Raw genomic sequence first — 72089 nt, 5'->3', positions numbered from 1 at the left:
TATTATTGAATTGTTACAAATAGATCTTTAAAGATTGAAAAGTGTCCATTTTGTCCAATTTGTGTAGGGTTTTGTTTGTTTGGAACAAAAACAAAATAAATCTCGAATAGAATAAGTGTAGCTAAATCAAACAACCTCAACACCGGATATAATAACATTTCTTTTTGATGAAAAATATAACATTTATAGTAATATTTTTGTATTGACCTCCCATATGGATAATAATGACTTATTGAACTTGAAGATGATGACATGTTTGGAGTAAATGAATAAAATTTTGGACACAAATAAATAAAATATATAATGACACAAAAAAAAAAAAACAAAAAAAAAGCATAAGTTATGGAGAAAGAGGGTGGTGGGGGTTATGCACATTCTGTTGGGGGCAAAATAGAAAAAAAATGGTAAAAAGTGGTCAGGGATTTATTTACACCTTTTTTTAAATTTTATAATTTAAAATACACATTTAAAAAAAAGAGATATGCATTTTACATGTAACTTATATTACAGGAGTTTTATGCAGTTAATCCAATTAATATACCATGAGATAATACACTGCACGAGTTGGAAAATTGGTCAACAATTACGTTATATATAGTCTTTTTTTAGGGTAGGGTTACACAATATGTAGTCGTTGTCTTATGAGTTGGACCAAGCCACCAACATAGTGTAAACTTTAAACCAAGTGGGTATCACTAGTCACTTTTTTCTTCCAAGTCATGGATAAGGAAATGATAAAGTAAACAAAGCTCATTTACTAATCCATCTATATATATTATATGTATGTATCTGTGTACGTGAAATTGTATATGAAACTCAAATGAAATGCAAATGCATTCTAAATGATCATAACATTTTATTTTAAATCTTTTCATTGATTGGCTGCACTTTCCTGCTTTGTCCACTCAAAGGATAAGAGTTGGGAAGGAATTTGGTAATTTAGGCTAATTGAAGACCTTTCAACATAAAGAAATTAGAGGGAGTTCAATATTTTAAGGTCCAATTTGGTTAGAGGGTATTGAAAGGAAAAGAAAAGAAAGGTAAAGGAGGAAAATCAACTATTGTGTTTGGTATGAATTTTTAAAAGAAAAGAAAGGGAACATAGGGATTCGAAAAGAAACAAATTATATAAGATGTGTTGGTTTTGTTAGTCTTACAAAAATGGAAAGAAATGCAAGGAAAGTACAAAAAATGCTAGTTTTTTTTTTTTTTTTTTTTTTTTTAAATAAAATTTTATTAATGCTAAATTTGTCCTTATTTTTATAAAAACTAAATCTATGAAAAATGATATGATTGTAAATTTATTATAATACTTTCATTTCATTTCTTTCTCCAAACATGATTACTAATATTTCATTTATTTTTCTTTATTGATCAAACAAACACAATAAGTGATTAATTATATACTTTCATTTTCTTTCTTTTCTTTTGCTCCTTTTTAGCCTAATGTATTATAATATGAAATCAACAAGACCATGTAACTTTATCTATTGGCTACAAATTTTAATTCCAAGACCATGATGGTGTAACGAATTAATATCATTACATCAATATGACCAAAATATAAGAAAGAAAGAGAGCAATAAAAAGAACATAGGGGTGGTCCAAAAAGTGCATACTTTTATGATTGTTCTAGATAAACCAGATTCATGCCCCCATTAAAACCCATACTTTAATAACAAACCGACCATGGCCCCTCCAAATTCATTACAAGGTCACAACTAGTCAACAATTTGAAATAGGGTGTCAAAATCATGGATATCAAAAGTCTGACCATGTACTGAGTAATTTCGGAGAGTTTAAAAGTTTCTACCATCAAACATCAAGTCAGTAAAGAGTAAATACTCAGGAAGAGGAAAGAGGATTCCCTCCTATTGTGAGAGGAGGGATTGTGCATCATCCAGTGTACAGAACATTTTTGGGGAGTTGATCTAGAGTCAAATGGCCAAATACCAAATGAAAGTAGATCGTTTTTTATTTATTTATTTTTTTATTTTTGAGAAAGTGCATATGTTCTTCCAAAATGGTACGGAAAATAGTAGATAGGCACACATGACACTTTATTCCGGCGCGAATTTCAATATGGCCCCATGTTTCATGCACTCAAATTAGACTCTGCAACTGACGTAGTGCACCCAAAAGACACCGTGCACGCGCACAGATCAGATCGAGGAGATCCAGATCCACAAGAGGGGATCCAGATCCATAAAGACGGACTGAACTTGAAAGAATTTGGAAAAGATATGCCATAATTTTCGTGCAACATCACTGATCCACACAGTTTGTAATCAAGAAGAGGAAACAATACTTTGGCAAATAGAGGCCAACAGTCCACCAGAATTCAAACATACCTATCCCAAGTTCCCAACATCAAAAAAGCAGCCAAACACCATGACAAAACATCAATTCCATCAATCTCAAACAAGGGTATCTTTAATCCCAAAAGCAGCAACCAAACATCATAAATTTTACATCAATCCCATGACCACCAAGTAAAAATGTAAACACACAACTGAACACAACTGAAATATATTGCTACTCTTATATTGACAAAAAGTACAAAATAGATATAACAAACTAAAATATCAAACACCCCCAAAAAAAACCAAACCAACTCCAATAACCCATAGCAGTCTCCTTTCTAAAAACTCCAGAAACAGCAGAGGAAGAGGTAAACAAGAAAACCCCATATCTAATACAAAATGAGACATCTAAGAAATAAACCCAATGGACTGAAACCCATAATTATTCTAAACCAAAATAGAAATACCAAACCGACAATAAAACAGAAAAACAACATAATTTCATAGCTTCTGATTTCAACAGACTGCCTTTTCCATCACTATCTACCTGAAAGGGCTTCAAGGGAGTGAAAGAAGCTGTTGAAAGAGCTTTTTCATCACTTAATGTTGATGATACTGATAAATTCATTATCTGATCTTCACTATGGGGCATCGGCATTCCCATCAGAGTTGTAGGAGCTTGGTGGTGGTGTCACCGAGGCCGAGCTGCCTACGCTGCCGCCACCGCTTTCACTCTTCGCCCCAGACTTGCCAGCGAATAATTCCCCTGCCACCGCTTTCACGGTCTCGACCAAGCTCTCTAAAATTTGAACTTTGATCTGACCCCTCTTTGGAGGTTGGCTAGACTTTTGTTTTCCGGAGGGATTGGAGGGAGAGGTTGACATCAAAGGCTGGGTGATGTATAGAATCAGAGAATTGAGGAAATTAGGATCGATGTCCGTAACAAGAAGAGAAAAATTTGTAGATGAATTCAAGGCAATATATAGAGAACAAGCAAGACTATTTTGCTGTAACAGAGAGAAGCAGATAAAAACAGAGAAAAAGCAGAGTATTCATATAGCTTTTGTATCTAAAAAACAAAAGGTATACCAAAGAAGCAGAGAACAAACACAGTATATGTATAGATTGTCTTTGTATATGACAAAAAGAAAGGGAAGATAAAGAAAACAAAAAAACAGATTTAGTCTCTTTCTATAACAAAAGAATAGAAAGAAACAGATCAAATTTCAAAATCACATAACAAGAGGAGGGGGAGGGGGAGGGGGAGGGGTAAGGGGAGAGGCAAGGCAAAGAGTTGGATGGAGGAGAAGTTACAAGTGCTAAGGAGGAAAGGGGATTGTTTAAATAGAAGAGGCCTGTTTGGGTGGCACCTTGATTTTTGACATTTGTGAGGTGTCTTGCAAATTGATCTCTTTAAAATCCTTATTTCTCATATACTTCAAGGGCTAATTTGGAATTTGGGCATTGTTGTGGAGGGTAGGAAAAAATGGGTTACTTTCTTTGCAAGTTCTCAGACTCATCGAGGCTTCATATATTTTCTCTTATTTTAAAAAAGAAATGAAAATTCTGATGCAAATATGCAAGGGCCAAGGTATCATATCTGTTCACAGTAGGGTTGCAGTCAAAGCTGTGACATGGTTATTGAACAAAAAGGGGCAGTGACCAACAAGTTCAGCCTCTTCTGCGGGAACTTCCCATCTCAAAGAAGTCAACTGGGGCCCATATTCTTATCCGTCCGGCCCCCCCCCCCCCCCAACCAACTTTTTTTCAATTAGAGTGATTGAAAGTACAAAGAATTTTTCCCTAATTGTAGAGAGAGAAACTTTACACATTTTTTTAACCCCTTGTCCCTCTCAATCCCTTCTATTTATAGACGGTTACAACCTCCACTGAGCTGGTCCTATCTTGTTCTCCTTTGGCTGGACTCGATTTCTTTCATTTTATCATGGGCTTCTGAAATGGCTTTATGGACCTGGGCCCATACGGCGCGAACTGGCTTCATCCTGTTCGTCCACATCGCACCCATCCTATGCAATGTGGATCACTCCAAACCCGGGTTGTTTTGGTATCCTCATCTGCCCCCAATAGTCTCTTTCCTCATTAATGAGGGTGAGATTATTGAAAGGACACGATCTTGGTCTGATGGCTTGGAGCAATAACTCGAGGAATCGAACGGTTGGCACAAGAACCCAGGTTTCGAGATCTGCAGCGCCACTTTTTGCCTTGACCTTTGGAGTTCCATGTCGCTTTTACTTCTTCTCTTTATAAATTCTGATCCTTCTCTCCTTCACCCTCTCTCTTACCTCTTGCTTCTACTCCCTGTTGCTTTCCTGCACATTCCGGCGATCCTTTTTAATTTCTCCGGCAAGTTCTTCCGGCAAGTCCTTCCTTTTCGATTTTTAGCTACTGTGCCGTTGCTGAGTTCATCACAAATTTTCAAGGTTAATTTCTTTTTTTAAAAAAAACCTCCCCTTAAAAGATGCCTTTACTGCCTAGAACTCTTTCCCTTTTTCATGGCTTCCCCTAACCTGGACGCCATTCGATCCAAGAATTGTATCCCTCGCGACGTTTCTCTCAGAGTCTACCCAACAAACTTAGATGAGAGATCTAGTGAGGGTCTTCTTCCTGGGGAAGTTTTATTCTCTGCCGTCCACTTGAACGTCATTAGGTTCCCCATACACCCATTCTTTTGTTATGCTGTTAACAAATTGGGGCTCTGCCCCCTGCAAGTTAACCCAAACTTTCTTAGGGTAATTTCAGTCCTCCTGCTCTTGAATCATGACAGGAATCTCAATCTTGACATTATTGACCTTCTCCTCTGCTATCGGATTAACAAGATTTCACAAAACGACTTGTACTATCACTTCTTTCCTATTGACAAACGATCAATCTGCACTGATAAAAGCTCATTTGAAAAGGGTTGGAGGCGGAATTTAATTGTGGTTGGTGGGAATTGGCGGACTCCGCTCGGCCATTCCTTCCATATCCCTTCTTCTTTTGGAGCTTGTTCTGTCTCTGGCTACAAAAAGCTGAAAACACATCCTTCTGAATGCCACTGTGAAAGTTGTCTTCCCCATTTTTGCACTTTTCTTTGTAGATGCCTTCAAATTCCCCATGATGAACTAGTTTATAGCGTCTGCAAGGCTAGGCTAGATACCTTGCAAGAAAACGTGCTGAACGATATCCCTTCAGCTACTGATTTGCTTACATTTGATAATCTTTCTGACATCTCTCTTTTAGGGTCTACAATGGAGAACATTCAGATCCCATCGTTCAGCAGGAGGAGGCGTCTTGCTCCCACCCCTTCTAACGCTCCTGCCGTTATTCCATCACCTACACCTGCTTCCACATCATCTCTTCCTGCTGTCTCTGCCCCAGAGCAAGTTGTGGTTGCCCCAGCTGCGACTCAAGTCTCAACCCGTTCTGCTGATGTGCCCTTAGATCTCACCCATGCTGAGAACCCTGTTGTGGGCCATACTGCTGAAGTCCGTCCTGCTGTCCCCGTCATTATGCCATCAAACATTTCGTCCGACACTTCTTCAGAAAGCACTCAGGATGCTGGAAATTCTGAGGACAATGAGGGGCCAGCTAATGCTGCTCTGTTGGAAAAGAGTTTAGGAAAAAGGCCAATGCCTGAGGGAGGTCATGATCAGAGTGATATCCCACCGACCCGAAGGATAAGGATGGCTTCCTTCAAGGTTACTGAACCATCGCCCCCTGCCCGGTTCTTCATTCCCGAAGGCGAGTCGGCCAGAACCTCTGGTCCAATTCCATCCGTTCTTCCATGGCGACCTTTGCTCAGCCGTGAAGATGGATCAACCATTGGCCCTACTGACTCAATATATAAAGACCCCCTCACCTCGGTTGCTTTCTATAAGGGCTTCTGGACCCCCAAAGACCTTGAAATCCAGAACAAACTGTCCTTTGGTGAGATGTTCCAACGGTTCCCGACCGCTGCTATGGAGGTGACCCTTCTTCCACTGAACTGTGTTCCTTTTCAGTTATGATTCCTTTGTACTTAGTCTGACCTGAATTTCTTTTTCTTCATGCAGACTCTGTTCGGGATGTTCACCTTTCAGAAAATAATTGAAACTCTGAATAAAAAACTTAAGTCTCTCTCTGTGGGCCTTAAAAGGTCTGTTGAAGTAGAGACTCTTCTTGAGGCCAGAGTTGCTGAGCTGGAGTCAAAGCTTAGGGACTCAGAGAAGGAAGTTGCTGACGTAAAGGCAGAGAAAGACGGTCTGGCAAACGAGAGGGATTCCCTCAGAGCTGAACGGGATTCCCTGAAGACCGAAAGGGATTCTCTTCATGATGAGGTTGACGTCTTAAAAACTGAGAAGAGTGTAGCTCTGACAGAAAGGGACTCTCTCAAAGCCGAAAAGGGAGACCTTCAGCGCTCATTCATTGCTGAACGGTTATTGTATGCGAATTCCCAAGAAAAACTTCTGAATGAACGGTCTTCCCTGATGAACATGATCAGCAGAGTCGAAGGGGGGATGAGGGCTCTCCTTGCTCGCTTTACCAGGACCAGTGCCATCCGGTATGCTGAAGGGTACAGAGACGGTTTTGTTGACCGTTCTCCCCTTGAAGGTGAATCAAGCTCTTGTGCTGGTCCTGATGAACTAGACGCTTCTCTGGACATCCACCCCCCAAACAACTATCAAAATCCACCATGCGACCCAGCCGAGAACATTTTTATTGAATGCATAGAGGTCACATCTTCAGGAATTGTCCCACCCTTTCATCATCTGAACATTCTTCTCATTTCTACCATCGTGCCCTCTTCCTCTGTCGCTGCCGAAAGACCTATGCCTGCTGAGGGGGTGATTCATCTCGACTCCCCTTCCAAGGATGATAGGGCAGATGGAGATCTCGATGGTCCAGAGGAAGATGGTGGCGAGAACGACAAGCTACAGTCTGGAGAAGATCAGAATTGAGACCCAATAGCAGTTTTTATTTTTTTTTTATTTTTTATTTATTTATTTTTTTATTTTTAAATCTGCATGTATGGTACTATGTACCTTGGGGCCTTTTTGGCTATAAATGATAATGTTTTTGCTCAGCATCACTTTCCTCCATTGAGTTTTCTATTTTCAGCTTTGCAGTGTTTTTTTTTTTTTTAAGTGTTTAACGTTCGGCCATGTCACCATTCTGTCCTTTTCTTACTCATTTCTGAGCAAGTGTTTGGCGTTCGGCTTTAAGTGCTAGCTGCCACTAACTTGCTGAATGCCTGGCACTCGGCCTGAACGCCTCTTGCCACTTGGCTTTTTCATTTTTCGAGCAAGCGTTTGGCGTTCGGCTTTAAGTGCCAGCTGCCACTAACCTGCTGAATGCCTGGTGCTCGGCCTGAACGCCTCTTGCCACTTGGCTTTTTTCATTTTTCGAGCAAGTGTTTGACGTTCGGCTTTAAGTGCTAGCTGCCACTAACTTGCTGAATGCCTGGCGCTCGGCCTGAACGCCTCTTGCCACTTGGCTTTTTCATGTTTCCAGCAAGTGTTTGGCGTTCGGCTTTAAGTGCCAGCTGCCACTAACTTGCTGAATGCCTGGCGCTCGGCCTGAACGCCTCTTGCCACTTGGCTTTTTTATTTTTTAGCAAGTGTTTGACGTTCGGTTTGAAGTGCAGCTGCCACTAATTTGCTGAATGGGAAGAGTGTAGATTTTTAACAAAGAAGAGGCTTTTTATAAAGCATGGAAATTTCGTATACTTGCAAGCATGCAATTTAGAACGTACAATATGCTTGAAATTAAACTCTACTTTTACTGGTAGTACCTTTTCAGAGACATAGCATTCCATGGCTTATTGATTACCCTTCCTGTCATAGTTTCTAGGACGTATGCCCCCTTCCCTATGACTTCTGCTATTCTGTACGGACCTTCCCATGGGGAGAACATTTTTTTGACTATTCCCACCTTCCTTTTCAGAACCAGATCGCCAGGAGCGAAACCCCTGTGCCTCACCTTCTTGTTATGGCTATTCACGAGCGTCTGTTGATAAGAGGCGAGCCTCACTGCAGCCGCATCCCTTTTTTCTTCCAACAAATCCAGATTGAACCTCAGCATTCTATCATTCTGCTCTTGATCCCACGCCAAGCTCCTTACAATTGGAACCAAATGCTCGACTGGTATCACCGCCTCGGTGCCATAGGCCATAGCGAATGGGCTCTCTCCAGTTGGCCGTCTTGGGGTTATTCTGTAAGCCCACAAGACGTTCGGTAGCTCATCCAACCATTTGCCTTTTTCATCCTCCAGCTTTTTCTTGATACAAGCAAATATTATCCTGTTTGTGATTTCGGCTTGACCATTAGCCTGAGAATGACTGACTACTGCTAACTTCTGATTGATTCCATATTCCTCCAGCAGCTCTCTCACTTGTTTGCTATCGAGGTTGGTTCCATTGTCTATCACGATTGACCTTGATATGCCAAAACGACAGATAATATTATTCCAGATGAAGCGTCTTACTTGAGTTTGGGTGACACTAGGGTACAGCTCTGATTCTACCCATTTGGTGAAGTAATCAGTAGCTAGCAGAACGTACTTATTCTACGATCTTGCAGTCGGCAAAGAGCCAACCACGTCCATCCCCCACTGCGCGAAAGGCCATGGGGTGGCCATTACGTGCAGGTCTTCAGGTGGTTGATGTATTAATGACCCGAAGCTCTGGCATTTATTGCATCTTCTAGAGAATTCTTCTGCATCTCGTGCCATGTTTGGCCAGAAGTATCCATGTGTCATTGCTTTGTGTGCTAAAGATCTTCCTCTGGAGTGATTTCCGCATACTCCCTCATGAATGGTTCGCATAATCTGTCTAGCTTCTGTAGGGGTAGCACACTTCAAATATGGACCCGAGAAGGAGCGTCTATATAACTTATCGTGCACAATGGCATACTTTGCTGCGCTGGACCTAATTCTTCTTGCCTCGTCGTTACGCTCGGGGAGTGTACCACTACGTATGTAAGCCATGATTGGATCAATCCAGCTCGGCTCATATGGTATAACATTAACATGTTGAGTGCTCGGATCAGGCAGTTCTTCAAAAATGGAAGGTTGGATCAGTATGTCGACCAGGATGACCCTAGCTAAAGTATCTCCAGAACTGGATGCACTACAAGCCAAGCGATCGGCATCTTCGTTATACTCTCTCGGCAATTGGATAAACCTGATCTGATCAAAGGCTTTCGCCTCACGCAGAACCGCAGTTCGGTATGCTTCCATAGTCTCATCCTTGGCCCCATAGTCCCCATTGACTTGTCGAATGACTAGTTGTGAATCACTATAAGCCATCAGATTTTTGATCTTCAATTCCTTAGCCAACTTCAGCCCAGCTATCAACGCCTCGTATTCTGCCTCATTGTTGGTCGCGCTGAACTCTAGTCTTATCGCTTGGCTCAGCGTAGTTCCTTCTGGTGTTTGCAATTGAATTCCAATCCCGGCCCCCATTTGATTCGAGGAGCCGTCCACGAAAAGCTTCCACCAAGAACAATCACAATCCTCCACCGTATCTTCAGTATCACAGTCAAGTAGGAAATCCGCCACCGCTTGACCTTTGATTGCCGTCCTGGGCTCGTACGCGATATCAAATGAACTCAATTCAATGGCCCACTTGGTCATTCTCCCCGACAGGTCCGGTTTGTGCAAGATCATTCTCAAAGGGAAAGTTGTTAAAACGACGATTGGATGAGATTCAAAATAGTGTCTAAGCTTCTTTTTTGCATTGACCAGCGATAAGATCATTCGTTCGGCCCTAGAGTACCTTCTCTCCGGTTCAGACATCGTCCTGCTAACATAAAACACCGGGAACTGCTTGCCCTCTTTACAACGGATCAGAACGGCACTGGTTGCTATACTGGACACCCCGAGATATAGAAAAAGTTTCTCATTTGGTTCTGGAGCAGACAGAACTGGACGATTACGCATGTACTCCTTCCGGCTGGTTAGTGCCTGCCGTTGCTCATCCCCCCAGGTTTTTCTTCCATGCCCTCGTATTGTATCAAAGAAAGGTTTACAGCTGTCCGAAAGCTTGGAAATAAATTGGCTCAGTGCGGCTATCCTGCCTGTGAGTGCCTGTACCTCTTTAATTGTCTTTGGCTCTGCATTCCTGATCAAGGCTTCTGCCTGTGCTGGGCTGACCTCAATTCCTCTGTGATTGACCACATGTCCCAGGAATTGTCCGAAGCTTACACCGAATGAGCATTTGGCCGGATTAAGCTTCATCCCATACTGGCGCAACACATCAAACACATCTTGTAGGTGCGCTAAATGATCGCTCTTCTTCTTACTCTTGACCACCATATCATCAATGTAAGCCTCGACAGTGCTGCCCATCTGGCCCTTAAAAATCTTGCTGATCAGCCTCTGATAAGTAGCTCCAGCGTTTTTTAATCCGATTGGCATGACTTTATAGCAATAAGTCCCTCGTTTAGTAACAAATGAAGTTTTCTCTTCATCAACTGGGTCCATAGGAATTTGGTTATAACCGGAATAAGCATTCAGGAAAGTTAACCGCTCATATCCTGTGGTGGCATCTACCATTTGATCAATCCTGGGCAATGGGAAACTATCCTTTGGGCAAGCTTTGTTTAGGTTGGTGAAGTCGATGCACACTCTCCATTTCCCATTCTTCTTCTGCATTACAACAACGTTAGAGAGCCAGGCCGGGTACTGAACTTCTCTAATGAATCCGGCTTCAAGCAGCCGATCAACCTCCTCAGCTATAATCTGGTTTCGTTCTGGAGCAAATCTTCTCTGCTTCTGCTTCACTGGCTTTACATTTGGATCCACATTGAGGGAATGGCAGGATACATCGGGATTTATCCCTGGCATATCTGAATGGCTCCATGCGAATACATCCGCATTCTGAATTAGGAAATTAGTCAACTCTAGTCTCTCTTCTTCAGTGAGTTTGGTGCCCACCCTTGTTGTTCGGTCTGGTTTCTCATGATCAATCTTTGCTTCATGAAGGGGTTCTGTGGTCAGAACTGGTGGCTCTTCCCCCCCATCCTTGCTGGGAGAAGGGTTCTGTAATTGCTATTTTGGAATGGCGGAACGGATGGGATTTTTCCCTTTTCCAGCAGATTTCAAAGTTACTGAATAACATTCTTTAGCCGCAACCTGGTCCCCGTATATATCTATCACCTTGGTCCCATTCGGACCCAAACATCGCATCACTTGATGTAAGGTTGACGGAACACCCTGAATTCTGTGAATCTATCCTCTGCCCATTAAGAGGTTGTATGATGGATAAATTTCCACTACCACGAAACTTTCAGTCAAAACCCGCTCAGCGGCTTGTACTGTCAATTCCACTATTCCAATGGGTTCCACTCGCTTCCCATCAAATCCGAGCAACGGATTCCCTGTGGGTTTGAGTTTTTCGGGTTCGATCTCCAGTCGGTCGAACGTCACCCTGGGCGTGACATTCGCACTACTTCCTGGATCAATCAGGACTCTCCGAACCAGGCATTCTGCAATCGTCAGACTGACGACTAGTGGATCTTCATGAGGAATCTGAACGCGTAGCAGGTCCGTTTTATCAAACTTTATCGATGTGGACGCGTTCTGCTGGTGCAAAGCATGCACACTGCCAATTCTTCTTTTCAGCTGGGCCTGGCGTAACCTCGTCCTGAGCAACTCCTCTGACTCCGTCGTTTGTTCAGGCCGGCCACGAATTGCATTTATAATCCGGACGGGTTGGGAGTTGTGTTGGTTCGGCCTCTGGTTCCGCTTAATTTGTTCAGTCGGGCGGTTATGCTCTTGCGCCGACCCTGAACATAGCTTGCAGACTCCCCCTTTGCGATCAGCATCTCTACCTGCCTCATTGGGTTCCTGCATTCGTTAGTCTGATGCCCAAAATCACTATGGAAAGCACAATGTTTAGTCTGATCCCTCTGTTCAAGAGGTTGCCTGATTGGCAGAGGAGGATGAAACTTATCTTTGTTCTCCTGGTATAGCCTTGCTAAAGTGACTCTGAGTGGAGTGACTGATTCCTCCTCCCTGGGCCTCTTCTCCGCCTTCCATGAGGGGTGACGTTGCGGTTGAGCTTGTTTTTGCCGGATCTTGGCTTTAGACTTCTCATCTATCGAAATAATTGACGTCTTCCTTGAATTAGCTGCTTCTTCCTCCTCGAGCCGAACAAAACCGTCAGCTCTCTCGTTCAGCTCGTCCATTGTCTTTGGCGTATTAACCACCAAGCTGGTGTGGAACGGCGTCCCCCGGTTCATTGCGAGTTTAAATTGTTGGACTGCTGTTGACGGGTGACACTCCATTACCATGCTTTTAACGAGGTTGAACTGGGTGAGAAAAGCTTGGAGCCGCTCATCCTCATGCTGCTTCATTGTAAAAAGGCTCGATACATCCTTAGCCGGACGCTTATTCCCGTAATACTGGCTTATGAACTTATCGCATAAGTCCTGGAAACTGGCGATTGAGCCTTGAGCCAGATTCTTGAACCAATTGAGAGCTGGTCCAGCCAAGCTCGTAGGGAAACACTTGCACATCAAAGGATCATTATTAGTATTCAAAGCCATTTTCAACTGAATATGGTATATGTGATCGACCGGATCGGTTGTTCCGTCAAACAGAATGAAGGTCGGCATGGAAAACTTCTTCGGATTCGGCGCGTTCAGAATTTCATCAGTGAACGGCGATGCGACCGTCCTTGCTGAGGAACGCAATGCTTCGTTTTCTCTTAAAAACCGTGACGAAAATCCTCGATCGGCAGATCTCCTTTCTGAGCTATTGTAATCAACTGTCGCTAATGAAGGTCGGTATGGCGGATCGAATGACCTATCCTCCGCAAATTCACTCCGCCATGGTGACGCAATCCGATGTTCATACGCCGGTGCTTCCTCCCTCATAATCCGTTTGTGATGCGGTTCCAGACGAACAGATCCTTCCCGATCCTCTACTCGGCCGACATTCGGAGGCGGATTACCGATTATATCTTCATCACAACGTAGACCACCACCATTGACATCTTCTAGATCACTTTGACGATCAGCTTCGGATGGTAAAGCTCCCTCTCCTTCAGGAGGTGGCCTCGGAATTGCAAGAGCCTCACGATGCTCCATTCCAGCTCGTAGCTCTGCATTTTATTTCCTCAAAGCATCGATCATGTTTATCAGCTCATCGAGCTTTGTCTGCTGGCCGTTCTCCAAAGGATTCGAGTTCGCCTCTCCGATCATCATTCCAGATCGGAGCAAAGTCATCAACTGCAGACTTCTTGACCAAATCGGAGCTCCGCTAACGCGCGCACACCAGATCTGAACTTACATTTGCTGAATTCAGTCCGCTACTGGCCGGATTCAGTAATCACAACAGATCGCAATTGCGCAGTTCGCCGGATCAAGCACGGATCTGATCTGCTTGGATCGGACGCCAATTTTCTGAAATTAACCGGAGCCTAGACTCGTCAAGACAGATCGTATTATCACCAATATTGATTCAGCTTTCGCAGATTAATCGTCTTCCTCGCAGAATGCGTTGAATCGATCCGATCTGAAATGACATCAATCAATCCGTTCTGTTCTTCCCACAGACGGCGCCAATTGAAAGTACAAAGAATTTTTCCCTAATTGTAGAGAGAGAAACTTTACACTCTCAATGATTTTTTTAACCCCTTTTCCCTCTCAATCCCTTCTATTTATAGACGGTTACAACCTCCACTGAGCTGGTCCTATCTTGTTCTCTTTTGGCTGGACTTGATTTCTTTCATTTTATCATGGGCTTCTGGAATGGCTTTATGGACCTGGGCCCATACGGCGCGAACTGGCTTCATCCTGTTCGTCCACACCCGACCCATCCTATGCAATGTGGATCACTCCAAACCCGGGTCGTTTTGGTATCCTCAGTGGTATTGGTCCTTGCACTCCTAAACACTATCGAGTTTGATTAAACTTGAAAAATAGGTCAATTCGATCTTCAAATGAAAAAAGGGACTCTGCCATTGCATCCGGAATGATGATTCAGTTCAATCAACACTAACATTCAAGTATTTTATTATAATCACAAAGTCTTGATTGGACCGAATGATTCAGAACCATTTAATAATTTCTCATAGTGGTATCCTATCCTTCGAAACAAGCAATTCACTTTAGATATACAGCGAATTCTAATACCGCAACCAATATCGTCTCCACAGATAACTGATTTTTACTAGTACATTAAGTGAATAACAGTAAATCTTTACTTTTTTATTTTAAACCTAGAACAATACTATTCACACTAAAATCAGTAATCAATGGGAAGGATCCTAGTCCCAATGTCACTGGTAGCTCTTTACAAGTGTTTTAGTCATCAGAATCAGTGAACATGCCCTGTTGAATAGGAAAGAAATCAAAGTCTCATCTCACTTTCAGCTTCATAAAAACAAAGGGCAATTTTCATTTGGTGATTCAGTGTGTCCCCATGGGGGTCCTTTATAGGTGTTTAAGTCATGAGAACTGGTGACCACACAATATTTAAATCTAAAATGAATTCATTTCAAAGAAACAAAAGAAAAAAAGCCAGCTCATCTCAACTTCATGAAACAAAAAGTCCATTTTTCTTGGTGCATTCAATGCATTCTCACTTATTACACTACAAATTGAATTCATTACGGATTTATCAAAATACTATTTCACTTCTGTTCACCATAATAGAAACACAAATTCCTGCTGAACAACCTTAGCTTTAATTATTCAATTAAAAATCTCTATCGTCATTCAACCTAAGTTTTAATTTTTAGTTTGTTGTTCATCCTCACCTAAATTCGTTCTAAGCCTTATTTTTTCCTAGTTCTAAGACTTATTTAGTATACCCAAACTTGGTAGATTTCGATAATCGGCAAATAACTACATCTTAATGTACCTTTCACGTCGTGAGGGAGGTAGAAGAGATACTATAGGATTACAACCTTCGTAACTTGGGTATGGACATATATATATATATATATATATATATATATATATGTTATCGCACATACGTACGGACTGCATAAAGTATATTATGAAATAAGTCATTTATGGAACTCAAAATGGTGGATAGCTGTCATGGACCTACTAGTTTAAGATAACATGAGATGAAAATAGAAAAATGAAGCAAAAATATTCTGCATGACAAATAAATTGAGTATTAGGTGGGCTGAATCTAATAATTGGAGTTCAAGTAAACAGTTTCCATGAAATTACCCGATAAAGTACACTAGCAGCTTCCATGACCATGATGTCTGAACCTGGAATCTTTTATATAATGGGATACCAAACAAATAAACTGATCTATATAAAAAAAAAATTATATATGAGTCATAATGAGTGTATAAGAGGTTTACATAATCAGAGTCCTTAAGTGATTTATTATTATTATTATTATTAAAAAGCCTTAAAAGACAACTAGCCATCATAAAATATGTTAAAGAGGAGCACATCACTAATTCTTTAAATAATGAAATTATAACCTGATCAAAGTGAAGTCCAAATCTTAAAAATCTCAATATTCAAGATAGATTGTATCTGATGCCAAATCCATACGGACCATAATAAATTCTTCTAATACATATATACATATTATAACCAACCTGATTCAAGAAACTGATGTATCAATGTGACACCACTTCCTCAAGAGAAGACCAATTCTTGTCCCAACTAATCTCATCATCTTACTACCTCATATAGTCATGTATACAGATTAAAATATCTATACTTGTCATTATTTAGCATACTAGTATCATATTATACATTCCTTCATTTTTTTTTTCTTAGGATTTCAGACCATCCAATAATTCAAATTTCCAATCCTCGTCTAAGTATTTTAGAAACTCATTATAGAAAATTGTGAATGAATCAAAATTCTAATTGTCCACTCTAATTCTGTACACGTAATTGGACAATAAATCACAATTCTCTTGCCAGTACCTGCCAATGTTGTCATTGTATCACTTGGACATGGCTGTGTGAAGTGTGTTTTGCACCACAAGGAGTCCCTGTAAACCTAAACGCGTGGGGACCATGATGTGATAGGATTTTTGATCTTATCAGAAGTAACTGGCCATGGATTAGCCGAACATTCTAAAATTAACTTTTCTCTCTCTCTCTCTCTCTCTAGTGAGATAGAGAGAGAGAGAGGGAGGGAGGGAGAGAGAGAGAGACTGCAACTGCAACTCATATAGTATAAAGTAATAATGACATTTCATGTACTGGCGTATAATTTTCAAAGAGAAGTAGCCAATCTTGCATCTTTTCAAATCCTTTTCATTATTTCAAAAGAACTAACAATTAATAATTACAAATGGAAAGCTAAAAAGAGCCATCATTTTTGGAATAAGGTTTGTGGAGGTGTGGAGTGGGAAATGTTAGCCATTACCGAAAATATATTTGTAATGGCATTATTTATGTATGCTACACGAGTGTTCACGATTTTCAAAACGCGTTTACATATGAAGGAGAAATCACCTTACAGATGATGTAGGACGTTACAACAAATGTGACACAATTATAGAATGACATGTAATGTATATGCATTTCATAGAAAGAAAGGTAAGACGAGTTGGAACAATTTATTTGACCTGAAATCCTTTTTGACTCATTTAATAAACCCTTTCAATCTTCTCAATAAAACTTTTAGCTTTTAAATGTAGGTATTTTCTAAAAAAAATATTGAACCTTGCAAGCCTCTATTCTAATTTTATCAAGGGATTTTGTCTAATATATACTTTTGTCTGATGGAGTCATTTCAAAATAAGGCTAGTAATAAAAGCCTTAATATACTCACCATAAACAAACAAACTATTGTAGTTAAGAACAGGAAGATTTTGAGATTATTATCGCTTTCAGATTTTCCACTAGCAGAGATTTGTAATTCAGTGGCCTACTGGATCATTGAGCTATTTCATATCTTACATAATATCAATGCAAAGGGAGTGACGAAAAAAGAAAAATGTGCAACTAACAGCCAGAATTGGCTAAAGCATGTGACCCACATCTATAGCTTATTGGAGATTATTCTCATTGAGGATAAGACACTACGTAGTATATATTAGTATTTAAATTAATATATTAGTATCGATAACAGTGATGACAAAGAGTCAAAGACGATGACAACCAAAAGCAACAAATAATAAATGTAATCACGCGCTTTCTCCGTACTCTTGATGTGAAAACCTAGAAGTGATCTGCAACTCACTTTGCCACCAAATGTTGATGGATGGAGCTAGGGCTGCAAATGAACCGAACAGTTCATGAACAGCTCGGATTCGGTTCGGACTCGTTCATTAAATAAACGAGTCGAGCTCGAGTCTAATTTTTAGGCTTGTTTAGTAAACGAACCGAGCCCAAACAACATTAGGCTCAGCTTGTATGGGCTCGTGAACAAGGCTCGTATAAGGTTCGTTTAAGTTCGTGAACAAGGCTCGTATAAGGCTCGTTTATGAGCCATTTATAAATTCTTGATCCAGCCCATATGTGTGAGTCTATTACAATTATATATGATAAGCCCATTTGAAAACCAACTACAATCTAAATAACAAAGCCCAAAAAATAATGACCCATATTCATTTTAAAGACCCAACCCATTTAAGTTTACAAACAAACCCTATTCTACTTTCATTCTCTACCACAATTCACAAATGAAGCAGCGGCAGCCCTTTCATCTTTCCTATTCTCTTCTTTCCTTCTCTGCAACGATTCTGAATGTATGCATGTGCATATATATATATATATATATATATGATATATTTGTGTTATATATATACACTAACCTGCTTTGTATTATATATACTTGTATATGTGTGTGCTGTGTATATATAGGTGTTGTGTTCTGTGTGCGCTATATACGTGTGTGTGTGTGTGTGTGTGTGTGTGTGTGTTGTGTATCTAATTAAAGAAGCAAGTAGCAAACCAGTTAGCTATTCTAAAGGTTGATTTCACTTTCAAGGGCTACTTTGATGACTTCCATCTATCTACACGAATCTGTGTTGCTCTTTTTACCTTCCAAAAAAAAACTGCTCTTTTTGAGTGGTTTTTCATTTATTATGATATTTTTGTTCGGCTATTTGGGCAAGCTTGAGAGCTGAGAGCCTCCCCAATATGTGCGCAGACGAGCCCGAACCGAGCCGAGTCAGAGCTCGTCGATTTTCTGACGAGTCAAGCTCGAGCTTGGCTATTCTAGGCTCGCCCGAGCCCGAGCACCTCCTTGATTGTGGCGAGCCGAGCCCGAACATGCCAAAGCTCGGCTCGGCTCGGCTCATTTGCAGTCCTAGATGGAGCTTACGTTTTAGTGTCATGTGATCACTCTACAAATAATACAAAATAATGGTTACCCACAGTATCCTGTTCTCGTTGTGAATTTAAGAATTTTCTTATTTTTTAGTGATTTTAATCAAAAAGGGTAATAGAGTGTTTTAGTTACATTTTAAATAGGATGAGTGGGATGATAACAGTATAGGTAAATTTATTTTCTAAGTTCTTTTACTCTTTTAGCAGAGTTTGATGTTATTAATTTAAAATAGAGAAATGAAACATGTGAATGTGCAAGACCAAGGAACAAAAGTGGATTAGCAGATGGGCTCAACTACTTTGTGTTATTGTCCTATCTCTGAGAAGTTCATTCGAATTTGTGTACGATAAGTTATGACAACAAGAAGTGACCATCACATGTTTGTAGCATTGACTTAACTTGGTAGCACTTGAAAAGTGGCTCGCTGCCAATTTAATGGACGTAAAAGAGTCTTTACTTTGACACATAAAAAAGTCCACAGGGAGTCATTGGCAATGCGATATCCACGCAACACGTGTAATACATTTACATAGACGATACAATATTGATGCAACATACTATGTCGAAATACAATATTATAACGTAGTTAAATTGAAAATGCAACACATTTATATCGTTGTTTCATTCTTGTTTAATGGTGTTATATTCCCGGTTTAAAGCAGAAAATGAGATATTTATCCTTTGGAATCACGCTGTTCCACAATTGTCTAGAAAAACTATTACACTCTATAATTAAGGGGGCAATTGTGTCATTTCATTTATAAAAAAAGGTCAAATTGATTGCAAACGTACAAAGTAGAATGCGTATCAGCTTACGTTAGTGACCAAATGGTAATGCAATGGCTTTTTTAAGTCATTGGTTTTATGTTTGTTTACATGCAATTACCATATATAGTCATTCATTGTTACTCCCAATTTTGGTTACTAAATTGTAATTTTCTTTTAATCTTTTATTGTTTTTGAATATCTAACGTAACATGTATTAAAATCCTAAGCATGTCGTTTTCATTACAGTTTAAAATCTAAACTCATTATTCAAATCCAATATTTATCCCTATACTAATACAAATTAGCCATTTTTCACTCATACGAGTTGTTTGAAGTACCAGATGATGGCGGCGGACATGCATTTAATTCCTTCCTCAACTACTACATCTTTTTCAAAACAAAAATAATAAATTAAGACTCTAGCTTAATGTGAGTTATGCATACAAGGACACATCATCCAAATCCTTATTCCGAGACCTTGTTTCTTCATGTGTAATGTGAATTAGGTATGTAAGTATGAACGCAGGCAACCATACATGCATATCCATGTACTGCATAATTGTCAGCTGGTGGACTTGGCATCCCACAAATTCGGACATAGAATAAAGCAGCCATTATGATTTATGAGACAATTTTGGCAAATTTTATCAATAGATTGCTCATCACTTTGGGCACAATGGGTTAGAACTTACCTTGTGAGAGGAAGATGCATTTGACTACTGAAGACACCACAACATTGCTTTTGGAACTGATCTCATTTGGTTTTCCCACACCATCCCCGAACACAACTTCATAGTCTCGTTTGCAATTCACCATAAACTTCCCACTTATGATCGCAAGCCAGTTGCTTGTTGGCACACCCCCAATTTATGTTGTCTTCGTTTTACGTATCCAGATTCACAATAATCATATATTTTTTTCCAATGCCGTTTTGTTTCCCCCATTTGGAACTTTATACAAACACGTTGTGCATTTTACACTCGTCCATCTTCTTGGGGCGGATTCGTAGATTGGGCTTGTCAATTATGGAAGGAGAAATAAACTCTGGCTTAGAGCACTGGTTTACAGTATTTGAATGGAGCGAAAAAGAAGATACTTCAAAGGTTCTTTGCTCTCTTCAAATGTTGTGCTCAATCCAACTCTTGCCTCTGTTCCAGAGAAATTGATGTGCTTCTCTGTCAAAGATTCAAGTTATGCTAGATGTATAGCAGTGGAATGGGATCTTCCAGGTCCAGTTATCCGGCCACCGCCAACGCCGCCCGACTGATCTCGCCGGCGATCTTAACTGACCAATGCCACCTCCTACACCACCGGATTTGAATACCTACTGCCACAACGGTTGTCTTTTAAGAGATGTGGTTAGCTTAGGCTTACTTGTAATGGGCTTTTGCCATTTTTTGTGTCTCATGGCCCAAATTGGGTCTATACATTCTCCAATTTTGGGACCAATCTTAAAATATATAAATTTTGGGCTAAGTTTAGGCTTCCTTGTAAAGGGCTTTTGCCATTTTTTGTATCTCATGGCCCAAAATTGGGTCTATACACTCTCCAATTTATTATTATTATTATTTTTTTGTATCTCCTGGCCCCACATTCTAGGACCAATCTTAAAATATACAGTATATTTATGATCACAGGACATCAATTTTTAAGAAACAAAATTCAAGCTCTGTGGTTTTACAACACAAAAGTCAATGCAGAGCCTACGCATAGATACAACATTTTCTTATTGGGCTGGACCGCTCGCGGAAAGGTTGGTTCAAATTTAATAGAAGGTGGTACATCCTGGTGTTATTGGGCTGATTAAAACTTAGTGAAGCCCACTGTATCTCTGAGTTTTGCAAACCAGTGTTCCCACAAGACCTATACTAGTATTTATGAAATTTGGGGTCTACAAGATGGACAGACAATTTAGGCCTAAAATCACTAATGTGGATGCATGTTTCTTGTCATTTTAGACTCATAACACAAATATCATGGCAAACTCTAGAATAGTTTGCTCTGTAGCGTATTCCTAGAGGTTGAGAGTTTGAATTCTCTCAGGACAACAATTAAGAAATTTTCCCCATGCATATGGGACTGTGTTAGGAGGAGGGGGTTATACATGTGCCTAGTGATGGATTATGAAGTTTCTCATGTTCTCTCTATCCAACTCAAGAAAATTAAGTATTTGCAATATGATGATATCTTGGACCCTTTTATTCATGGTCAGATAAACTAATTTCGTTGTAGGAACGGAGCCATATTGGGGCCCCCACGCGGCGCGGGGGGGGGGGGGGGGGGGGGAAGGCCATTCTGATTCTTATTCTCTTCAAAAATTCATTGATTTGCTTCAGTTTGTATACTAGAGACGGAGCCATATTGGGGCCCCCACGCGGCCCGGGGGGGGGGGGGGGGAAGGCCATTCTGATTCTTATTCTCTTCAAAAAGTCATTGATTTGCTTCAGTTTGTATACTAGAGAACTAAGAAACAGATTTTTTGATTTCTATAGTTTTAGCTCATGTCAAACTTGAATTTATGCTGTTGTTTGGATTAGAGGTTGAACACATATTGAAGTATTGTCCCAAAAAAAAAAAAAAAAAAGTTATGTAAATCAGATGGACATGCTAGATCACATTATGCATATCAGAAAAACTAGTTGATTATTAAAGGTGTAAAAATATACATATAATAATAAATAAATAATAATAAAAAAATGTGTTAAAAGTCATCACCACGTAATGTGTGAGAAACACATTAAACAAGGAGGTGGGGCAACTCAAAATTTGGGCTCATCAATTAAGGGACCTGTAAGCTCTCTAGAAAGGAAAATCAGAATTGGGGCTCACCAACTAAGGATCTATGATGGGGAGATTATTATATGGTCTCGGGATCATTAGTTTCAGACTAATCATTATTTGACACTCAAATAAAAGTAGATTAAAAAGATATAAGTTTTATTTAAATTTTTTGTTTCGTATCAAATGGTAATTGGTCTCGACTAATCACCAGTTGACATGCAAGAAAATAAATAAATATATAAAGTTGTTACAAACTTGCAAAGTTAAGGCATTTACTTGCGTATTAGTCATATATTGACTTAGCGAGACCATTTAAAATCTTCTGATGGAGATTATTACATGGTCTCAGAACTATTAGTTTCAGACTAATCATCATTTGACACCGAGGTAAAAATATATTAATTAAAAATATGTAAACTTTATTCAATTTTTTATTTTGTAGCAAATGATGATTGGTCACAACTATTAGTCCCGATGAGTCACTAGTTAACGCGCAAGCAAAAAAAAAAGCTAAAAAAGATTGTTACAAACTTACAAAGCTAAGGCATTAGCTTGCGTATCATAGAGTCATCCGGAGATTCATGCCAATTTGACCACTATTAATAAATAAGCCACTTACTTTTTAAGTTGTTGGGTAGTGCTACATACCAACCTATTTATACCTAATTATTTTTTCATTCGGATCCGGTATGGGACAAATAAATCTTGTTACATTCTCCCCCATCCAAACTAGTAACGCTCTCGTTGCGACTCGAGCCACCTGCTTATCAGAGCTATCTAACTCACTCGGACACCTTTCAGGCCTAACGCTTGGTGTGACACTGCTGATATCAAGTGCAATGGGTGATACTTGCTCATTTACCAAAAAAACTCAAACTGTTGGGTAATATGACATATTCACCCATTTATATCCAATCACTTTTTTATCCGAATTCAATACGGGACAAATGACCCTTGTTACTGCATCTATCATATAGAAGTACTCAAATTGAATGAATGATCGATTTTCAAGTTATTCAAATTAATTAATCAATTTGATTTTTTCGGATACAAAGCCAGGGGAAAATTGGTAGAGATATAAATGCACCAAAAAGTTTCCTTAATTGGAGTAGAGGTTCCAAAGATTGGAAAGTCGTGACAAAAGGAGGTTTCAGTCGAAAATTTACATGCTCAAGCAAGGTACATAATAATTATTCGTGGTACACCGGCACTATTCAAGTAATTAAGAAGTTACTATTTTAAGTGACTCAAGTGCAATTATATAAGCCTTGATCAAATTATAGTGACTTAAAAATCTACGTCAAACAATTCTTTTTAATTGGTATTGCTCTCACGATTCGAGTGTGCTTTTCTTCTTACATTCCACATGCATTTTTGCTTCCATTCTCACTATTTGTGAGCTCATTTTGTCACTTTTGCACTACCACTCTCGAATTCGTTCTTGTTTTTGCTCACTCTTTATGTAACTTAGGTTAAAACAAAACTAATTCAATTTACAATTTTAACTTAGATACGCTTCCTCCTATAATTGTATTGTTTGAGCAAAATGAGATAGGAAAGAAAGAAAAATAGAGAAGCCTTTATGTAAGTCCTGTATGTTGGGATTTTCACCGACATTTTACAAAATGCATAATTAAATGTATTATTAGATATCTATACATATATGTTATATATGTGTGTGGGTGTGAAAAGAAGAAAATAATGGTGTAAGAAACGAGTGTCGGCAAGTAAAGTCGAAATAGAAAAAGAGAAATGAGTGTATAAATGGATGCTATAGCAAAAGTCAAAAATGGAGGCTGTGCATGTCGGTTGAAGGTGTATATATAAACGAGTACCAGAGGAGAAGGGAAAGAAAATAGAATGCGTGCCACCAAGTGGCCGTGTGCAAAGGCACCAAGATGAGAGTTGAGAGGTGCATGTGGTCTTATAAAGAGTTATAGGTGTGCGAGGGTCTTGGATCCCTTTTATATGGTGGTGGTGGTGGTGGTGGTGGTAGAGTGGGTACAACATTAGAGTAAGGGAGCACACATTGGAGAACCAGTTAACCAGTGCTTCAATTATGGTTTCTCAATTATTCGATTCCGGTTCTAAATTTGAGGAATCATTGAATTTCGATTCAGTTTTGGCTTCTGATCCTTTAGAACGGAATCGAACCGATTCTATTATATATATATATATATATAGATTACATAGTCTGTAACCACGTCTTAGACTCTTACTTACTCTTAGACTTTAATCTCTAGTCTCTTAATTTTACCGCATAACTAATACTGTTTTAGTCTTGCATACTGTTTAGTTTCAATTACTAGCTTTTTTTAAGGCGTATTATATATATATATATATATATTTTAAGAGTAAATTATACTGACCTTTCGTAAATAGAGCGTTTAGTTTTTATTATTTTAATCTCCTCTAAAAGTGTTAAATGTCTATCATACCCTCATCTAATTTAATAAAAAAATTAGAAACAGTATTATAATTTAATAGAGTGTTTGGACTTTATTACCCTTTTTTCCCTTCTTGTAAACACTATATTTTCCTATCTTTCTTTGTGTTTTTTTGGTGAAAAAAATCTAATCATGTCAATATATAAAGTTATTAATGTCTTTTAACACAAGGAAAGAGAAACTTAGTCATTTTTTGAATTTTCATTAATGTCCACACGTTATAAGTTTCAAAGGAAATTAAAGTAATTAAGGCCAAACGATTTACTTGTGTATAAATTGCCCTAATATCAAGGGAGGTCGGTGTAATTTACCATTATATACAAACTATTAAATTTGTGATTAGTAATTTGACAATTTTTTTTTTTTTTTTTTCATAATATATAAACATATATATTTAAAAAGTGAAAAAAATAAGAGAGTAAAGAATCATAGTTCGGAACCAGCTCTGTTCAGTTCATTGCACCAACGCCGGTCTTGATTCTGGTTTCAATTTCTAAGGAACTGTTGAGAACGATTCGGTTCTAAATTAGCTTAGAACCGAACCGTATGCATCTCTACCTTGGAGCAGGAGTGTTGGATACATAGTCCAGTGTTGAGTCTCTACTATGCAGTTTCTCATGAGGGAGTGATATCTATCATTTTAATATTTCTCTCAACAAATAGAGTAAAATTTATTTTTTTGGTGAACACAAATCAAATTAGACCGAACCATGTGTTTGCTTGTTTTTTTTATTTGTGTTGTTATTTGTTGTTGGATCTCCATGTTCGTTTGTTATTACTTTCACTGTGCTGAATAATGGGTGTTTTTACCCAACCCTACAAGGTAAGGTAAAAAAAAGCACACAATTAAAGGCTAAAGAAATCAACTGACTAATCATATAGATAGTTATAATTTTTGACTGATTTGTTTCACTCTGGTTGTGTTTGGTTAATGGGGTGTGGTCCCCTAACCACTAATGGGGAGTCCTGGCCCTTGTACAGATTCGATCTTGTGCTATACACCTGCCTTATCTTCTATCACCCAACATTGCATGACTTTCGAAAGTGAGACTTCAAAATGGTACTTTGTTCATGACATGTAGATAAGTGAATTAGTTCTTTCTTTGCTAATTTATCGTTCATCATCAACTCACATCCTCGTCTATTGATTGAGACTAGTTTATATTATGGATGGTTTGATTAGTGGACCAGTTGTATGCAAAATATTTATTAAATATATATATATATGCATAGTATTTCGTTTTGAAAAAGTAAAAGAGATACATGGCATATGGTATATCTATCACCACAACTACTTAAATATGAAACTCATAAATAGGAAACTCAAATGAAATGCATTCTAAATTATCGGAGTTCTCCTTTACTTTTTGTCATTAATTAGCCAGCACCTTTTGTCCTGCTGATCCCACTCATAGGATAAGGATTGGGTAGAAATTTGGTTACTTGGGGGGTAAGCGAAGGCCTTTCAACATAATGAAATGAAAGTTAGTTTAATATTTTAATGTATTATATAATATGAAATCAACAAGATCATGTAACTCTATCTATGCCTACTTCACAGGAAGGTAAAATTTTAATCCCAAGAATATGGTGTAACTAATTGATATTGATTACATCAAATATGGGTAAAAAAAAAAAAAAACAAAGGGGCACTTACTAAACGGACAAAATGATCAATCGTTTCAAATATGGCACCCTTGTTCAAAAAGAGTTTTACTCGTCAAAGAAGTTCTAAATCAACCAGGTCCCTCCAAAATCATTACAAAGTCACACAACGAGTCAGCAATTTGAAATAGGTTTTACCATAAATGTAGCAGAGTAGTTTAGGAAATTTTAGGACATGTTTAATTTGTATTTTTAATAATAATTTTCAAATTTTATAAAATTAAAAATAAAAAATTCTGCTCAATTTAATTATAAAAAAATCTATTTTCAAAAAATTGAGTTTTATTATTCTCTAAAAAGTTATTTTCAGACTTACAAATCAATAAACCTTAAAATTTCTTAATTTACTCGGTACATCATCATCAGTAAATACTAAAAAAGAGAAGACGATCTCTTCCCTGTGCGGAGGGAATCTTTGCACCATTGTACGCCCAAATAGGGTTGTGACTCCGGGGGCACACGGGACCGCCCCGCACAGATAGCCTCCCCCACAAGAGGAGGGATCCGAATTAGGACATGCCTATCCCAAGTTCCCAACTTAAAAAAAAAAAACAAGCCAAACATCATGATCTAACATCAATTCCACCAATCTATAACACATATATCTTAGTCCCGAAAGCAACCAAACATCATAAATTTTCCATCACCACCAAACAAAAAAAGTAAAGACTCCGAATACAATCCATCGCTACTATGAAATTGACAGAAAATACACATAGTAGGGAGAAGAAACTAAAGATCAAACGCCCAAAAAAAACAAACCACCTCCTTTAACCCATATACTCTCCTTTATATCTCCGGAAACAGCACAGCAAGAGGTATGTCCATAAGACTAAAAAGTAACAACTTGGAAGCCAAATTAAAACAAGAAAACACCATAACCTAACACACTATGAGACACAGAGCTCTGATCTGAACCTAAAATGATAGAATTCCATAGCTTCTAATTCCAACAATATCTACCTGAAAAGGCTTCAAGGGAGTGAAGTGATCGTCTCTCTACGGGCTTGCTGGTGGTGTCACAGAGGCCGGGCTAACCCCACTGCAGCTGCCGCCATCGCCATCGGCGCCGCCGCCGCCGCCGCCGCTTTCAATCCTCATCCCAGACTTCCCACTGCATACTTCCACTGCTTTTGAGGCCACAGAGACCACTGTCTCGACGAAGCCATAAAGAATTTTAGTTTTGATCTGTCCAGTCCTCCTCGGAGGAAGGCTTGAGTTTTGTTTTCTCGAGGGAGAGGACGAGGAAGAGGTTGACATCAATGGGTTGGTGATGTATATAGAAACAGAGAATTAATTAATGAAATTAGAATTGATGTCTCTAACAAGAAGAGAAACGAAAACAGAGGAATTCAAGGGCAAGAAATTGAGAAGAAGAAGACTATTTGACTGTAACAGAAAGATGTACATATAGAAACAGAGAAAAAGGTATAGAAAAGAATTGATGTCTCTAACAAGGAGAAAAAGGTATAGAAAAGAAGCAGAGGATTTAGTGTGTTTTTTATATAACAAAAAGAAAAGAAAGAAACATATCAAAAAAATTCATAATCACTTGAGAAGAGTGGGACGGAGGAGTACGTGCCAAGGGTTGGTATATAAAGGAGGGAAGAATGGGACAGAGGAGGAAGTTAAGTGCCAAGGGTGACAGTTTAGTTAAAAGTGGATTAAGTTAACTTCACTTGAATTCAAAAGATGTTGACACGTGTTTGTATCGTAGGGCTTTAAAGCTTTAACGCGGTTTTAATTATAGGCCAATACACACCAACTCGCCCGGTTTTCAAAGATGCCATTGTACTTTACTTTTATAATACGCGCGCGCACACACACACACGAGTGGTCGTTACTAGCAAATCTAAACTTTCATTCACCATAATAGAAACACAAATTCCTGCTGAAGAACATAAGTTTTAATTTTCTTTTAGCTGTTTATCATTATTTAAATTCTTAGTTCAAGGCTTCTTTATAAAATATGTTATGAAATAACATTCAATGTAGAACCCAAAATGGTGGATAGTTGTCACTAGATTGAATATTAGGTGGACATTAAGGCTATGTTTGGTAAAGTGGGAAATAAAAGAAATGATAATATTAGTTCTGAGGGAAGGGAAGAGTAATTTTAACCTTCTATTGTGTTTGGTTGATTAATGAAGGAAAAGAAAAGAAAGGATAATAATCATGTTTGAAAAAATAAAGGAAATGAAATTATTTTAATAAATTTACTATTATACCCTTTTATCTTTTAAAAGATAAATTTATAAAGGGTTTAATTTAGTTAGACTCCCCGTGGTTTGTCCAATCTTCAAGGAAACCCCTCCAAATTTGCAAAAATTCAGTTAGACCCCTTACTTTTTCTGACACACATCAGTCTTCCTCCTCGGTCAACGGTCAAAGCTGGTCACAGACACTTTTTGCGAATATCAACAAAAAAAATTAAATTTTAATGCCCAAATTGCCCCTCAACAGTTATGTTTGGTTACATACTATCTATCTAACCAAACACTCCCCTCAAAACTCTCTTTATCTGCAAACCCATTTCTCTCTCTAAACTCTCTCTCGGACCCTCGCCTCTCTCCGGGCAGCTCTCTCCAAAGCCAAGTCGCAATTGATTCACGACTCCAATCACCACAGCCCAAGGCAAGTTCTTCTCCCCTCAAGGATTTTGATCGGCAGCGGATCGAAGACGTCGTCGGTGAAGAATACAAGCAACAGATCGGCGGATTGGAGTCACGAATTTTTTAATTAACCATTTCTGATAATTAAAAATATAGTGTTTGGGGTTAATTACCATTCGAAGTATAAGTGATTGGCCCGGACCAATGGTCCCAACACTTCCTAATATTTACCATATATATAGTGTTTGTTCGATATGAAAAAGAAATAAAACACACAAATGCTTTATCTATGTGAGGTTCTGGATAAAGCTCATCATCATCTGTATAATCAATGTTTGGATCAACACCTCCAGTAGCAAATCGTCATTCGCCGTTTTCAGTTACTCGATAGTTGGACACTGCATTGCCCCTTTAATGTTGAACTCAGAGCCAATGCAATCTGCCATAAAACAATATAAATTAAACAAAAGATTTGTCCAAACATTAGTTAACTATATGGTACAAAATAAAATAATTTCGTATTCATTAATAAAAAATCACATTAATATGTCTCTGAATGAAAGAATTAGTGATATGTTTTTTGATCAGAGGATGTCAATAGTAACTAAAAAAATAATGAATGGTATGAATATTAAATAGAAGTTAGTGAATAAAACCGAAAAAGATAATGTCAGAAATGGTTAATTAAAAAAGCTCGGTTTTGTTTATGATCACAGAGCAGTCAAATTAAGGTTGGGTTTTTGAAAATTTAGGGTTTTATGGAGAATTGGGGATGAAGAGAGGCAAGTTAGACGTGTTCGTGTCACTAAGTCGGCAGGGATCAATTCAAATTTTGATCAGTGTAGGGTTTTTGTATATAATCATCGTCAGCATGGAAGAACCCTTCATTTTCAGACCTGGGCTCGGCACAGTGGCTCAAGAGAGCTCAAATGTGTTCTTCAATGATGGATTGTCTCGATCATTACAACTTAACAGCGAAGATGAACCGCACCGGTGACGCAAGGATACGGTTGTGATGGAGGTGCTCGTCGACGACGAGCTTTCCGACGAGCCAAACCCAGTTTTTTCAACAAGTATCAGTTTTTTCTGTTAGTTCGTAACAGAAAGAAGTACATAAAAAAACTGAGAAAAGGCAGAGTATGTAGTATATAGTGTTTGTATGTAAGAAAGAAGAAAAAGGTATACAAAGGAAGCAGAGGATTTAGTGTTTTTATATAGCAAAAAGAAAAGAAAGAAACAGATCAAAAAAATTCATAGTCACTTGAGAAAAGAAAGAGAAGGGCATGAGTAAGGAGGGACGAGCCACAGGAGGTTTATATAGTGTTAAATTTGGTTTTTTCACAAATTCAACCTCCTAACTGATGGCATGCCAGATAAGCATTACGAAAGTTCCTGGATAGTATCGTGCTAGATACAACAAAAAAACACTCCGCAAAACCACACACAAAAGCACAGTTTATTTCGACGTATAATATATATTTTTAAAAATATTATTTATAATGAATATATATATATATATATATATATATATATATATATATAGAGAGAGAGAGAGAGAATATAAGAGAAAACTGTAAAAGATGAAAGAGAGAGATTGCCTTTTATTTCTTCACTTCACAATTGTATACATATGGTAACAATTTATAGCATTCAAAAGTGCGGACACCAAACAACTTCTTCAACAAGCTGCAAAATGTGTTTATTACAAGTGGACCCCACCCAACATTCATATAACTAACACTTTCTTTTGGGATCCACTGCACTACACTAAGAATTTGCCTCGTTAAAACCTCGCTAAGGAAAATTCAGTGGGACAAAACCCTAGTGAAAGAAAAAGAGTACAGTATTCCTATGTATCTGAAAATGGTATTGCATAGATGAAAACTACCTCATTAAAAACTTCCCAGGAAAATTCAATAGGACAAAACCTAGAGGAAGAAAAAAGAGTACAGTATGCCAATATCTTTTCAATCAATTGCTCCCCCTCATTGTTGCATTAGTTCAACCATGAAGATCCTTTAGTTGATACGTTCCAATGTTGTGCACCAGCTTCTTAAATGTTGCAGTTGGAAACGTTTTAGTAAATAGATCTGCTAGATTTTTACATGAACGTGTTTTCTGAATATCAATATCACCCTTTTTTCTGGAGTTCATGTGCATAAAAGAATTTTGGTGAGATGTGTTTGGTCCTGTCACTTTTAATATACCATTCTTTCATCTGTGCAATGCATGCCACATTATCTTCATATAATACTGTTGGGCTATCTTTTATTGATGAAAGATCACATATTGTTTGAATATGCTGGATCATTGACATCAACCAAAAACATTCTTCGCTAGCCTCATGAATTACAAGTATCTCAGAATGATTTGAAGAAATTGCAATCATTATCTGTTTCATAGATCGCCATGATGTAGCAGTACTGCCACAGATAAACACGTATCCTGTTTATGAATAAGTTTTATGTGGGTCAGAGAGATAACCAGCATCTGCATATCCAATAAATTGAGAATTTGATGCTTTTGAATAAAACATCCCATATCAGTTGTGCCACGAAGATATCGTAATATGTGTTTGATTCCATTCTAATGTCTGCGGGTTGGTGCAAAACTGTACCTTACTAATAAATTGACTGAAAAAATTATGTCAGGTCTTGTGCAATTTGCAAGATACAAAAGCGCATCGATCGCACTAAGATAGCGCACTTCAGGACCAAGAAGTTTTTCATCATCCTCTCGAGGACGAAAATGATCTTTCTTGATATCAAGTGATCGGACAACTATTGGAGAGCTCAATGGATAGGCTTTATCCATATGAAAACGTTTCAGAATGTATTTTGTATATGTTGATTGATGGATGAGAATACCGCTTGAAAAATGTTCAACCTACAGCCCAAGGCAGAATTTTGTCTTTCCGAGATCTTTCATTTCAAATTCTTTCTTTAAATAAGTGGCCGTCTTTTTGATCTCGTCCAATGTTACCACAATATTTAGATCATTAACATATACTGTAACAATAACAAAACCAGATTCTGATTTGTTAATAAAAATGCATGGACAAATATGATTATTCACATACCCTTCCTTGAGTAAGTAATCGCTAAGGCGATTGTACTACATTCGTCCAGATTGTTTCAATCCATATAAGGATCGTTGTAATTTTATCGAGTACATATTACGTAATTTTGTTTCAGGCATTTTAAATCCTTCTAGGATTTTCATATAAATATCACTATCTAGTGATTTATATAAATATACTGTAACCACGTCTATTAGATGCATAAACAATTTTTCTGTGACTGCCAAATGTATTATGAATCTAAATGTGGGTGCATCTATCACAGGGGAGTATGTTTCCTCATAATCAATACTAGGTCTCTGTGAGAAACCTTGAGCTACCAGTCGGGTTTTGTATTTCACGATTTCATTTTTCTCATTACGCTTTCGTACAAACACCCATTTGTACCCAACAAGATTAACACCCTCAGGTGTCTGGACTACTGGTCCAAATACTTCACGTTTAGCTAATGAATTTAGTTATGCTTGTATTACTTCTTTCCATTTTGGCTAATCATTTCTTCGTCGACATTTTTCAACGCTTTGAGGTTCCAGATCCTCATTATCAATATCAAGAGAAACGACATATGAGAATATGTTGTCGACAACAATTTCATTTTTGTTCCATCTCATTTCATAATTTAGTGAGATCTCATCATTTTCAGGTACATGTGCCTTATCAAGGGCATGTGCCTCATCAAGGGCTAAATCATCATCTGTTGCCTTTGCTTCATCAATATTTATTATTTCATCATTTTTAGGTACCTGAGATTCATCAAGAGCCTTTGCCTTATCAAAGACTAATATCTTATATTGATCAATAATATCTGTTGCTCCTTTTGTGACCTCTTCAGGAGTGCCAACTTTTCTTTGTGATTTCCTTTTTTGAGAAACAATATCTTTTGCATTGACTAATCTACCACGTTTCAGGCGTGCTTTAGATGCATTTACTGCATTACTAACAGAAGGTCCCGTAGGGATAGAAATTCGTGCTCGACCATTTGCAGGTAATTAATTTGCAATATTTTGCAAGTGAATGATCCTCTGAACTTCTCTTCACATTGATTTATGCGAGGATCAAAATGAGACAATTCCAGGTCATTCCAAGTAATATCACGGCACTGCTGTGCCTTTTCTCCCTCTAATGGTGGGAAAATAGTCTCATCAAAATGACAATCAGCAAATCGTGCTTTAAAGACATCACCTGTCAGGGGTTCAAGATATCTAATAATAGATGGAGAATCAAAACCAACATAAATTCCAAATCTACGTTGATGACCCATTTTAGTGCGTTGGGATGGTGCAATTGGAACGTATACGGCACAACCAAAAACTCGTATGTGAAAAATATTTGGTTGTTGACCAAAAATAAGTTGTAATGGTGAGTACTTATGACAAGCAGTTGGTCGTATACGAACTAAAAATGCAACATGTAATATGGCATAATCTTAGGCAGAAACAGGTAATTTTGTTTGCATAAGCTAATGATGATCAACTAACTGAAGTCTTTTAATAAAAAATTCGGCCATACCATTTTGAGTATGAGTGTACACAACAGGGTGTTCAACATCAATTCCAGCTGACATGCAATAATCATCAAAAGCTTAGGAAGAAAATTCAGCGGCATTATCAAAACGGATTGTCTTAATTGGGTAATCAGGAAAGTGTGCCCATAATTTGATGATTTGAGCAAGAAGTCTAGCAAATGCAACATTTTGAGTAGAAAGCAAACAAACATGTGACCATCGTGTTGAGGTATCAATTAAAACCATAAAATAGCAAAATGGTCCATAGGGTGGATGAATTGGCCCGCCTATATCCCCGTGAATTCGTTGTAAAAATAGGGGAGATTCAACAATGACTTTTGAAAGGAATGGTCTGATAATCAACTTACCTTGTGAGTAGGCGGTGCATAGATGATTATTTGGTAAGATGATTTTTTGATCCTTTAGTGGTTGTCTATGTGAATTTTCAATAATTCGACGCATCATTGTATTCCCCGGGTGACCAAGTCAATCATGCCAAAGCATGAAAAGTTTGGGTCACAAGATTTTTTATGTATCACAGCATTTGACTTAATTGTCCTAATGGTTGTATAGTATAACCCAGAAGAGAAAATAAGGAGTTTTTTTTAATATCTGCTTCTTGCATGAGGTAATGGAAGTATTGTAGAGATATTCCACATTTCTTTCATTTGCGGTCTCAATATGATACCCATTACTACGTAAGTCTTTAAAACTCGACAGATTTCTCAGAGATCTTATAGAATATAAGGCATCATTGATTTGTAATCTTGTTCCATGTGGTAAAATGATGCTGGCTCGTTCGGAGCCTTCAATCAAGTCGGTGGGACCTGATATTGTACTGACATTAGAGTCTGTCAGAGTTAGGTAAGAAAAATATTTTTGATCTCGAAAGATTGTGTGTGTCGTTCCACTATCTGTAAGACATATATCTTCTCTATTTATTTTGGAACTAGTCAGATCTATTCTTATTCATGCAAATTTCTTTATCAGAAAAGAAACATTTATAACAAAAGAAACTTTAATACAAACGAAAAAATAAAAACTTTAATACAAGGAAAATAAAAACATAGTAGACATAACATGAAAATAAAATAGGATTAATTAGTGTGGACATTTCCATTACCAATCAGAACGTCAATCTTTCCATCACGGTTCTCAAAAAAATCTGATACATCCAGATTTATAATATCAACTGGCTCATCATAATCAATGAAATTCACCTAATATTCATATATCTAAAATTATTTTTTATATATATAAAATATTTTTTTATTTTTACTTTGTCGATATTTGGTAAAGGTTTACGTTAAGGTTGAAATCGAATCCATCGGGTAAGATATGTAAAATAATTTGTCAAAAATTGATAAATAAGTTATTTTTGTTAAATTTTAATTTTTTTTTATTCGTAAATATTTTACAACAACTAAATACCAAAAAAAATAAAAAAAATATTTTTAAAAAAATACAAATAAATAGAGCCAAAATCAAAGATGCCATGTTACTTTCCTACTACTGTACTACACACACACACATACGCGCGGTCATTATTAGCAAATCGTAATTGGGTTCGTCTAGCTCAACTGTGTGCGCGTGTGTCACACAATAGTAGTACAGTCTGCGTCTTGTGACAATCTCAAGTGTTTTAGTCATGAGACCACACACTGTTTAAATATAAATTACATTAATTTGAAAGAAAAAAAAAATTGAATGAAATAGTATATATTAAGAACCCAAAATGGTCTATATATAACATTCAACGTAGAACCCAAAATGGTGGATAGCTGTCATCGACCTAGCCACTTCAATTAAGATCATTTTGGGTTCTACATTATAGGTGTTTTAGTCATGAGACCACACACTGTTTAAATATAAATTACATTAATTTGAAAGAAAAAAAAAATTGAATGAAATAGTATATATTTAGAACCCAAAACTGTTGCGTGTGACGACTAGATTGAGTGTTACGTGGACACTAAAACCGACAGCTTCCAAGAAATTACCAAATTGACCATGATGTGATGTCTCACTCTCCAAACCATTAGCTTTTTTTTTTTTTTTTACGCAAATCCAAACCATGAGCTTCCATAGCCCATGAATTGAATGAACCTCAAAGTCAGAACATGAAAACTCTTGTACGATGGGACACCACCATAGCCCATGAATTGAATGAACCTCAAAGTCAGAACATGAAAACTCTTGTACGATGGGACACCACCAAAGCCCATGAATTGAATGAACCTCAAAGTCAGAACATGAAAACTCTTGTACGATGGGACACCACCAGACAAATCAACTGATGTCCATAATTAAAAACATGAGAGTATGACAGACTTGCATAAAAAAATAAAAAAAAAGTTCAAAACACAATTAACCATTATAAAAGAGAAGACCATTATCTATGATTTAGAGCACTAATTTTTTAACTAATGAAATTGTAACCTAATCTAAGAGAAGACCATATTTTAAAAACCCCAACATTCAAAATAGATTGTATCTGATGCCAAATCCATACTAAAATCTTCTAATACATGTCGTAACAAATCTGATCCACGAAACTGAAATATCAATATGACATCTATTCCTCAAGAGATGACCACTTCTTGTTCCAACTAATCTCATCTTGCTGCCTCATATAATTATGTATCCAGAATAAAATATCTATACTTTTCATTGATTAGCATATTGGTATCATAAGTATTTTTTTCATATTTTTTCCTTATGCTGCGTTTGTTACCATGGAATGAAATGGAACGGTATTTTTAATTATTTTTTTATTTAATATAAAATTAAAAGTAAGAATAATTATTTCTTTGAAATGAAAATATATCCCACAACTAAATTTATAAAATAATCATTCTATTCCCAAGTAATTACTTTTTAAGAAGTCACTTCCCAAAAAAATCCTCATGTTTCAATGTCAAAAATTACCACCACCACTTTCACCACCGGCACTACTTTTTGGCACTGCCTTCCACCGCCACTACTTCCACCTTGTCGTCACCACCACCGCCACCTCCACTTCCTTCTGCCACTTCAACACCATCATTTCCACTGCCACCATCATCGTTATCGCCACCACTGTTGCTATATGCCACCTGCACTGCTGTTGCTGTCACCAGCACCACCTCCAGGCCTTGCCCTGACGGTCACCTAGGTTCTCCAATTTTAAAGGGTCTCAAATTTGTGAACATGGGACAAATAATAATAATAATAATAATAATAATAATAAAAGGATGTAGGCCAATTTGGAATGGTTTCAAATTTGAAAATTTGCTTAGCACCTCTCAAAATTTTGAAAATCGTTAGGCCAGCCCAGACCACCACCTATACTACTGTCGCCTTTTATCATCACCTACACTACTCACCTTTCCACCACCAATGTCGTCGCCTACCCCATTGTAACATTCCACCTCCACCACCGTCGCCTCCATCCACCACCGCCTCTAATTCTTTTTAAAAAATTATAAAAGAATATTATTTTGTTAATTTAATTCATTTGTCACAAAGGAGTATTTTTAAAATCTTAATTTAAAATTCATTTTCATTATAACTTTTAAATTGATTTAACTAAATATTAAAATGGTTATTATTATTTCTTTTCTTTTTTTCTTAGTTGGGACACACGGCCTCCACTGAGGTTCGAACCCCTGACCTCTTTTTGAAAGTAAGAGTCTTGTACCGCTATGCCACAGACCTATTAGTGATTATTATTATTTCATTATCCAAGTATATTACTTCTCAATTTTCTATAATGAGTTTCTAACATATCAATTTTCTATAATGAGTTTCTAACATGTTATCCAAGTATGTTAGAAACTCATTATAGAAAATTGAGAACTAATTGTTTTGCCAATGAAAGAGCTTAATTATTTACAAAATGGAGCAACCAGTGAAAGAAAAGAAAACTTTGCAATTAATTTGCTGTTAAGAAGATAATTAATTAGTCAATATGATTCTATGAACATCATGTGAAAAGGAATCCTGTAAACCTTTTGAAATTAACTTTTTAGAGAGAGAGAGAGAGGGGGGCAGTACAGCTGCAACTCATTCATAAACTAGTAATGATATTCCAGTGGAGTATAATATTGAAAGACAACCAATCAATCTTTGCATACTTTTCAAATCATTTCCATAACATTTTTAATTATATAAACAAGGTTATGAAACGTAAAATAGAAAAGAATTCCATTAATTTCAAAATGGCCATTTTTTTTGGGGATAAGATATGTGGGGTGGGAGATGTGGGAAGATAAGAGTAAATGTATAAATTAACCACAACAGGAAGAATGTTAGCCGTCACTTACTGTGGTCAATTGACCTAAATTATTAATTTGTAATTCAACAATGCTTGCTTCTACATAGACAGAAGGGGCACTTCCTCCACATACTTGACGTGACACGTACATGGTCTATTTGACCCAAATTAATACTTTTTGACTTGTGTAATTTAAACACTTTCAATCTTCTCACTTCAATTTTCTTTTTTGGGTAAGTTTCTCACTTTAACTTTTACATTTGAAACGTGTGTATTTTCTCATACCTTATGTTCCTAATAAAGGTTCGGCTGGGACCCAAGCATACCTTATGCCTAACTCCGCTTTTACTGTTTAGGGTATGACTTTAGGATAACGCACTACGAGGACAAATCAAATCTTTCTTGGTTTAATTGATTCTAAATTCTTCATCTGCATTACTGAGTAACGCTCTATATCCAATGTCTTGAAAGACCTGACCAAGAAAGCATCTTTGGGCATAGAATTGCACTCCTGTTGCAGAATAGGCACTGGGTAATACAGATTTATTCGAACTGTGTGCATAACACAGATATTAACGCATGTATAATATGTACAGTTCAAATAAATCTGATCCACGATACGCTGAGCGCATGCATTCAATACTTCTTCCTCTTTTGACATGGTTGTAGAACAAAAGTGAGAATAGCAGATGGGCTTACCTACTTTGTGACACTGTCCCATCTTTAAGCAGTTCATTCGTTTGTATACCTTAAGTTAATGCAAATGGCCATCACGTGTTTGTAGACATTATTGACTTTATCTGGTAGCACTGGAAATTTAATGGAAGTTAAAGAGTGCTTACTTCCACACTGAAAAATCTTTACGGAATCATTGACAACGCAATATCCATTTAATACATTTACTTAGATGAGATCGAAATGCAATACTCTAACATCATTAAATTCAAAATGTAATGCATTTATATAGTTGTTTCATAATCAAATTCAAAATTGAAAAGAAATAATAAAAGAGTTATTTAAGACCGTAAGATGACTGTGGTTGGTGTTAGGTATGCTAAATATGACGGTCAAAATTTCGGTCCTGCAATGAAATCTCTCAGATAATGCAGAAGCTGACAAAACTAACCTTTGTCCAGTATTGGTTAAAAAGTATTTTCTTTGTTCTATATTAGTTGTTTGTTTCAAAAACTTTGACTCATTATTACCTTTAATTTTTGAGTCATTTTAGGTTATTTTTAGTCATATTCTTTTTATATACTTATATATTACCTCTATTTTAATTTTTTTTTTTCTTATTTAGTACTCACACATACATACCTTCACTGAAACTCGAACTCCTGACATCCCTTTGAGAAGTAATGGCCTGGTACCGTTAAAACACTGGCCCATTAGTACCTATATTCCATATTAGATGTTTACTTCTATAACTTAACTCACAAAAATTGTGATTCAAAATTTTTTAAAGTGGACAATTAATATAAGACGGATATAATAGTATTAACATAGAATTAAGCAATCAAATATTTTATTATAAAGTTTGAAAGATTGGAATGCAATCAAACCATTATAAATATGATTACTAGAGATCACTAATAAAATTCAAAGGTGACACTGAATAGAGAAGAGAACAAAGTTCAACGGTGTTCTTACAAGCCCTATATAGTTTTACAACACAAAACTCAATGTCAAGCCCGCACAGGTACAACATTTCCTTATTGGGCTAGATCTCTCCCAGAAAGGTTGCTTCAAATATTAAATTTAGCGCTAGTGGGCTGACTAAAAGTCACTCAAACCAATGTCTCTGAGTTTTACAAGCAACCTCTTTTTTCTTTTTTTTTTTATTTTTATTTTTTGTTAATTATTTTTAAAAGACGCACTCACACACCAATTATATATATACTGACTTGAACCATCAACCGTCTATTTTGGAAAGCGATGAAGTATTGACAGAGAGGGTGTAACTTAAATATATAAATTATTTAACACGCCCCCTCGCATGTAATTTCTTTTGGTTCAACACGTATTTTTAAAATTTTTTAATTAGATATATTTTCCAATAAATTAAGACTACTGCATCTTTTTCAAAACAACACTAATAAAAGATGCACGAGTATATTTTCCAATAAATTAAGACTCTAGCTTAATGTGAGTTATGCATACAAGGACACATCATCCAAATCCTTATTTCAAGACCTTGTTTCTTCATGTGTAATGTGAATTAGGTATGTAAGTATGAACGCAGGCAACCATAAATGCATATCCATGTACTGCATAATTGTCAGCTGGTGGACTTGGCATCCCACAAATTCGGACATAGAATAAAGCAGCCATTATGATTTATGAGACAATTTTGGCAAATTTTATCAATAGATTGCTCATCACTTTGGGCACAATGGGTTAGAACTTACCTTGTCAGTGGAAGATGCATTTGTCTACTGAAGACACCACAACATTGCATTTGGAACTGATCTCATTTGGTTTTCCCACACCATCCCCGAACACAACTTCATAGTCTCGGTTGCAATTCACCATAAACTTCCCACTTATGATCGCAAGCCAGTTGCTTATTGGCACACCCCCAATTTTTGTTGTCTTCGTTTTACGTATCCAGATTCACAATAATCATATATTTTTTTCCAATGCCGTTTTGTTTCCCCCATTTGGAACTTTATACAAACACGTTGTGCATTTTACACTCGTCCATCTTCTTGGGCCGAATACGTAGATTGGGCTTGTCAATTATAGAAGGAGAAGGAAACTATGGCTTGAAGCACTGGTTTGCAGTACTTGGATGGAGCGAAACCGAAGATACTTCAAAGGTTCTTTGCTCCCTTCAAATGTTGTGCTCAATCCAACTCTTGCCTCTGTTCCAGAGAAATTGATGTGCTTCTCTGTCCAAGATTCAAGTTATGCTAGACGTATAGCAGTGGAATGGGATCTTCCAGGTCCATTTATCCGGCCATCGCCAACGCCACCCTACTGATCTCGCCGGCGATCTTAACTCACCAATGCCACCTCCTACACCACCGGATTTGAATACTAACTGCCACAACGGTTGTCTTTTAAGAGATGGGGTAAGCTTAGGCTTTTGCCATTTTTTGTATCTAATGGCCCAAAATTGGGTCTATACATTCTCCAATTTTGGGACCAATCTTAAAATCTATAAAATTTGGGCTAAGTTTAGGCTTCCTTGTAACAGGCTTTTGCCATTTTTTTTTCGGTATCTCATGGCCCAAAATTGGGTTTATACACTCTCCAAATTTTTTTTTTTTTTTTTTTTTTGGTATCTCATGGCCCCACATTCGAGGACCAATCTTAAAATATACGGTATATCTATGATCACAGGACATCACTTTTTAAGAAACAATCTGTGGTTTTACAACAACACAAAAGTGAATGCAAAGCCTACGCATAGATACAACATTTTCTTATTGGGCTGGACCGCTCGCAGAAAGGTTGGTTCAAATTCAATAGAAGGTGGTACATCCTGGTGCTATTGGGCTGATTAAAACTTAGTAAAGCCCACTGTATGTAGAGTTTTACAAACCAGTGTTCCCACAAGACCTATACTAGTATCTATGAAATTTGGGGTCTACAAGATGGACAGACAATTTAGGCCTAAAATCACTAATGTGGATGCATGTTTCTTGTCATTTTAGACTCATAACACAAATATCATGGCAAACTATAGAATAGTTCGCTCTGTAGCGTATTCCTAGAGGTCGAGAGTTTGAATTCTCTCAGGACCACAATTAAGAAATTTTCCCCATGCATATGGGACTATGTTAGGAGGAGCGGGTTATACATGTGTCTGGTGATGGATTATGAAGTTTTTCATGTCTCTCTATCCAACTCAAGAAAATTAGGTATTTGCAATATGACGATATCTTGGACCCTTTTATTCATGGTCAGATAAACTAATTTCGTTGCAGGAACGGAGCCATATTGGGGCCCGGGGGGCCAGTGGAAGGTTCCTCAACGACCCCACATGCAACTCTAAAGCGGGCACAACTTAAAAGGCCATTCTGATTCTTATTCTCTTCAAAAATTCGTTGATCTGCTTTAGTTTGTATACTAGAGAACTAAGAAACAGATTTTCTGATTTCTATAGTTTTAGCTTATGTCAAACTTGAATTTATGTTGTTGTTTGGATTAGAGGTTGGACACATATTGAAGTATTGTCCCAAAAAAAAAAAAAAAAAATAGAAAAAAAGGTATGTAAATCAGATGGACATGCTAGATCACATTATGCATAACACAAAAACTAGTTGATTATTAAAGGTGTAGAAATATACATATAATAATAAATAAAAAATTAAAATTAAAAATGTGCTAAAAGTCATCACCACGTAACGTGAGAAACACATTAAACAAGGAGGTGGGGCAACTCGAAATTTGGGCTCATCAATTTTTTTTTTTTTTTTTTTGCACCAACGAACAGTTTAACCATTAAAAGAACAGGAAGAACATTCGGGAAAGAGAGCATCCAACAGCCACTTAGGCCAAATGCTCCACTCAAAATCACCACATTCAGCTAAAAGAGTTTTCTTGCTTAAAACATGAGCTACAACATTTCCTCGACGAGGAACCCAAGCAAGGGAAGACCCCGCACAAACCTTAAGAAGAGACTTAAAATCATTAAAAATAACCATTAAAGCCTCAACAGATGCATGAAAATTCAGAACTGATTTGCAATCACCCTCCACAATCATATCTTTATACCCCCAGTGTTTAACAAGCAACAACGATTCACGAAGAATTAGACCTTCAGCCAAAGAAGGGCAACTTTCATTCTAAAGAAAAACTGAAGCCACCTTAATGGGATGCACGAGATGGTTTCTGAGAATCATACCTCCCCCACGAGTCTTCCGAGCCGAGTTGAAGGCCGCATCAAAGTTAAGTTTGAAAAATCCAGTTGCCGGCGCCGTCCATAACTGAGGCAGAACAAAAGAAGGAGAAGATGGAGGTGACAACAGTTGATTTTGCCGAGAAATCTCTTGAAACTCTTGAAAAGCAATATGAGCTTTTTGAGCAGCATCAAAGGGATCCCAACGTTTTTGTTTAAAAATGAGATCATTTCTGCATTTCCAAATGGTCTAACAGAGAAAGGCAGCTAAGCTGATACAATCATCTGGAGCTTCAGTCAAGGTCCAGTTTGCACAAAGATCCAACCACCTTTTAGGCCAAAAAGAAGAAAAATCAGCATTGAAATCCAGTCTAACCGGGCTAAGTTTCCAAACCATGCAAGCAAAGGGACAGGTGCATAGAAGGTGATCAACCGTCTCAACCTCCAATTCACAAAATAGGCAACAAGACCTGTCAAAAACGCCACGTAAGAAAAACAGATTATTCACCGGAATGCGCTCATAATTACACTGCCAGAGGAAAAGTTTGATTTTCTGATGAGCACGAATTTTCCACACCTGATTCCACAAACCACTACGAACGGGATCAAAACTACAACCATCAAGAGGAACAAACCGAGGCTTGGGAAAAAAAACAGATAATGTAATATAGTAGGCACTTTTAACCGAAAACTTGCCATCCTTGGAGGGACCCCAAATCTTGCAATTAGCCTCCCCGATTGAACTAAGGGGAATTTGTAAAATAAAAGACTGATCCCGAAGATTAAAATATTGAGAAACTAAATCGGACTTCCATTTGTAAGAGGAATGATTAATAAGGTCTGCAACAGAAGAAAAAGTGGCAGCCAAATTCTTTGAAGTAACAGAGAAGTTTGAAGTGGCAGGAAGCCAGTTGTCCTTCCAACAATTGACCTTGGATCCGTCCCCAATATGCCATCGCATACCTTTTTGAATAATCTCTCTTGCCGAAAGAATGCTCTTCCAGACCCAAGAAGCACCGGATTTGTGAGGAGCATCAACAAAGTTACAATTTTTAAAGTATTTCGATTTGAAGGATTTAAAGCGTAAAGTGTCATCTCCGGTTTCCATTCGCCATGTAAGTTTTGCTAAAAGGGCCAAATTGAAGGCCTCAACATTCTTGAAACCAAGTCCACCTTCATTCTTAGATTTACAAAGGGTGTCACAACTGATCCATTTAATCTTATTAGATTTTGCTTCACCACTCCACCAGAAGTTGAGGAGATTACTAGTGAGCTTTTTGCAATTTTGCTTCGGAAGTTTAAAACATTACATAGACAAGGTTGGGAGAGCCGAGAGAACCGATTTCACCATCATTTCTCTGTCGGCGTTCGACAACAATGGACCTTTAAGCAACTTAGTTTTAGAAGCAACCCTATCTAAGATAAAGTTGAGAGTTGTGACCTTGGACCTGCCTATAAAGGAAGGCAACCCAAGGTATCTATGACCCCAATCAACATTCTGGAAACCCAAGGTTTGACGATAGGTATCTTTAAGGGTTGAAGGAGAATTAGGAGAAAAGTATAAACAAGATTTGTCTAGATTTACTAACTGGCCTGTTAAAGCTTCATAGCGGTTGAGAACCGATTTAATACATTGCACTTTAGAATTTGCAGCTTTACAAAAAAGAAGGGCGTTATCGGCAAAGAGTAAGTGAGAAATTGGAGGGCAACTGTGATACCCCTCGGATCCGAGACACCGGTTGATCAGGCCCAGGCCCAAACCCGAGGGATATCAAACAATTAAGGTATTTTAAATCGAATACGGAATACAAAATGAATTTAAGAAACAATAGTTTAAGCTGAAAGAAATCTAAAATATAAAATCCTTTAATATTAAATATACTTACATCCCAATAATCCAAAACCTCCATAAGTTAACAACTCGGGAATCCATCTCTAGTGGACCCCTAATAAAAATCCCAAACTGAAATAAAAGTAAACTGAAGATAAAATCCAAATCAAATATCTGGAAGGAAGTCCTAAATCGTCGGTAGAATGGAAGATCGTCTTTGCTCAGCACGAACAAGCTCAAGCCTGGAACTGACGTACACCTGAAAAATAGGAGTGGGTCAGGCCTACGAACAAGTTCTAACCAACTACAATCCAAACGGAGACTCGATATGCATATACACTCTAACCAACTCAATAATAACTATATAAGTCATGTATATATATATATATCCACACTATGGACTCTCGCTGGACTATGATACTGGTCTCAACCTGAGTAGAAGATAACATGCAAAACGCACCTGAGTGGGCATGACTACCTAAGCCTAACAGGGTACACCACAACCAGCATAGGCAGCTACGCGTCCTACTGTATATACGCTCCCTAACCATTGACCCCGAGACTCAAGCTCATGTCACGGTACCATAATAATATATTTAAAATCCGTTCATAACCATCCATAATAAATCTAGTAAGTCGTTCAGTTTATTCAACTGCACAGACTTAACATAGATAACCAGTAATCCAGCGAGTCATCAGCTTGTGCAGCTTCTTTGACTTAGCATAAATATAAGTAGGATTTAATTATAATCCATTCCCTTATTCCAATTCAGGTTGGATTTAGTATTTTGTAACAAAACCATTCCTAGTATATCACCTTTCCATATCGGTGCATACAATCCATCCGTCCAGAAGTTAATAATACAAATCACAAATGTAAATACCAACAAATTCACAATAAGCAGAGTCAAAATATTAAATTGAACATGCTTACTTTACCCCATTATGCAGTTATCCAAGAATTTCTAATACAGCCAACATATGTATAAGTAATTCATCCATTATAAGCATATAATCATTCTGTAATTTAACATGCTTACTCCAGTAACTGATAACTCTTATCATGAGATATATCAATCAATTCCATATTGAACAAATAACAAATAGATAAGCTATCATGCTTATATCGAATTACAAATGCAGAATTCTTCAACACCTGAGATTATACAAAATCCGTTTCCCCGTTCCTTATTCCATGACAAGTATAATATTAATTATATTAATTATCATGCTTGTCTACTATTTATCAGTACAGAATTAAACAAATTGCCATTCATAGAGAATAATTAACCCGAGGTTTAGAAATATTAAAATCCTCCACAATTGAATTAACAACAGTTTTATCCATTATTAACTACTGTTCAAGCTATGAACATCTATGGTTCATTATGCATTAAAACCACTCTCTGAAGTTCAACAAGGCTTAGAACATCTCTAAACACTCCAATACAGCTTCCAACAGAATCTAAAAACGTGAAAATCCAAGCCCCGTAGCCAAAACCGTCGCAGAAAAACCACAACTGGAACCCAACTGAAAGAGCCTGCTCTTCTAAGAAGAGCCTGCTCTTCTTTGCTAGGAGCCGGCTCTCCTAGTCTTGGAGCCGGCTCCAAGACCTCCAAGAGCCGACTCTTGGTCTCTAAGAGCCTACTCTTCATTCCAAGAGCCTGCTCCTTCAACCTGTGAGCCGTCTCTCTTCTCTGTTCTTCATCTCTTTCACGTCCGGCGATTTTCCGACGAACTGTTCTTCATCCCTAGGGTTCCTAAGTGTTTTAATTAGATTCCAGTATGCTAAAGAAATAATTAAATTCCTTACTCACTCAACGACATTAATTATACATCAATTATGCCACAAGGAATTTAAACCGAGATAATTTCCATTCATGAACACCAACTGTTTTAGCAAATCAACCTTGCAACTAAATTACTTCTAGTGTTTCTCCAACATGTTATAGAACTACTAAAATTCATTATTCATCAATTTATATGAATTAAAACAGAATCTACACCAGAAAGAATTTAAAACAAAAACAATAGACAGTATATAAACACGTCCAGTTTGTAAGCATCTAACCATGGAACACAGTTTAATTTTAATCCTTATTAAATCCTGGAGTTGTATTAAACGTGCAAAGAACACGAGTCAACGGGATAGAGTTAAGATTAGAACTTGCCTGTGAGATTCGGTTCAAAAAAATCTTATTGTTTTTCTTCTAAGCTTTTCCGTCTCTGTTCTCTCCCAGACTTCTCTACGTCTCTCTGTTTTAGTATGCCATGAATAGGGTTTTCAAACCCTAAATCAAACATAATACCTATATTTATGGGTTTACGCCAAAACCTTAGTTTAACTAAACCCTAAACTGAAAACTTGGCCCATGGAAAACCTAATTAATGTTTAATTCTATCGGCTACCTACATGACCTCTAAAAACCTAATTTAATAAAACACATCTAACGTAATTTAAATTAATACAACCATGCAATAAAAATCAATTTAACAAAATAAAACAAGTACAAACAATTTAGGACACAATTAAGTCAATTAAAATAAAAGAAAATCCAAGTAAATAAACAAATAAAATAAATAAGCAAACACAAACAAATCATTAAATAATTCACCTAATTAATTCACAATTAAATCAAACAAATTTCACAATAAAACAAAGCAAAACACACTTAAACAATTAAATAAATTCCAGGATTATCCTTTTAAAATTAGGGGTACTACAACAACCCCGACCCATTTTCAGCCCCAAAAGTTTTTTCCTTATCGAACATTCATGAAAGAGTAGGGATAAACTTCAGTACAAAAAAGGAATAAAAATGGTGAAAGGGGATCGCCCTGCCGTAAGCCTCTGGAAGGGGTAAGGTAATCTCCTTTTTCGCCCTTTAGAACACTAAGTATGAAACAGTGCTAATGCATTCCATAATCAAGTTAACCCATCGTGAATGAAAGCCCAGCAAACTCATGAACTTGCATAGAAAAGACCAATTCACCCTACCATAAGCCTTTGCCATATCCAATTTAACCGCCATAGAACAAGAATCCCCATGTTTTTTCGATTTGAGAACATGTAAAAGGTCATGAGCAATCACAATGTTATCATGAATTAGGCGGTTAGGGACGAAAGCGCTCTGGGATTCGCTAATAAGAAGTGGAAGAAAAGGTTTCTGTCGATTGGAAAGGGCTTTTGAAAAAATCTTATAAGCCACATTGCAGAGTGCAATTGGACAAAAATCCATCATTGAAGTAGGGTGAGAAACTTTGGGGATCAGAACTAGGTTGGTGGAGTTGAGACCTATGGGAAAGAAACTGCCTTCCAGAAAGGAATTGAAACCTTTAACCAGATCCACCCTAAGCACAGCCCAGTTCATCTGAAAAAATAGAGGAGTGAACCCGTCCAGGCCGGGAGCTTTATAAGGCCCATACTTGCCACGGCCAACTAAAGCTCATCGCTGGTCCCCTCGCCCAACAGCTCGCAATTCATTGCTGGAGTCACTTTAGGCGTCACCAAATTCCAAAATGGTAAATCATCAAAACATAGACCTACTGCAAAAAGATTTTGGAAATAGTCTTCAGCAACCGTGCGGGTATCATCTTTAGAATCCCACCACTGACCACATTGATCTTCAATCCCAAAAATCTCATTTTTCCTTCTGCGGATTTGTGTTTTGCGGTGAAAATTTTTTGTATTCTTGTCCCCATGGTTCGACCAGCCAATCCGTGATTTCTGCAGCCAAAAAAGTTCTTCTTCCCTCCAAGCGTTGCCCAACTCTTGTTCCAACTGAAAGCACAAACCTTTGTCAAAATCAGCCTCTTGTTCTTTAAGACGCTTCAGCTTCTGCTCAAGATCGTTTATCTTGACCTTACCATTATTGCATTTTCCTCTTTGCCGAGATTTAAGATTGGCCTTGCAGAGAGTTAATTTTTACTGGATACCCTGAAGTGGAGGGCCAGGAAAATGGACATCCTACGACTGTGTGATAAAAGGCTTAAATTCCTCTTCTTTCACCCATCGAGCATCAAAATGAAAAGATCGTGGAATATGAGAGATAGAATCATTGAGACACAACAGTATAGCATTATGATCCGATCCTTGGACAGTGAGATTGTGAAGCATACATCGGGGGAAAAACTGAGACCATGCTGGTGTGCAAAGGGCTCTATCAAGTCTAGTAAGAATGAGCTTATTGGATTCCCTTTTGTTTCGCCAGGTGAAAGGAAACTTAAAGCGAATATCCAACAACTTACAATCCTCAAGAAAGTGTTTAAATTCTTTAAGCATTCAGCCTTGCTTAAGACGACCACCGCGTTTCTTATCACAGTGAAACACTGCATTAAAGTCACCCATCAGTAGCTACTGAGGGCCAAGTTGAAACATAAGACTGTGAATATATCTCCATTGATAAGCCATTTCCTTTTCTGTACAAGACCTATACACCCCTGTGAAAAACTAAGGGCTATCACCTTTGCCACCAATTACTTTACAAGTGATCTGAAAAGCCGAGAAGTCGAGAATCAAAATTTGTAATTCTTTAGAGTATAAATGAGCCACACCACCTGACCTAACCACCAACGAAACCTCAAAAACATCATAGGACCCCAATAAAAGTCGAACTTTTTCCACTCGATCCCGGGCATTCTTTGTTTTAGACAGAAAAATTAAAGGCAGAGAATGAAGGTTAACAAACCTTCTCAACTGGGAAACTGTCAGGGGGTTCCCCAAACCCTGACAAATCCACACCAGAACTTTCATTGGATAAATGGGAAGAGGTTGTACCAGCTGAAATCATAAAATCTGAGGAGGGGGACGTTACTCTGGAATGTTTTGGGTCTGACTCTGCAAATACTTTTGGAGTTTCTATTTGCCTCTTTCTCGGTGATGGTGTGTTAACTGAGCCATGCTCTGTCTGCATCTTTGTTTTTCTCTTCTATGAACGATGACTAGGAATTTTAGCGATGAAAGAAACTGAACAAGAGGACTTGTTAACAGGGGAAACAAAGCCTGGGGTATGTGAATTAGCTGGGACAGACTCCTGTAAGTTAAGAACGGAGTGCGTGAAACCCGGCTGAATAGATGGATCTATGAGAGAATATCTGGGAGAGGATGGGCTGTCACTGTGGACTAGCATAGCATTAGTTAGATTTGGGCTAGGAATAGATGGCCCAACCACTGTATTGTGGGTTAATAGAGGCTCGGGTAGAGACCCGTCCACCCAAGATGGATCCTAGGCCCCCCTCGTTGCAAAAAACGTCTGGACCACAGAAGAATCGATAGTGTCAGAGAGGATAAGATTCATACCTGGACCACCCGAAACCACGTTTCCGATAGGGGGAAAGATTATGGGGACGTGGCAATCACTATGGCCATTCATTGTATCTTGAGAATTGAGACCGGTAACTGGGTTGAAAGTACCACTGCTAACCTCGCCGGCAAGACTGTCGATTACCGGCAATGACGGGATCGTGTAATGGGAGCTTAGAGATGGTGAAAGGCTGCTTGAAGCCTAAGATTTGGGGCTTTTCTTGAGTCTACCTGTAGTTTCGGATTCCTTTAACCAGAGACAAAACTGCTTCTCATCAACTGGCTCAACAATATTCCAAGGACAAAACTTGAATGCATGGCCGACCCGACCACAATTGTAACAAAGAGAGGGCAAACGTTCATGTCAAAATTTTGTCCACTGCCGTTTATTGTCATGCCAAATTTTTAGCCCCCGTCGAAATGGCTTAGAAATATCAACACCGACTCGAATACAGAGATATCGACCGCCAGTGAGCTTCAGATCGCGCACTTCCACCGTTTCACAAAAAAGAAAGGATGAAGCAGTATCACAGGCCACCTCTTCCGTTGTAAGTTGCAAAGGAATATTAGAAACCCTAACCCAGAATGGAACTGTGAGGAAGAAGGAATCGCAAAAATCAAACTCGGGTGACCATTTTTTTAATAGAAATAAGATTGCCATCAAAACTCCATGGACGATATCTTAAGATGCGCTCGCTGTCTTCTTCACTAGGGATGATGAACTGGAACATTAGATCTTTGATTTGGTACATTTGAAGCCCTTCACAGGCCCATGCCTCGCTTAGGGTTTTACTCATACCAAAGAGTTGCAGTGGCTTCTCTGTAAAAATTTTCCCTGCCAGACTATGTTAACAGAACCGTAAGCCATCAAGAGCCACCGTCTTGGTGATGACAACCTCTTGCTCTTCTTCTGCAGAGGGTTTACAAAATTCTAATTGAGAGGCCATATCATCCTCCATAATCAGGAGAGGAAAAAAGAAGAGGAAGAAAAATGAGGCGTGAACCCTCAAAAACAAAGAAAAACCAAAGCGACTTGAAGAATCAAGAGCAATGTTTTGAAACTCCTCTCGTTAACCAGACAAAGAACGAATGACCATCAATTAAGGGACCTGTAATCTCTCTAAAAAGGAAAATCAGAATTGGGGCTCACCAACTAAGGATTTATGATTGAGAGTTTATTATATGGTCTTGGATCATTAGTTTTGAACTAATCATTATTTGACACTCAAATAAAAATAGATTAAAAAGGTATAAGTTTTATTCAAATTTTTTATTTCGTATCAGATGGTAATTAGTCGGAACTATTGGTCTCGACTGGTCACCAGTTGACACGCAAGAAAAAAAATATAAATAAAGTTGTTACAAACTTGCAAAGTTAAGGCATTTACTTGTGTCCTATCCATATATTGACTTAGCAGGACCATTTAAAATCTTTTAATGGAGGTTATTACATGGTCTCAGAACTATTAGTTTCAGACTAATCATCATTTGACACCGAGGTAAAAATATATTAATTAAAAATATGTAAACTTTATTCAATTTTTTGTTTTGTGTCAAATGATGATTGGTCAGGACTATTAGTCCCAATGAGTCACTAATTAACGCTCAAGCAAAAAAAAGTTAAAAAAGGTTGTTACAAACTTACAAAGCTAAGGCATTAGCTTGCGCATCAGCTATATGTTACCTACCAATAGTCGTGAGTTACATCAAGAGATTACATGAACCCGATCAATTATAAACTAGATTATATAAATTGACACACAAACAAATATATTTACTTTATTTAATTTTTTAAATACCAATACCATATAGTAATAAATTCTGCCCTAGAGTCATCCGGAGATTCACGCCAATTTGACCACTATTAGTAGATAAGCCACTTACTGCAATTTTTCTGTTATGGTCTTTTGTAATGGGTAGATGCTTGCTCATTTATCCAAAAATTTAAGCTGTTGGGTAGTGCTACATACCAACCTATTTTTACCCAATCATTTTTCCATTCGGATTCGATATGGGACAAATAACTCTTGTTACATTCTTCCCCACCCAAACTCTTAACGCCCTCGTTGCGGCTCGGGCCACCTACTTATTAGAGCTATCTAGCTCATCCAGACGCCTTCCGGGCCTGACGCTTGCTGTGACACTGCTGGGTCTAACTCTAATATCAACTGTAACAGGTGACGCTTGCTCATTTACCAAAAAACTCAAACTGTTGGGTAGTATGGCATATCCACCCATTTATACCCAATCACTTTTCTATCCGAATTCAATGTGGGACAAATGACCCTTGTTACTACATCTATCATATAGAAGTACTCAAATTGAATGAATAATCAATTTTCAAGTTATTCAAATTAATTAATCATTTTGATTTTTTCGGATACAAAACCAAGGGAAAATTGGTAGATATAAATGCACCAAAAAGTTTCCTTAATTAGAGTAGAGGTTCCAAAGATTGGAAAGTCGTGACAAAAAGGAGGTTTCAGTCAAAAATTTACATGCTCAAGCAAGGTACATAATAATTATTCATGGTACACCGGCACTATTCAAGTAATTAAGAAGTTATTATTTTAAGTGACTCAAGTGCAATTATATAAGCCTTGATCAAATTATAGCGACTTAAAAATTTACGTCGAACAATTCTTTTTAATTGGTATTGCTCCACGATTCGAGTGCGCTTTCCTTCTCACACTCCGCATGCGTTTTTGCTTCCATTCTCACTATTTATGAGCTCATTTTGTCACTTTTGCACTACTACTCTCGAATTCGTTCTCACTTTTGCTCACTCTATATGTAACATAGGTTAAAACAAAACTAATTCGATCAATTTACAATTTTAACTTAGATAAGCTTCCTCCTATAATTATATTCTTTGAGCAAAATGAGATAGGAAAGAAAGAAACATAGAGATAAGCCTTTATGTAAGTCCTGTATGTTAGGATTTTCACCGACATTTTACAAAATGCATAATTAATTGGGTAAAGTGCAATAAACCCCCCTCAACTATACCCCAAGTGCAACTAACCCCCCTCAACTACAAATAACCCCCTTCAACTATGGTCTTGCTGTTGTCTTAGGACAGAGAATGTTTTTCAGGTCATTTCTAGCTACCGGAATTTGGAAAAGTCTAATTTACCCCTTCAAAAAACTGTGCCGCATCACATTAATGAAAATAAATTGCCTGGAGGACACATGTCAGCAGACTATTGGCTGCTGACTTTATTATTATTTTTCCTTTTCTTTTTGTTATCTTCAACTGGGTCTCTCTTCTCACTCCATTCTCTCTCTAACTCGATGAACCCCCAAATTGAAAAGGTGACCTTGAAGCCGGCGATTGACAGAACAGCGGGCAAGGTGATGACGAGCTTGGCTGTGGCGGCTTGATGGAGAAGGGTTGGCTGTGACGGCGAGGTGGAGAAGGGTTCTGTGACGGCGAGGTAGGTGGACTGAACGGCAGAGACGGTGGCGGCTCAGCCAGTGGAGAGCTCGGTTGACTCGGCCGTGGGCGAGCTTAGCGGGATTGATCGACGGCCGAACTCATGGCGAGCAAGGAGGCTTTGGACGGTGGAGAGGATGAAGACGGCGTCGGCGGTTTCGGCTTTGGATGATGTCGGTTGTGATGGACGGTGGGTGGTGCAGCGGCGGTGATGGACCGGCGAGGGCTCGGCCTTGAGGAAGAAATGTGTCGGTGGAGAGGAGCTGCCGGCAAGTGGGTTTTGATTTTTGATTTTTGATTTTATTTTTTATTTTGATATCGATTTACATAAAGAGCTATGTGACGGTCCCAATCGAAGTGAGAACACTTTCTGGTTGATTTTTGTGATGGATATCTAAATCAGAATAAGTCAAGTTGCAGAAGAGTCTGCTTCGTTGGAGGTTGGAAAATGGATCGAGTCTGCTAAATACTCTTGACCTGGAGTGGGGAGTACCGATAGAATATGTCTATGGGATTTGATTTCTTGTTCTGTATATGCCAAATGGGTTTTGATTTTTTGATTTTGATTTTGATTTTATTTTTATTCACTATATACTAAGCTAACATATGGGTACAAAAGCTTCAAACTATACCTTGGATCGTTTCAGTTCTAATGCCAAAGGACGAGCATCATATGTGTTGTATATATATATGTATGTATATATATATCATATGTGCTAGAGGAAGAAGACAATGAGTGAATTTGTTAGGGCTTGTTTGGGTCCAATGGTGTTTCATGGGCAGTATAGTATTTTAAATTGATAAGGGCAGTATGGTAATTTATATAAATTTGGCCTCTCACGCGCAAGGAAAATTATCGGCCGGTTGCCGGATTGGGTAAAGTGCAACAGACTAAATAGTTCAAGGAGGTTTTTTGTTCATTTTGAAATTCAGGGGGGTTTTTTGCTCATTGGGATATAGTTTAGGGGGGTTTAATGTACTTTACCCTAATTAAATGTATTATTGGATATCTATACATATATGTTATATATGTGTGTGGGCGTGAAAAGAAGAAAATAATGGTGTAAGAAATGAGTGTCGGCAAGTAAAGTCGAAATAGAAAGAGAGAAATGAGTGTAATAAATGGATGCTATAGCAAAAGTCATAAATGGAAGCTGTGCATGTCGGTTAAAGGTGTATATATAAACGTGTACCAGAGGAGAAGGGAAAGAAGATAGAAAATAGAGAGAAGGTGAGTGCCACCAAGTGGCCGTGTGCAAAGGCACCAAGATGAGAGTTGAGAGGTGCATGTGGTCTTATAAAGAGTTATAGGTGTGTGAGGGTCTTGGATCCCTTTTATATGGTGGTGGTGGTGGTGGTAGAGTGGGTACAACATCGGAGAACCAGTTAACCAGTGCTTCAATTATGGTTTCTCAATTATTCGATTCCGGTTCTAAATTTGAGGAATCATTGAATTTCAATTCAGTTTTGGCTTCTGATCCTTTAGAACGGAATCGAACCGATTCTATTATATATATATATATATATATACTTTAATTATATACATTACATAATCTGTAACACATGTCTTACTCTTACTTACTCTTAGACTTTAATCTTTAGTCTCTTAATTTTACCGCATAACTAATACTGTTTTAGTCTTGCATACTATGTTTTTAAGTAATCTTTAATCTTGCTTTTTTTAAGGTGTATTATATTACTATGTTTTTTTTTTTTTTTTTTTTTTTTTTTTTTAAGACATTAGTATATTATTGCCTAGTTTTATATATAAGAGTAAATTATACTGACTTTTCATAAGATTTGGACAAATTATACACAAATAGAGCACATATTATACACAAATAGAGAGCGTTTGGTCTTTATTATTTTAATTTCCTCTAAAAGTGTTAAATGTCTTTCATACCCTTATCTAATTTAATAAAAAAAAATTATAAATAGTATTATAATTTAATAGAGCGTTTGGACTTTATTACCTTTTTTCAATTTTTTCCTTCTTGTAAACACTATATTATCCTATCTTTCTTTGTTTTTTCTGGTGAAAAAAATCTAATCATGTCAATATATAAAGTTATTAATGTCTTTTAACACAAGGAAAGAGAAATTTAGTCATTTTTTGAATTTTCATTAATTGAATTTTCATTAATGTCCACACGCAATAAGTTTCAAAGGAGGTTAAAGTAATTAAGGCCAAACGATTTACTTGTGTACAAATTGCCCTAATCTCAAGGAAGATCGGTGTAATTTACCATATATATATAAACTATTAAATTTGTGATTAGTAATTTGACAGAGTTTTTTTTTCATAATATATAAACATATATATTTAAAAAGTAAAAAAAAATAAGAGAGTAAAGAATCATAGTTCAGAACCAGCTCTGTTCAGTTCGTTGCAAGAACACCGGTTTTGATTCTGGTTTCAATTTCTAAGGAACTGAGAACGATTCAGTTCTAAATTAGCTTAGAACCGAACCATATGCATATCTTCCTTGGAGTAGGAGTGTTGGATACATAGTACAGTGTTGAGTCTATCCTATGCAATTTCTCATGGGAGAGTGATATCTATCATTTTAATATTTCTCTCAACAAATAGAGTGAAATTTTTTTTTTTTTTTTCTTGAACACAAGTCAAATTAGACCGAACCATGTGTTTGTTTGTTTTATTTGCGTTGTTATTTGTTGTTGGATCTCCATGTTCGGTTGTTATTTACTTCCACTGTGCTCAATAATGGGTGTTTTTACCCAACACTGCAAGGTAAGGTAAAAAAAAAAAGCACACAATTAAAGGCAAAAGAAATCAACTGATCAATCATAGACAGTTATAATTTTTGACTGATTTGTTTCACTCAGGTTGTGTTTGGTTAATGGGGGTGTGGTGCCCTAACCACGAATGGGGAGTCCTGGTCCTTGTACAGATTCCATCTTGTGTTATACATCTGCCTTATCTTCTATCACCCAACATTGCACGACTTCTTCAAGTGATACCTGAAAATGGTACTTTGTTCATGACATGTAGGTAAGTGAATTAGTTCTTTCTTTGCTAATTTATCGTTAAAAATGCCACTCATCATCATCAACTCACATCCTCGTCTATTGATTGAGACTTGTTTATACTATGGATTGTTTGATTAGTGGACCAGTTGTATGCAAAATATTTATTAAATATATATGGATAGTATTTCGTTTTGAATAGTAAAAGAGATACGTAGCATATGGTATATCTATCACCACAACTACTTAAATGTGAAACACAAATGAAATGCATTCTAAATTATGGGAGTTTTCTTTAACCTTTTGTCATTAATTAGCCAGCACCTTTTGTCATGCTGATCCCACTCATAGGATAAGGATTGGGTAGAAATTTGGTTACTTGGGGGGTAATTGAAGGCCTTTCAACGTAAATGAAATAAAAGTTAGTTTAATATTTTAATGTATTATATAATATGAAATCAACAAGGTCATGTAACTCTATCTATGCCTACTTCACAGAAGGGAAATTTTAATTCCAAGACTAGGGTGTAACTAATTGATATTGATTACATCAAATATGAGTGACCAAAAACTAAACGGTCGTTTCAAATATGGCACCCTTGTTCAAAAGGAGTTTACTCGTCAAAGAAGTTCTAAATAAACCAGGTCCCTCCAAAATCATTACAAAGTCACACAACTAGTCAGCAATTTGAAATATGTTGTACTAAGTAGTTTTAGAGTAGTTTAGGAAATTTTTGGACATGTTTGATTTGTAATTTTAAGAATAATTTTTAAATTTTATAAAATTATTTTAAAATATTCTGCTCAATTCAATTTTTTAAAAATTATTTTTCAAAAATTCAATTATAAAAAAAGTCTATTTTCAGATAACTTAGTTTTATTGTTTTTTAAAAGCTGTTTTATGTTATTATCTAATTCTTAATAACTGACTTACAAACCAAAAAACTTCAAAAAATTCTTAAATTACTAGTAAATACTAAAAAAGAGAAGAAGATCTCTCCCCTGTGCGGAGGGAATCTGTGCACCATTGTCCGCCCAAATAGTGTTGAGACTTCGGGGGTACACGGGACCGCCCCGCACATATCCCCTCCCCCACAAGAGGAGGGATCCGAATTAGGACATGCCTATCCCAAGTTCCCAACTTTAAAAAAAAAAAAAAAAAAAAACAAAAAACCACAGCCAAACATCATGATCTAACATCAATTCCACCAATCTATAACATATATCTTAGTCCCGAAAGCAACCAAACATCATAAATTTTCCATCACCACCAATCAAAAATGTGAAGACACCGAATGCAATCCATTGTTACCATGAAATTGACAGAAAGTACACAAAGTAGGTAGAAGAAACTAAAGATCAAACACCCAAAAAAAACAAACCACCTCCTATAACCCATATGCTCTCCTTTATATCTCCAGAAACAGCACAGCAAGAGGTTTGTCCATAAGACTAAAAGTAACAACTTGGAATCCAAATTAAAACAAGAAAACACCACAACCTAACACACTATGAGACACAGAGCTCTGATCTGAACCTAAAATGACAGAATTCCATAGCTTCTAATTCCAACAATATCTACCTGAAAAGGCTTCAAGGGAGTGAAGTGATCGTCTCTCTACGGGCTTGCTTGTGGTGTCACAGAGGCCCAGCTACCCCCACTGCAGCTGCCGCCATCGCCGCCGCCGCCGCCGCTTTCAATCCTCATCCCAGACTTCCCAGTGAATACTTCCACTGCTTTTGAGGCCACAGAGACCACGGTCTCGACGCAGCTATCAAAAATTTGAGTTTTGATCTGTCCCCACCTCTTCGGAGGAAGGCTTGAGTTTTGTTTTCTCGAGGGAGAGGAAGAGGTTGACATCAATGGGTTGGTGATGTATATAGAAACAGAGAATTAATAAAAGAAGTTAGAATTGATGTCTCTAACAAGAAGAGAAAAGAAAAGAGAGGAATTCAAGGGCAAGGAATTGAGAGGAAGAAGACTATTTGATTGTAACAGAAAGACGTACATACAAAAAAAAAAAAAAAAACAGAGAAAAGGCAGAGTATGCAGTATATAGTGTTTGTGTTTAGTGGGTTTATAAAGTGACGGGGGATTGTTGATTATTTTAAAGTGACGGGGGATTGTTTGATTATTTTACGCTATCCTAACTTGAATTCATAAGATTTTGACACGTGTCCTTCTGCTATTTTTTGGGTCAATTTCATTAACGCGGGTTTAGCGAAGGACAACATCAATAATACGCCAATACAACACCAACCTGCTTCTCTTCCTTCTTTCAAAACCGGTTGATAGTCAAAATTGGTTGAAGTTATTCTAACTCGAATTCATAAGATATTGACACGTGTTGGTATCGTAGGGCTTTATAGCATTTTTGGGTCAATTTCATTAACGCGGGTTTAGCAAAGGACAACGTTAATAAATACGCCGATACACACCAACTTGCTTCTCTTCTGTCAAATCCGGTTTTGCAAAGATGACATAGTACTCTACTTTTATATACACGCAAGAGTGGTCGTTATTAGCGAATCTTAATTGGGGTTGGTGTAGCTGATCTGGTGTGTTGTGATAATCTCAGATAAAGTTAATCTTTTGAGAAAGAGACCTGTTAGTGGGCATTTTAGTAATTCTCTATTTAGATTAGCGACAGTTTAGTTTCGTTATCGATAAAAGATTTGGTTCTACAAAATATAATCAAATTACTTTTATAGACACACACGAGTGGTCGTTATTATCAAATCTTAATTGGGTTGGTCTAAATTCTTAGTTCAAGGCTTCTTTATAAAATGAGCACTGCTGCTTTCCGGACTAAAAAAAAACCTACTTTGTATCAAGTCTATTTGGCATCTATGTGTCAATAATATGGGCCTGACTTAAAATATAACAATATCTTTAAGGTTTTCGTATTCTACTAACATAATACTTCCTCCCTATTTGTTTCTTGCCGGTTCATCGTCTCCCCTGGTTTCTCTCTTTGTTTTTATTTGTGTTCATCGTGTCTTGCTTGTTTCTGTGCTTCTGTGCTATATTCATCCTTTGATTGACAAGTTGCCTCAATTTTAGTAGTTGCAGTTTCTTTTTTGAGTGGTCTTGCTGAGCCTCGCACAACAGACCAAAAGGAAAGTTTGATCACAACACAAGTCTTTTTTGAGTGGTCTTGCTGAGCCTCACGCAACAGACCAAAAGGAAAGTTTGATCACAACACAAGTCTATTTGTATTAGCAACAGAGTGCCACAAAGAGGGGGTGACAGCATGCCACACAGAGGGGGTAAACAGCTGTAAAATTTGTCAAAGAAACAATTATATCAGAAGGTATGGATTCTGGTTTACATAATATGTTTTCTTCTTCTTCTTCCTTTTTTTTTTTTTTTTTTTTCTTTTTTGTATGGATCGTTCTTCTTCATATATATATATATATATATATATATTTCATATTTCATATTGAAACAAGATGGGTTTTCTCTCTGTATTTCCTTTCTCTTCTTATTTTTTTAAGAGATATTTGAGCAGTAAAATTGAAAGATGAATATGCTCTCTATATTTTCTTTCTCTTCTGAATTTTTTTATTTTTTTAAGAAATATATGAGCAATAAAATTGAAAGATGGGTTTGCTTTTGTATTTTTCTTCTATTATGATTTTTTTTAAGAGATATATAAGAAGTAAAATTGATTTTGAAATCAAGAAATTGGACACTAGTTAATATCTGGAGCAAAATTTTATTTTATTTTTTTAATGGATGGTTTTTTTCCTTGTGAAAAAAATCTTGAGCCTAAGATTACTAATGAAGGTATGTTTTGGATCTAGTTAAGACAAAGTACGCAATTGATCAACATATTGAAGGTATACAAAGTTTGCAGGTTTTCTTTGGGATGGATACCGGCACAATAACGTTGATACATTGGGGCCGGAGAAGTAGATGATTCTTTTGTTATAATCTACCTCTTGGGTTATTGGTGTTCTAGATTCTGTTGTTGCCAACAGTTCTGAGTTGCTTCGGATGGCTCTTACTATGTTTGCCTTTTGATATGTTGCAGTTGTTGACTCTTGTAGTGTGGAAGCCTTTGGTGTTTGCGTTTGGGTGACATCCTGTTTTTCATTTGTTTGCTCAAAGGAATGCCCTTGTTTTCCATATACTATATTGTTTACATTTATGAATATTTTCTTTTCATTTTTTTAGGGGTCTAGATACATGAGTTAAAAAATTGTTGTTAGAGCAACTTACATCTTATGCTATTATAATGTACATCTGGATGGTGTTTAAATGATATCAATTTTTTGTTTACTTAAGGTGTTGATCATCTATTTTTTTGAATGTCTGAGTGCCACATATTGATGATAGTATTCTAGGAAGTGAAGATGATGATAGTCCCTTTTTTTCTTTTCTTTTTTTTTTTTTTTGGTTCTAATCTTTGTCAAAAGAATGTTGGTAGTGACTGTGGTGGTTTTATCCAGTTTGTATTGCTATGCCGGCTAATTGTATTTGTGTTATTTTTTTTATTTTTTGATCAATTTTTAGGTCCTAGAGACGGTATATTTAGGTTCAATGACATCTTACTTGGAAAAAAAAATATTGTGAATAATACAATGGCTCTATCAGAGACTAGTTTGCATTACATACTAGAAGTGGAATGTAATATAGACCAATGTCTAAGCTCTTTTGGTTCAAATATATATATCTAATGAATCTTTCCATTCACCATAACGTTTTGTCACATAAAACCAATCCAAGTACCATTTACAGCTTTAAAACAAGAACATGAAGAGAAAAAAAAAATTTGAAGCATATCCAGCTACTCAGTTTGGAGTATGGTTCTTGATCTGATTCCTTCAACAATGTGATAGGCCAAATTCAAGCTCCTACACAACAATTAGTGTAGAGTTCAAAATTCCTCCAATTCAATGACTTCTCCTTACTGATTAGTCTCCATTAACACGATCCTTCCACCTTGCAAGACAACAAATCCAAAAGATACCACCATTAAAACCTAATACCTAGCCATAACTCCGTAACTAACACAAATATGTCATTCCTATAAACATTAATATTTATTACATTCAAGCATCAGAATAAAAAAAAAAAAATTTCCCAACAAACAATTAAACCACGTAATGAAATGGCTAAATAAGCAACCCAAGTTTAGCAATATTTGAACTAACAGCATAAGTCTAACCAGAATGGCCAAGAAACAGATTCTTTAGATGACCTATGATGTCAAAACACAAAATTAAGGTGTAACACTTGATAATGCAAAAATTAGCTTATAATCTAAATAGAGTAACACAGGAGATACACATAATATTTCGAAGATTCGAAGGTAATTACTATTGTGCTTCATACCTGGGTGAAATGTTTGTTATGGCCCTTAATTGTGTCGAGTATTAAACTGCAACTTAACCAAAACGTATCAAAGAAATAGGAAAATAAGAATCTGATCTCAAAAGTTAAAAAATCAGGAAGTGAGCAAAACTCTGAATTCATACTGGTAACAACCTACTCCTTACAGAATAATGATTTGACTAATAAAAGTATGATCTCAAGAGTTAAAATATTACACATAAACAAAGAATATGAAGTTAAGAAAAGAAGACAATTTGACTCCATCTCCATTTTTCAGTCATTAAAGGTGGAAAAAAAAAATGGCTAACAAATATTGTTAAATGTCATATTAGAAGTTATGTAATATTAAACGAGAAGGATTTCATAAGTGTTATTTGTGCTGTAAAACGTTGTCATAGCATTGCATGTCCCCCTGTACAAATTAAAAATTCTTCCCGCTTGAAGTTGAGAAATGCATTAAAAAAAGAAAAATCTTATTGGCACTGATTAATGTGAAGGTTAAATTTTTTTGCATTAATGTGATTTCTACTGATGGAAGATCATTGATAATTTTACATGGCTGAATAAAGGGTGAGAATTGTCAAGGCTTACATCAATTTTATAGGATTCCATTACATACAATTTATGAGGATCATCAACACTAGTCCTTCGGAATAGATATTTTCCACACTTTGACTTTCAACTTGTACAAAAATCCAATATATTTTCATCATTCCTCTTGAATAATTCTCAGTAGTTTATAGGTTCAGAAACAATATTACATAATTCAAATAGTCACAAACGAGAGCTCAGATGTGGTAAAAAAAATAAACCTGATTCGCCTTGTAATTATAGGCCAAAAACGGTGCTCTCTCTATGGAGCAGACAACATCCTTCCAAAACTCTAAGAGCTAGCGCACTTTCAACATCAGTTTTTTCTTTTTTCTTTTTTCTTTTTTCATTGGTTTATATGATCCAAATTTGCACTCTCTGATCCTTTAGCTCTTTTAATGAATGTTGAAAGAGAATTGATACCACTATTACATATCAAAGTAACAACCCATATACAGTCTAAGACCACACAAATACAATTTCGAAATTCTGAAAAGTACATGGTATTATAACGTAAGCTTTAACAACAAAAACCATTAAATTAACAGTTCATATATTATAATTTACTAAAAATATGAGAAATTTAAGATACCGTGATCTGAATTCAGGATTTATATTCCTCTACTATAAATTTTAATAGTTTGAATCATATAGTTTTCTTTACTAGGTAATTGAATAGAACACCAGTAGTAAACTGAGCCTAATAAAAATATCTTCTTTGATTGACTCAATTAGAACCCATACGATAAAGAAGAAAAAATCATCATCCCTAATTTTTTATTTACTTTTCCTCCCTCCATCTCTCAGAAATCAAACAAACCAATATATCTACAACAAATCCTTCACACAACGTGACTTAAAAAGATCACACGCACACATACAAACACATATATTGACTGATTCTGCTTTCTAGAAGATTTAAATTAGAGGTGAGAGGAAGATTGTGATGACCTGGATTTTTAAAATTTTAATTTAATTATTTTATGATTTTTAGACTGTCTAAAATTATTTATTTATTTATTAAAGTTGGTGGGTTTTGAAATTTGATTTAGGTTTGTTATATATATATATATATATATATATGTATGTATTTTGTTTGGTAGAAGAAGCAGCAGGTGGCTGCCGAATGATGAGAGAAACAAGAAAAGAAAGAAATGGCAAAGTGGTTTGAATTGATTTTCCTTATTATATATATATGTATGTATGTAATCTGTTGGATGGGAAGTTCCAGCCGTGAGATAGGAGGATAAATGGAAAGGGGATTTGGTTTGGTTTGGTGATGTCATGATTAACTTTGCTTTTTGATTTTTGCTTTTTGGTTTTTTGACCAAGTCTTGTGTATAATGTTTTGTGTATAAGATGGTGAAGTAAGTTTGGTTGCCGACAATGAGAGATAAGAAGAAAAAGGTGGTGGTGGGCCCACTTGTGAGGAATGTAATTTTGAATTGATTTTTGTTTGGCCATAAGTATGGGCTTCACGTGGGTTTGGTCTGGTGTGAGGTATAACAATTGGAGTGTTGTTAGATATGATGTGATAAGGTGGTGTGTACTTGCGGGGCCCAAAATGATATTACTTGGGCAATTTTTTTAGTTTTGAATTGTGCACGTGGGTCTGTTGGCTGGAATGAGTTCGGTGGATTGCTTATATATATTGGGTGTTTATGACTTGGTTTGTATGCAAAAGCAGGAAGAAAAATTAGAGTATGAGTTTGAGTTCGATCAGAGAGTGTTGAAGAAAAGACAGAGTGAGTTAAGAAAGATTAAGGAGCAAACAGAGGGCTGAGAATTGCAGAGGATGCCGGAAGTTTGGAGACTTGATGATCCAGTAAGGAATTACTCTTTTTCAGTGTAGCATGGGGTGATTTTGCTTCAATGGTTTTATTAAATGTTTTGATTAAATGCATATCTATTTTGTTTATATACTCATATGAATGTGAATTTTTGTGAAGTTGTTTTATTAAACCTCCATGAAATTCTTGTTATAGTTTTTCCTACTGGGACTTTCAGTCTCACCACCTTCCAGTTTCAGGTACCGAAGATGAACGGGGATTGCTAGAGACGGGCTTAGGATGAAGAGTTGGCATTGCGAGTTTTATTTTTTTATTTGGAGAATTTTTTTGTATATTTGAGGAAATTAACTTTGTATAAAAAAAAAAAAAAATAAAAAAGAAAAAAGCATTTTTTTTATGATCCTGAGTGTATTTTGATGTATTTGAGTTGAATGAATTGAGGATTTTATTGAAAATTTTGGGTCGTGATAAAATGGTATCAGAGCTTGTACCCAGCCGGAAGTGAGTATAGTGATGATGTAAACGGGTGTGAATGGGCGAGTGTGTAACACTAGTGAGCTACCAGTTGTAGCCGGGTGTGTGTGGGCGGATGGCGTTCATCGGCAGCCACTGGATTAATGGTTGGTTAGTGTGGTTGGGCAGGTAGCCCAGATTTGTTATTGTTTGTTTTTTTTTTTTTTTTGGTGGGCGGGTGACGCATCGACTAGCTACCACAACTATTACGGAGTGTGTGGGCGAGTGACTAGCACTTTCAGCTACCGCAATGTCCTACATATCATTGTATCTCACATCGCCTGGAGTAAGGATTTGGATTTTGGTTTTGTGGTTGTTGGTGTTTTCGAGTCTACTTGAATCTGAATTTCGAGGACGAAATTCTTTTTAAGTGGTGGAGATTGTGATGACCTGGATTTTTAAATTTTTAATTTAATTATTTTATGATTTTTAGACTATCTAAAATTATTTATTAAAGTTGGTGGGTTTTGAAATTTGATTTATTTTATTTTATGATTTAGGTTTGTTATAAAATTATATATCTTTATATATGTATTTTGTTTGGTAGAAGAAGCAGCAGGTGGCTGCCGAATGATGAGGGAAACAAGAAAAGAAAGAAATGGCAAAGTGGATTGAATTGATTTTCCGGATTATATATATATGTGTATGTATGTAATCTGTTGGATGAGAGGTTCTAGCCATGAGATAGGAGGATAAATGGAAAGGGGATTTGGTTTGGTTTGGTGATGTCATGATTAACTTTGGTTTTTGCTTTTTGCTTTTTGCTTTTTTGCTTTTTGACCAAGTCGTGTGTATATTGTTTTGTGTATAAGATAGTGAAGTAAGGTTGGTTGTCGACAATGAGAGATAAGAAGAAAGAGGTGGTAATGGGCCCACTTGTGAGGATTGTAACTTTGAATTGATTTTTGTTTGGCCATAAGTATGGGCTTTATGTGGGTTTGGTCTGGAATGAGGTATTGCAATTGGAGTGTTGTTAGATATGATGTGATAAGGTGGTGTGTACGTGCAAGGTCCAAAATGATATTACTTGGGTAATTTTCTTTTGGCTTTGAATTGTGCACGTGGGTCTGTTGGCTGGAATGAGGTCGGTGGATTGCTTATATATATTGGGTGTTTATGACTTGGTTTGTATGCAAAAGCAGAAGGAAAAATTAGAGTGTGAGTTTGAGTTCAGAGACTGTTGAGGAAAAGACAGGGTGAGTTAAGAAAGATTAAGAAGCAAACAGAGAGGGCCAAGAATTACAGAGGAGGCCAGAAGTTTGGAGACTTGATAATCCAGTGAGGAATTACTCTTTTTCAGTGTAGGGTTCTCTATACCTTGAATGACATGGGGTGATTTTGCTTCAATGGTTTTATTAAAATGTTTTGATTAAATGCATATTTATTTTGTTTATATACTCATATGAATGTGTATTTTTGTGAAGCTGTTTTATTAAACCTCCATGAAGTTCTTGTTATGGTTTTTCCTACAGGGACTTTCAGTCTCATCACCTTTCAGTTTCAGGTACCTAAGATGAACGGGGATTGCTAGAAACGGGCTTAGGATGAAGAGTTGGCGTTGCGAGTTTTATTTTTTTATTTGGAGAATTTTTTGTATATTTGAGAAAATTGACTTTGTATAAAAGAGGGCATTTTTTTTATGATCCTGGGTGTATTTTGATGTATTTGAGTTAAATGAATTGAGGATTTTATTGGAAATTTTGGGTCGTGACAAAGATAATGAACAACAGTGTACCTCAGAGGCCAGCAATGGATTGACGGTGACTCGGCGACGAATCGGAGAGACAACGATGAATGAGAGAAAGGGTTTTATGAGTCTAACCATAAAGGGGGTTTATGAGTCTAACAACGATGAGGAAGAGCAATGGATTGACGGTGACCCGGCGACGCATCGGAGAGACAACGATGAGGAAGAGATAGGGCAATTGTGATAAAATTAGGGAGGGGAGAGGACAATGAGAAAAAGAAAGGGATAATAGGAGTCTGGCCACGTAAGCTTTTCCATGCAGGTCGGTTGTAAGTCGGGTCATAAATTGTCGTCAAAAATATCATTTCTCTTACAAAATATGTTATTAAATAACATTCAATGTAGAACCCAAAATGGTGGATAGTTGTCACTAGATTGAATAGCTTAATGGAGTTTACTTCTTAACTATAGCTTCCAGGAAATTACGTGATGTCTCAATTCTCCATAACGTGATGTCTCAATTTTCCAAACCATTAGCTTCTCGATTTAGGGCTTATTAGTAGGTAATTAGTTTTCCAATTATTGTATAATTAGTTATCTATTTTAGTTAGGTCTTATTCTATAAATTGAATGTAACACTATCAGTGAAGTATAATAGAATATAATTTTAATTCTCATATTCATTCTCTTAATTGCAAGAATAAGAGCAAAAAAAACTCCTAAACTATACAATTGTTGTTTAATGCCCCCTGAACTATTTTTAGGAGCAAGTTGACCCCTCAATTATTAAAAGTAAGCAAAATGCCCATTTTAAGGCCATCGAAGACAACTTTCCGACCGGCAAAGTAATACAATTACTAATTTACCCTTAGTTATTAATTTATTATAAAAAAATATATAAAATTTATGAATGTGAAATACCAATAATACCCTCATATTTTTATTTTATTTATTTTTTCTTTAGTCTTCCTTCTCTTTCTACCTCTTCACCTTCACCCACGTCTCACCACCACTACCTCACCATTACCGCAGGCAACACCACTGCACCATATAAACAAAAACAGTATTTTATATGTTTGGCATAACCTAATTCTTTGTTGTTTTTATGATTGTTCTATTTTTGTTCGCTTATTATTTTGAATGATCCAAAAATGGTTAATTAAGTTAGTTATGAGACCTCAAATCACATGAATTTTATTAGATTATGAACACTTAGTGTAATACCCCGTATTTTATTAAAGAGTTTAGTTTATTTAAATTCAATTATGTGTGGATTCCTTTACCTATTATTGTGCATGCTACATTGTTATATTAAGTTCATTTAATGGTGTATGTAAATTAATTGTATATATTAAAATAGTAAATTTATTCATTTAATTGTGCATGTATTATTATTAATAATTTTATTTGTTGATTATGTTTAATTAAGCATTATTAGTTAATTAAAGTATTATATTTGTGTTATAAAGTATTATGATGATACAATGTATTCTTATGTAATAATAATAATAATAATTATAATAGTTTAATAATAATAATAATAATATAATAATAATAATAATTATAAAAGTTTATTAATAATAATATTAGTAATAATAATAATAATAGTTATAATAATAATAATAGTATTAAATCACAATGTCATGATGAAATTAGAGATTAGGATAGGATTTCATTAATGTGTATGGGTAGACTTAAAGCCATACGGTTGGGAATGTGGTTAATTAAATACAAAAATAGATATTTGTAATATTTATATTATATAATTTGTACATAAATTAGCTAGCCTACCTTAGAAGGAAAGAAAGGGAGTTAGAAACAAATTATAAATTCTAGTGAGCCATTGTAAAAGTGTGGAAAGGAAGAGAGAGAAAGAAAGGAACTTGGACCGGTGTAGGAGAAATCTACCCGACTACGCGCAACCGGCGGATTTATTTTAAATCCAAAAAGGAAAGTTCTTATCTATTTTTCCCCTTTGAATCCATAAATTAATTGTTTAAATTATTTAAATTATTATGGAGCCTTGAGAGCATGTTAGGAGTTAATAAATTATTATTGTTAGTTTATTTAATTAATAAAATTTTAATTATTTAGGATGGTAGATATTTAATTATTATCCTATACAATTAAATCTAGCTAAAAATAATTATTTAAGGCTTCAGGGAATTTTCTACAATTTTTCGGTAATTTTATGCATTTTCCGGCGAGGCTCCGGCGAGATTTCCGGTCGCCGCCAGCGGGGAAGAAGACCGGAGCAATCCGGTGTGTTGCGGCACAAGATACCCTGTGTGCGCATGGATCCATGACCGGTTGATGGGAAATTGATTAAAAGATGGATTCGGTGTAGCGCGGGACACCATATGATGGTGCGCGCTAATCATCAGCCGTAGGATGAAAGGAGCATAGGTGGATTGATCCGGTGTGGCGCGCATGTAGGAAAGGTGATGCAGCCAACCAACCGGAGGAGGCCACGTCAGCAGGAAGCCATCAACGCGCGCGTGGGAACGCGCGCGCGCGCGGGAGCGCGTTCGCGCGAGTGGAACTCTCCAGACGCGCGTGGGAGCGCGTGCGCGCGCGTGGCTGATGCCAGACGCGCGTGGAGGCGCGTGGGAGAGTGGGGAAGGTTGGGCTGCGCGTGGGGAAGCTCTGGGAGGCGCGTGAGGGCGCGTGTGGGGTCTCTACAGCTGCTGAAAATTACTAGAATGCCCCTAAGGCCTGTTTTGTAAATTCCAGAACCTTAAACTTGGATTTTTAGGTACTGCGTTGGTATTTACGGGTTTAACGGGCCACGAAATTATTATTTTAATACCCGTTAAGTATTATTATGGCCGATTAATATTTCTAAACCTTAATTGGCCCGTTTACCGTACGGATATGAATGTGATTCATTTGAACAACATTACTATAGGTGGTGTTATTATTTTATTAAATGGTATTCATTAGTACTGTTAATAATGTCACGGTTATCGTCATATAAGTTATCCATTAGATGTTATGGGATATTTATACTGTTAATCATATATCAACCATGATTATTATGCTGTGTGCATTTCAGAGAATAAATGGACTGTTTAAATTATGTCGCATTTATATTATATGGATGTGTTGCCATATAGAACCATGTGAGCTGGCTAATAAGTTTAGACTCATTTATACCTTATGCATTCGTTGCTATAGACAGATGTGTGGCTGTCGGGGTATGTGGTTTAATATTATTGGCATGTGTTGCCTAATTGACATGCTCAGTATGTTTAGTAATATTATTGGCATGTGTTGCCTAATTTATATGCTCAGTATATTCATCAGTACTTTGAGAGGTGTTATCATTGTGTAGTTCGTTATAGTTTGTGTTGCCAGTACCGTGCACCATGTATAATAGCTGATTTCCCGGGTAGGGAAAGGCGACACTTAACCACCTAGTGTGAGTCTAAGTGATCACCGTCTATTCTGGTTGAGGTCATGTTATACATTGGATAGTTCCCTTAGGATGTATACAGATATAGTACTCAACCGATTCATAATGATTAATTTATTTGATTCTCTGATTTGGGTCATAGTAGAGAGGACTTGCTCGTAGGGTTGACCCACCATTGTTGTTATTTCAGGATACGGTCAGTACCCGTTCCAAGGTTGAGGTTAGCAATGTGGGACCACCATCCGAACTCATCTACTCTTACGATCCAGTTCAGGGTAGAAGTTTTATGTATTACTTCAGTTTCAGTTTTTATTTACTTTTGACGTTGAACTCTCAGGGTTATATTTAGGGATCCTTGACATAGGATTTCCAAATTGTAATGAAGTACTGTATTAAATAAAGGATGGATGGATGTTGTATTATTTAGTATTCCTTTCCTGTCTAAATTCTTTTATTATCATCATTTTGTATTCCATGCTTGTATATTGCCAATTGTTTTTGATATCCCTCGTTTTTCGTGTATAAGCCTGATCAACTTATGCGTGGAAAATGTGGGGGTGTTACAGTTGGTATCAGAGCATTCCAGGTTCGAGTGTCTTAGGGATCTGTGATTACTATACTTCCGCGTTGTGTATTCTGATAATTAGAGCCTAAGTATTAGGGTTCTTTGTATTCTTTTAGTCGGTCCATTATAATGTACTGACGTTAGATTTTTTTTAATTCAAAAGAAGGATGTCTCGGCGTGGGACAAGGAATGCGAACCAGCATCGCAGTATTTCCCCAACTCAAAATGAGAATCAGGAATTTTCCCCTCAAGTTGCTGATATCATTGCACGAGCTGTGGCAGCAAGAGTAGCATCTGCTTTACGAAACCAGCAACCTCCTCCGATACTACCTGTTCCTGAACCAGTGGCACAGCCAATGTCATGGGACAAAACTCGTCACTCGTTTATCAGAGGGAATCCACCATCGTTTGCGGGGTCCACAGATGTCTTGTTAGCATATCAGTGGAAACAGGAGAGCGAGCGTCATCTTCGGATGGTAATCTGTACCGAAGTGCAGAAACAGATGCTGGCTACGTTTATGCTGATAGGCAATGCATTGCAGTGGTGGGAGTCTATTACTACTGTCGAAGAGAGGACCAGATTGACTTATGCTGAATTTCAGACTCGCTTTGACGACAAGTATTTTCCTATGTCAGTGAGATCAGCGATGAAGACTGAATTTCTGGATCTGCAACAGGAGGATATGACTGTGGCTGAGTATGAACAGAAGTTCATTAATTTGTCATTATTTGCACCAGAGGAGGTCAATACGGAAGAAAAGAAGAGAGACCGCTTTGTGAAAGGGTTGATATGGCCGATTAAAGTGGTGATCATAGGTAGTCCTGCATATACTACTTATATCCAGGTGGTTAATGCCACCTTACAGCACTGCCAGATGAGGAGTGATTACCGGAAGTCCAAGGGAGATAAGCGGGCTAACCGAGACTACCAGACAGTGGAGAAAGGAAGTAGCAGTGGTACCAAGTCCAACGATCGGGGCAGATTTCAAGGACATCAACCTTGGAAGAAAAACAAAGGAAACCCAGATGTGCAGAGGGATGGAGTCCCTAATCAGGGTAGACAAGGTGGGATACCTCAGACCGGACAGGAACAGTGGTCGGGAAGTCAACAGAGGAGGCAGGCAGGTCCTTTTACGGGACGTTGCTATCACTGTAGAGAAATTGGGCATCCGGCCAAGATGTGTCCCAAAGCTAAGCAGGGATAGTATGGGCAGCCGAGACCTAATCAGCCGTTACCTCTACCGGCCCCACCGATGCCACGTGGGCAAGTTCAGAATTTTTCGGCACTTCCAGCACCACCATTTCCTCCGGGACAACCTCCACAGCAGTTGCATCATGGCAGAGTTTATAACTTCATGCCACATAATGCGCAGGCTCCTCAGGCTATTGAGGGTATGTTTTCTATACATGGTAGAACTGCTCGTATACTGTTTGACACGGGTGCATCACATTCTTTTGTGTCTAGATCTTTTATTATCTTATCTGGTATGACGACTCAGTTATGTGACCAACCTCTTAATATTTATACACCATTGGGAGTTGGCGCAACTTTACGAGAGTATAGCGGTGATATCCTTATAGATATGGGCCGGCTTCGATTTCTTGCAAATTTGTTAGTGTTAGATATGCATTCGTATGATGTTATACTTGGGATGGACTGGTTATCTCAGTACCATGCTCACGTTAACTGTTACGAAAAGTCTATTGTATTTGCTATACCAGGACAGGAGATGTATCTTCTTGTTGTACCACAATCTGATAGAGGGCCTAGCACTTATTTATTCGTTCTTGAGGAGGACTCACAGGAAGCGACTGCGGTATCTCTTGACAGTATTCCGGTAGTACAGGAATTCCAGGATGTATTCCAGGAAATTCCAGGCTTGCCACCGAGTCGAGAGATAGACTTCGTCATTGATTTAGCTCCAGGCACTACGCCTATTGCTAAGGCGCCGTACAGAATGGCACCAGTGGAGATGCGAGAGTTGAAGGATCAAATTCAGCAGTTGCTCAGCCAGGGATTTATTCGCAGGAGTACTTCACCATGGGGAGCACCAGTACTGTTTGTAAAGAAGAAGGATGGATCTCTTCGTCTTTGTATTGATTACAGAGAACTGAACAAGG

The 72089-nt window shown here is 37.1% G+C and overlaps 1 protein-coding gene and 2 long non-coding RNA genes across 5 annotated transcripts; 2 read left to right on the top strand and 1 right to left on the bottom strand.

The window, feature by feature from the left end:
• Positions 1-42104: 42104 nt before the first annotated feature.
• LOC132309531 (uncharacterized) lies at positions 42105-47711 on the bottom strand. The gene is made up of 4 exons (XM_059807828.1): positions 47334-47711; positions 42838-43781; positions 42515-42741; positions 42105-42427 (listed from the first exon to the last, which is right to left on the bottom strand). Exons 1-4 carry the CDS (start codon positions 47709-47711, stop codon positions 42105-42107), a joined length of 1872 nt encoding a protein of 623 aa, XP_059663811.1.
• A 7086-nt stretch (positions 47712-54797) lies between these two features.
• On the top strand, positions 54798-60543 carry LOC132307023 (uncharacterized). Of its 2 annotated transcripts, XR_009482164.1 has the most exons (3): positions 54798-56091; positions 59131-59380; positions 59874-60543. It is a non-coding gene; the product is annotated as an uncharacterized LOC132307023 (long non-coding RNA). The 2 variants fall into 2 exon arrangements; XR_009482163.1 differs by having other exon boundaries at positions 59131-60543.
• A 3132-nt stretch (positions 60544-63675) lies between these two features.
• Positions 63676-65941, top strand: LOC132307022 (uncharacterized). Of its 2 annotated transcripts, none has more exons than XR_009482162.1 (3): positions 63676-63823; positions 64022-65602; positions 65800-65941. It is a non-coding gene; the product is annotated as an uncharacterized LOC132307022 (long non-coding RNA). The 2 variants fall into 2 exon arrangements; XR_009482161.1 differs by having other exon boundaries at positions 65774-65941.
• The last annotated feature ends 6148 nt before the right edge of the window (positions 65942-72089 follow it).

Source organism: Cornus florida, unplaced genomic scaffold (assembly GCF_030987335.1).
Source record: "Cornus florida cultivar Cherokee Brave unplaced genomic scaffold, ASM3098733v1 CherokeeBrave_3.0.0_Hap2_Chr05, whole genome shotgun sequence".
In the NCBI taxonomy this organism is placed as follows: Eukaryota; Viridiplantae; Streptophyta; class Magnoliopsida; order Cornales; family Cornaceae; genus Cornus; species Cornus florida.
Note: the sequence above shows the minus strand (reverse complement) of the source record. Positions and strands in the feature narration are given on the sequence as shown.

Excerpts from the sequence above, each read along its gene's own strand:
- LOC132309531 (XM_059807828.1), bottom strand. The coding sequence starts at position 47,711 with ATGAACTGGGCTGTGCTTAGGGTGGATCTGGTTAAAGGTTTCAATTCC. Across the intron at positions 43,782-47,333 it reads TGGCAAAGGCTTATGGTAGG|CTCACTAGTAATCTCCTCAA; the intron begins GTGAATTGGTCT and ends AATTGCAAAAAG. Across the intron at positions 42,428-42,514 it reads TCGGAAGACTCGTGGGGGAG|GTCTAATTCTTCGTGAATCG; the intron begins GTATGATTCTCA and ends CTTTGGCTGAAG.